The sequence below is a fragment of the Meles meles genome, chromosome 1 (assembly GCF_922984935.1).
Source record: "Meles meles chromosome 1, mMelMel3.1 paternal haplotype, whole genome shotgun sequence".
NCBI classification, from domain to species: Eukaryota; Metazoa; Chordata; class Mammalia; order Carnivora; family Mustelidae; genus Meles; species Meles meles.
The window spans coordinates 192162541-192225891 of NC_060066.1; the positions used below are offsets into that span (position 1 = coordinate 192162541).

Genomic DNA, 63351 nt, shown 5'->3' on the forward strand with positions numbered 1-63351 from the left:
GGAATATATTTAGCAAACCCACTTTACAAAGGAAGAAACAGATTCAGACAGGTCAGATGCTAGACTCATTCGCTTGTCCATCTGATAGATGCTGTTGGAGCACCTACTCTGTTCTGAGTAATGGAAGACCTAGCAGTGAGAAAAACTAAAATTCCAAGTGGCAAACTCACATTCTGGAGGGGCTCACAGATGAAGTGCAGAACAACATGTAATGGAGTGTGGTGAGTGCGGATAGGTAAGAAGAGAAGCAGTTAAGGGAGGAGAGAGAGCCTGGAAAGTGCTGTTTTCTAAAGACTGATCAAAGAAGCCTTTGCCTGGAGAAAACATTTGAGTAGATCTTGGAGTGAGCCCCACCGATAACCTGGGAAGGCCATGTCAGAGAGAGGGGACAGCAAGTGCAGGCCCAGCATGGGTACGATGTATGGCGTGTTCAAGGAATGGAGGGGCCGGTGTTTCTGGGGAGGAGTGAGTAAGGGAGGAGGAGAGGGAGTCAGAGAAGTAGTTGGATGAGGACTTCAAATGTTATTCTTGATGAAATGGGAATCCTGGCGGCGACTGGATCCATTTCTGAGCAGCGTGGACAGTGGAGGGGCAGTAGGGGGCCAGTCCCTGGGTGAGAGGGGTGGCAGCATGGTCTGGGAGTGGCAGGAGCAGGTCCGTGACATTCACGGAACCTCCCAGAGTGAGCAGGTGGGCCCACAGGAGAAGCCTCAGGAGGCACAGATGGGTTGTGAGGAGGTGTTGAGAGGAGGGTGTCCCTTAGGTGAGGTCCCAGGACAGGATAGGTCTGGCAGAGGCCAAGAGGAAAGTGACCTCTGGGACAGCCAGCATGGCATTCAAGTTCACTGCCAGTGGCTTGCTTAGGGAGGCAAATGCCTGTGCAGCCTGGGCTCCAGGGGCCCTGGGTCAGATTCTCCTGTAGAGGCCTGAGGGCCTTAACATCCTCCACCTGTTTAATACCCTTCTCCTCACAAAAAGATGGAAATGACAAACCAAAACAACTGAAATGACTGTTTATTATTCTCAAGCAAGTTACAGCAACTTCTGTGTTTCTCTGAAAAGTATAAATTTCACACTCTTGCTGCAAATGAACATGAAACATTTGAAAGGCTCCAGTGAGAAATCTGTTCCAACTCCGTGCCAGCTGCTGTCACTTTAAAAGCCACAGAAGCATCTCCCCAGCAAACCGGCCATGGACAAGGCAATGAGTTATGCCTGGATCTCCCTGCCACCAGCGCTCTTAGCAGCACATCTGCTGCCTTCGGAAGCCGATGGCCAGTTCCGGCAGAACCTGTGTCTGCCTCCTCCTCTCTCCGCCAAACAAGCATGAGCGGGTCCGGATCTGCTCCAGCATCAAAAAGGCATCAAAACATGAAAAGTCTTTGAAGCAGCCTCACGCACAAGGCCGGAGCCTGGTACGGTAAGATGCGAAAACTGGTGGTGTGTGGAGAATCAGCAGGCAATACAGGGACCCTGGCTGCTTGGTCCCTGCGTCTCTTGCCGTCCTGACCTTTCAGTCTGCTTATTGTCAAAGTACCACAAACTAGGCTCTGCCCGGAAAAGGCATCTCTGCTTTTGACAAGCACCCAGTTCACTCAGAACGTGTTGCCTCGTGAGGGGACCTCAGAGCCACACACAGGACCCAGGCCTGGCTGAGACGCTAAAACTGGCGGACCAGGTATGATACCGTGACTTTCAATAACAGACATGTGCTTTGTTTTCATCCCCATTCCTGGCACAGAGATGCTAAAATTTCCTAAGTGACGAGGTGACAAAGGTGTCTTTTGTTACGTCCTACCCTCCAGCTCTGGGGACGGAAGGAGGCTGGAGATCGAGTTCAGTCGCCGATGCCAATGATCTAATCAGTCCCGCCCAGGTAATGAAGCCTCCGTAAAAGCCGCACAGGACAGGGTTTGGGGAGCCCCTAGGCTGCTGAACACATGAGGATGCTGGGAGACTGACGCCTGGGGAGGGTACTGCAGCTCTGCACCGTCGCCAGGGCTTGCCCCGTGCAGCTTTCTCTGGCTCTTCTGAGTTACATCCTTTCATCATAAAACAGGAACACAGTAAGGAAGGGGTTACCCTGAGTTCCATGAGTCACTCTAGCAAATTCATTAAACCCAAGGAAGCGGGTTATTGGAACCTCCGATCTATAGCCCGTTGGTCCAAACACAGGTCACGACCTGGACTTGGAGATCAGGGTCTGAAGTAGGGGGAGAGTGGGGCGGTCTTGTAGGACTGAGCCCCTGACCTGTGGGATCTAAAGATGTCTCTGAGCAGATAGTGTCAGGATCCAGTTGAACTGAGGGACACCCAGCTGGTGTCGGAGAATTGCTTGGCAATGTGGGAAAAAACCCCATGTACCAGGCTTACCCAGACAGAAGCTCAAGTGAGGGTATAAAAACATTCATAATGATATGTCCGGAACAGCCCAATCCACAGCGATGGGCAGTAGAGTAGTGACTGCCAGGACCTGGGGGAAGGGGGAAGTGAGGCATGAATGCTAATGGGCACAGGCTTCCTCTTCAAGGTAATGAACATGTTCTGGGATTGGACAGTAGTGATGGTTGTACAGACTCCATATACTAAAAACCACTGAATTCTGTACTTGGAAAGGGTGGGTTTTAAGGCATGTGAGTAAACTATTTCAGTTTTTTCTTAATTACAGAAGAAAAATCTCTCAGATCCCCTGTAGCAGCTAGGGGAAATCTAACATCTGATCTCCTTTGCTAAGCAGCCCACTCCCCCTGGTGCATTGCTTCAGACCCCAGCAGTGACACTGAACTTCCAGTCGAGGAGACATCAGTATCAGCCCCTCCGCACTGGACGTGGCAGTGCTCTGTGGCCAGCCCTGCTCTGGTGGTTATTGCCTGGATAAGCAAAACCAACCTCCCCATTTCTGTATTACTCTTACTGCCTTACATACCTGCAGGGACGGTAAGGGTGCTCTGAAGAGTCAGAACGTCTCTGACACCCATCTCTTTGCTCTTTGCCCCCACATTGGGCCAGGCCTTAGGCTGGGTTTTGGGATCCATAGAGGCCCCTCAACCAGCGGGGAGCTACAGCTCCAGGGCCAAAGGACGGCAGCTCTGACCCCCGCCTCAGCCCCTGACACCTCACTCTTCCTCATGACACCAGGCATGGCAGCTGCTGCCGAGCACAGAGGTGAGTCAGAGAAGCCGGGTGCCATGGGAGGTGCCCACACCACAGCTGGGTCAGGACTGAAGCAGAGGGCATGGGGTCATCCGTATTGGGTGAAAAAGTCTCGGCCCTGGCCTCGCCCAGGCAGCTTTGTGAATTGAGCTGCTAGATTCCACTGGAGTATTAAAAAATAACCTAAATATTTATTTGCTTCATATTTACAAAGGTGGGAAGGAGACCAAGGAAGACCCCGAGAACACCCCACACCTGGCTGACCAGGCCCCTTGCGCTGCAGAGGAGGCAGACACAGCTGGAAGGGACAGGATTTATGTTGCATACTTGAACTACAGCGAGTGTAAGACTGGTCCTATTTACAGGGCAGAAACACTACAGGCGGAGTGTGGGGGGAAGCAGAGCGAGCACCAGAGTCCTGGCCAGAGGGTGCCCCTGCTTGCTGCTTTCCCCACGTCTCCCAGAGGCATCTCTGCGGCCCCGCTGGAGTTCTCCGGGGGGAAACGGGGTCCGCTCACATGATGCTCGCCGGGGTGAAGACAGGGCCCACGCACAAGGTGTCTGTGATCTCCCAGCCACAGGACAGAGGCTTGCACATGCCCTCGGTGTCCTCGTCCTGCTCTGTAGGCAGCAGCTGCCCTCGAAGCGCTTCCCTGTGGGCAAGAGAGGGGCACTGGAGGCAGCCAGCATGGGGCCCACAGGCCAGGGGCTCCTGAGAAGACCCCGGCATCAGAAGAGCCAGCCCCCTCTGTATATAGGGTTCCCCCCTGGCCCCAGAGCCCAGCCTCGGGCAGGAATGGGGGTGGGTCGGCTGACTTCTTCCCCCAGCGCTCTCTTCTCCCGTTGCCCACCTCCACAAGGGAAATGGAAGCCACATTTACTGGGTACTTACTACAGGCCACACATTGTGCCAGGCACCTTTCTTAGAGCATCTGATTGTGCCCTCCCCCAAACCGCGTAAGGGCAGCATTATCATCCCTCTTTTACCAATGAGGAAACTGAGGCCGGGAGAGACGTGACCTGCATAAGGTCACATCCCTAGAAGGTGGGAGAACTAGGATTCGACACAACTCTCTCAGTCCAAAGTCCACACTCTTTATACCCCAGGCTTAGGACTTTAAAAAAAAAAATCATCTCCGGCCCCCTTCAAAAAATCCTACAAACCTACCTACCCAGGTTGATAAGCAGCCTCACCGTCTGACCAGCTGCTCAGCCACAAGTCCGGAATCTTGTTCCTTGCCCAATCCATCCCTGCCGAGCCCAGCTTCTGAACCTCCTGGTGGGTACCCGCCTCCCAGGGCTACCACGATCTCTAGCCGGTCTGCTCCTGCCTCCTCCAGACAATTCTAACTCAGACAATTCAGTTCTCCAGGAGGCTCATTCCCGCCCTCCAGCCACCAGCAGCTTCGGTCCGCTCTCAGGCCCGTTCCTGCCCAGTCTCCCACCTGCAGGGAGGCCTCCCTCTTTGCTGACGTGTTCACTTCAACAGCAAGTCAGTGGTCAGGCTCTTCTTTCTGGCAGGAGGCTCCCCAGCCAAGTCCCCTCTGTCTATCTCCTTATTTCTCAAAAATGGGTTGGTCCAGTTTCTTAAAAGGCATCCATGACAGACTCCCTACTGCCTTTGAGATCAAGTCCAACCTGGACTTCCAGGGCCCTTCGCCGTCCAGTCTTCTGCACAGGCCACTCCAGCCACATGCAACTATTTTCGGTTCTTTGACGGCACTGGACTCAAACCCCCACATCTCTCAGCCCGGACCACCAACCCCCCATCTGCCTTCCTGCACCTGGCTAACTCCTGCCCTGACCACCCTGCCACCCTGCTGTCCCTCGCTCCCCAGTGACCTTCCTGCTTCTGCACCGGCATCTGTACACAGGTCACCACGCCGGCTCGGGTGCTCTCACCGCCCTGGGACTCGGCACAGAGCCAGGCTCTAAAGCAGGATGTCTGGGCGGGGCTCCTTTGATACCTTCTGGCACAGCCAGTTTAATACATAAAAATGTTTTGTTTCTAGCAATGAATAAAGGGATTTCCTGCACCCCATCTCCCAGTGTTTGCTATGATGGAGCAGGGATGGGATAAGGAGCCCTGCATGGTTGGCTTTTTATGTTTTCAAGCCTTGTCACGATACCCCTGACGTCACAACGGCTGCATTGGCCCAAACCTCTGTCCCTGGGGAGAGCAGATACAACAAAGGTCTGTTGACTGGATGAATGAAATGTGCTATTGAGACTGAGCCCCGTGAGGGCTGGGGGTTGGTAACACTGTTGGGGGGCGGGGTGCTCCAGCATCCAGCATGTCCCCCAGAACACAGGCTGCACTCGCTCCTGAGGCCCAGCATGGAAGGCCCTCTGACTGCTCTGTCCCTCCCCACCCCCACAGCAGTCCCCTCACCACTGACCAAACCTCCCTCTGTGATAGCACTGATTCTGTGCAGTGGAGAGGAGAGGCCTGAAAGGAGGGTTCAACAAACCTGACTTCTGTAGAGCTCATGCATACCCCTCTTGCCTCACTGGATCCCAGCACCGGCCCAGTCAGGCAAGCAGGGGGAGTGTGGTGTGCCTTTCCTAAGGGGGCTCAGTCAGCAGGCAAGTCTTTCCCAGGCCACAGAACAGCCACCCAACTAGTCTGCTCAATCCACGTCTGCCCCCGTCCTTCCTTATTGCCCACAGCAGCCAGAGCGCTCTTTCTAAAATCCAAACCGGACCACGTCTCTCCCTTGCTTCATATCAGTCCATGATTCCCACCGCTCATAGCCCCTCACTCGGCCTTCAAGGCCCTTCACAGATCCAGCCTGGCTCCCTCTCCAGCCACAACCAACCTCAGGTGGTTTCTTGAAGGCAGCATGCTCTGTTCCTTCTGCCCTGAGCCCCCTGCTGCCTCCTGCCGGCTGACTCCCATATCTTCCTTCCTCTGGGAGGTCAGTCTGGGCATCAGGGAGGGCTCTCAGGTTCCACAGCCCAACTTCGGCGCCCCCCCCCACTGGGCCCCCGTATTATCAGGAGGCCCGTCTGCTGCTCTGTGTCTCTCAGAGGGTGCTGAGCTGCTCAAGGGAAGCTCTGTCTCCTTCATGGCCATGACCAGGTGCCAAGCGCAGGCCTCACTTGGAATCAATAGCCAAGAGCTACTCGTCAAACTGGATTACGTGGAAACCAGTCTCAGATCTCAGATTTCTCGCTCCCCACCTGCTCCCTTCTCTTCCCCCACTGCCTTCTCAGCAGGGCCCCCTTACCAGGCCACCCGGGACATGGCATAGGTGACTCGGCAGGTCTGGGTCCCCCCAAGGAGGGAAGCCATGCCCACGGTGTAGGCGCCCATGTTCTCAAAGACCAGCCAGTCCCCTACGTGTAGTTGCGGCAGCCACAGGCCCTCAGCCACGCAGTCCTGGCCATCGGCCACAGGGCCCCACAGGCTGCTGCTGTACAGGGGCTGATCCGCGGATGATTTCTGCAGGAGAGAGGCACAGTCACGTTCAGTTTTCCTCGGCACGCTGAGCACAGCCTGAGCACTCCCTCCCTTAAAAGCTTTCCATGGCTCCCATAACCAGTACAATAAAGACTGAAGGGGCTTCCAGCCTGGCATTTAAGCTCCTCCTCCTTCTTTGCATTCATTGCCTTGTACATTCTGAAGCCACAATGCCTCGTCTTCAATCCAGGCTTCAACACTTACTAGATATGTGACCTTGGGCAAGGTACTTAATCCCTCCGAACCTCGGTATGTTCCTTTGTAAAATGGAAATAATTATAGTACCTAACTCATAGGGTCACTGAAAGGATAAATGAGTGTATGTAGGGCGTTTAGACCAGTGTCTGGCACGCGACAAGGGCCCAGTGAGATAGCGCCATCATTATCGTTGTTATCATTACTTCCTCTCTGCTTTGGTCCTCACGGACCTATCTGCCACTTTCCAGACCTGGGGTCTGTCCACATCTCTCCAGCCCTTCCCCCCCACTCAAATTCAGCTTGGCCTCCAGGCCCAGCCCTGGGGCTTCCTCTTCTGTGAAAGTCTCCCAGATGCCCTCATTCCATGCCAGGCCCTGTCACAGGAGCCAGAAGAACACAGGTGAGTTAGACCTTCCCCCACCCTCAGCTCTCAGTCTGGGGAGGAAGATGGGCCTCCAACCGGTAATCACAGGGTGACCCGGCAGAGGTCACAGAGGACCCCAAGGGGTAGACAAAATTCCTCCCATTTCAGGAAAACCGAGGCTCTAAGAGGTTATGTGACTTGCCCAAAGACAGAACTACCAATTACATAAAATTAAAATTTTTTTTCTTAGATGACTTAAAAATGCAGAAAAGCAATCTGTAACACAGACCATTTGCGGACAACCAGTGCCATTTGTCACAGTGTGAGATTCTGCCAGGCAGGTCCTAGAGGAGGAGTCCTGACTGAAAGACGGATATGAGAAAGCCCTGACTGTGCCCTTGAGTCCCCTCATCCCCGCTGCACTACCTACCGTGTTCCATTAAGCCAGTTGCTCTGGGCTCCTAGGGAAACCTCACTTCCCTTCCCCCAACCCCAGCCCTCCCCCGCTCTTCCCTGAGGCCCCAACCCTGCCAACTCCTGATTTTCCTTTAGATCTCAGCTACAACGGCTTCATGAAAGCCTTTCCTAAGGCTCCATGCTCACCCCAACAAGCTTAGCCTTCATAGCATTTGTCATAATTTATAATTAGGTATTTGTGAAATGTATCTGTTCAGGCCTGTCTTCCCTGTCAGACTCTAAATTCCATGACCCCAGAGATCATGACCATCTTGTTCTCCCCCATCTCCCCCGTTCCTAGCAGTCTGGCATAGAGTAGGTGCTTTTTTGAATAATACCTTTTAAATGAATGAATGAATGAATGAATGAATAGGAAATACATGAGTGATGAGAAAGAAAAAGAACTAGAAGAAAGAAAGAAAAGGGAGGGAGGGAGGGGAGGAAGAAAGGAAGAAGAGACTAATAGAAGCCATCTGAAGAGTCTAGAAGGAGGTAGTGGAGAAGACCAACAGAGGAGAAAGAAAAAGTATTACAATACCATAGCCAGCCGCAGGAGTGAGTAAAATTGAGAAAGAAAAGCCACAGGTTGCATAAGCAGAAATAATATTCATGTATATGATAAAAAGCTAATAAGCCATTAGTCTCATTAGTAAAGAAAAGCATGCACATATTAAAGTCAAAAATTCAAGCTATCCATATTCATTAATTGAATCATTCAACAAATACTTTTTGAGCACCTACTATGTGCCAGGCTTCAATCTTGGAGCTGGGAAGTATATATTCTAGAAAAGGGAGACAAATATATCCTTGTTCATATAACTTAGCATTCTTGTTTATGAGCTTTCTGTTACTAAGTAAAATTAATCTCAGTTGCTCTGAATTATTTCCCTTAGCTCCACTTCTTAAAAAGCATTAAGCTAACTTTTAAAGCTTTTGGGAGGAAATGCTATATAAATGAATCCATGAGGATCCTGAGAAAAGAGGTTCCAAAGTTTTTCACAATAAAGTAAGAAGAAAAGACACCCTTGTGTTACAATAAGAGTTCTCTTCTTATTAGTGACATAAATAAAAAAATTTTAACTTCATAGGAAATAATGCAAAGCCACCCTTTTGCTACTTAAAGCCCCGCCTTGGAATGACTGGATGGCTCAGTCAGTTAAACTTCTGCCTTCAATTCAGGTCTGGATCCCAGGGTCCTGGGATCAAACCCCTATTGGGCTCCTTACTCGGGGGAGCCTGCTTCTCCCTCTGCCTGTCGCTCCCCCTGCTTGCGTGCACTCTGTCTCTGACATAAATAAATAAATACATCTTTAAAGTCTCCCCTCCTCCCCTGTCTTTAAGAAAAAAGGAAACCAAAAAAAACCTGCAAAATAAATATTCTAAAGGCATGTGACAACAGGCTTGTTAAGCCTTAGCTCTTTTTATGAGTCTAGAAACTGAGTGGAAATGGACAAACACCTGTAAAAACACAAGCTGCCCAATCTATCAGGCCCCTCCCAGAGAGAGGGCAGGGAGTTTACAGAGCACCCCCACCATTGCCTCACACCCCATCTGGGCGGCAGCTGCAGTCCCCATTTTACAGATGAGAAAAGTCAGAGAACAGAAGTGACCTGTTACAGGTTCTGGAGGGAGTTAGTAGCAGAACTCCGAGTAGTCCCAGGCAAGGGGCCGTCCAGCTGCACCCAACTGGGTGCCCGCCTCGAGGAGGCCCAATAAGTGACTGGATCCACACAAGAAACAAGGTCAAACATTTAAAATATCTTCTGGCCTGATGGAGTCCTTAAATAACTCCCCAACTTTTAAAGAATAAATCAACAATCTCTTTTCTACACAAAGAGCACAAGAATATTTTAAAAACAAAAAAATGGAATGAACAAAGACAGCACACACAAAGGGGGACAAAAAGAACAAAAACATATGGTCAGAATTTAACTTGTGAACATACAGGAAAATCGAAAATGAAACCGTAACTAACCCAATCTGCCCTCGTAGCCAAAGAATCACCTTCAGTGATTTTCCTCTATGTGGAACAATACAAACGATTCACCTCTCTCTGGAAGACAGGAACAATGTGAGCAAGGCGACCACTGGCTTCATCATAATATGGAAAAGAGGAACCTACAGTTCAAATCTAATTTTCTCAGTACGTGTGAAGACAATATTCCGTAGCCTATAGCATCTGTTCTTGATTAAAACTACAAAGTCAAACCCTGCAATGCAGAGAGACTATTTAAGATAAAGAGCAAGTCCAACTTAATGGAAACGCATTAGAATGGCCTCATTTCAGAACCAGAACCAACCTTACTAATTAAGTTCGACCTTTCATTTTCCCGATGAAAAAACGAGAGAAACAGGCTCAGGGAGATTAAGTTAACTTGCCTAAAGTTACTCAGCTAGTATATGGTAAAGCCAGGACTCGAACCCATCTCTTCTGACTTCCAAGTCTGATGCTTTCTGTCACCATTCCTACTTTATATATCATGTTTCTGTGGGCAATAGCTACTGGGGGAAGAAAGAGAAATGAAAAAGTATAATATAGAGAAAGTGAAAAAAATATATAAAATGCAGATGACTTGTTTGCCTACCTGGAAAATCGAAAGGGAATGGGTAGTTTTGGGGGGAAATCAGTGTCTCAGCATGCAAGCCATTGTCTCAGCTCAGAAACACAGGGAAATGTTTCCACTCACAATAGTAATGAAAGCATTATGTTATTAAATTCTTGGATGCACTTGAGCCACAATAACTTATTCAAAGAGAATAATAAAACCTTAATGAGAGAAATAAAATACAAGAGCTCTACCTCTCCTAGCTGGAAAACCTTAATAAAGCAAAAAAGAGAATGCTCCCCAATTTAATAAATAGATTAAGTAGGTTACTACTAATTAAAATCCCCAAGATATTTTTCTGAATGTTAGAAGTGGCATGATAAAAGAATAAATGTGAGCCTATCAAAGAATATAATAAGTAATAATGACAGACTCAACTTTTGTTAAATATTTAATTCCTACAAAAAATTTGTACATGTAAGATATAAAGAATAACAATCAAATGAATATCTGTGTACCCACCAACAGCTAAATAAATATAAAATTTCTAAGATCTTTGAAACCCCCATGTGGTCCCACCCCAGTGACATGCTACTTCCCTAACCCTTCCAGAGGTACCTGTTATCCTGGATTTTGTTTTCATTACTCTCCTGTTCTGTTTGGCACAGTATTTAGTACGCTTCTGAAGTTTATGTAAAATGAAACCATAGAGTACGTAATCTCAGCAACTTGCTTTTTTTATTGTTGAAACGCACATTCCCAAGATTCATCCAACTGAAATATGTAGCCATAATTCACAATATGCTGCATCAAATTCATTATATGGAATACACTGTAACTTATTTATCTATTACCCTGCCAACAAACGTTAATGTTGATTCCAATGTTTTACACTAAAAAAATTTCTCCTGTGAACACTCTTATGTATTTCCTCAAATACACATGCCAAGACTTTCTTTACAACACATATCTAAGAACTTGCTGGAAGGTAGGGTACACACATGTCTAACTTTATATGAATAATGCCAACTGGTTTCCCAAAATAGAAACACCAGCTCCTACCTGTCAGTGTCTAAGAGATCCAACTACTCTATACCCTCACCAGCTCTTGATATTGTCATACCTTTCATTTTTTTCTAATCCAGTCAGTAGAAAATGATGTCTCCTTTTCATTTGAATTTGTTTCCTTGATTACCAAAGAGGTTGAGCACTTTTTCATTTTCTATTTGGATTTCTTCTTCTGTGAGCTGCCTATTAAAGCCTTTTGTCTATGTTTCTATTGCTTTGCTTTCTATTTTTTACTGCTGTTCTTCTTTTTTTCTTAAGATTCTTGTGTAAGAATCCTTCATAGAGGGGCGCCTGGGTGGCTCAGTCAGTTGAGCATCTGAGCATTTGGCTCAGGTCATGATCTCAGGGTTCTGGGATCAAGTCCCACATCAGGCTTTCTGCTCTACTGGGAGTCTGCTCCTCCCTCGCACTCTCCTCCTGTGTGTGCTCTCTCTCTCAAATTAAAAAAAATATTAAAAAAAAAACAATCCTTCATAAATTCTGTGTACTGATTCCTTATCCAGTTGTACATGTGTTTCCATATTTTCTCCCAGGGTGTGATTGCCTCTTTCCTTTCACTAACAGATGAACAGAAATGCTTCATTTTAATGTAGACAAACATCAGTCTTTTCCTTTTTTGGTTTGTAAGAGATTCTTTACTCTTCTTCCCTGTTTCAGGGTCAAACAGATATTCTCCCATATGGATTTCTGGGACTTATATTCACATGTGCATTGAGATGGGGATTCAATTTCATTTTTTGCATTTGGACAATCAGGTGCCCCAGCATTATATATTAAACAATCCCCAGTGGTCTGTTTTGCAAGCCCTGTCGAAAATCAAGTTTCCAGATATGTATGGGTTTTTCCTGTACTCTCAACTATATTTTTTGTCTGTTTTTTCAATGCTGGTGTCTAAACTAAACCATTTTAATTACCTTCAATGTTGGCAATTATATCATCTACTTATATAGATATCTATTTCTGTTATGTAAAATCTATTATCCATTATATTATTTATTTATTATTTATTTGAGAGATAGCATAAACTGGGGAAGTGGCAGGCACAGGAAGAGGGAGAGGGAGAAGGAGTCTCCCCACTGAGCAAGGAGCCCAGTGTGGGCCGGATCCCAGGATCCCAGGATCATGACCTGAGCCGAAGGCAGACACTTAATGACTGAGCCACCCAGGTGCCCCGAATACTGTTTTTAACCCCATGAGTTAAATGTTGGTGGTGGAAGTGGTGACAGTCAATGATCCTTCGGATACACCCACATATTTAGCTATCTTTGGTCACCATTCCTTCTTGCAACACAGACCATCCCTCTGGAGTCATTTTCCTTCAGAATTTCTGTTAGCGAAGCTCTGTCTCTCAGTATTTGCTTGTCTGAAAATGCCTACATCTCATACTCATTCTTTTTTTTTTTTTTTAAAGAAAGTTTTTTTTTTTTTTTAAGATTTTATTTATTTATTTGATAGAAATCACAAGAGAGGCAGGCAGAGAGAGAGGAAGGGAAGCAGGCTCTCCACTGAGCAGAGAGCCCGATGCGGGACTCGATCCCAGGACCCTGAGATCATGACCTGAGCCGAACGCAGCGGCTTAACCCACTGAGCCACCCAGGCGCCCACTCTTATACTCATTCTTGAAAAACAATTTTGCTGGAGACAAAATTCTAGGTTGGTATATTAAAGCTGCTATTCCAGTATCTCCCACTTTCCATTGTTATAGAGAAAAGTTCTAAGTCTGTCATTCTTCCATAGGTAGTCTTCTATCTGTCTCACTTCTTTCACTAGTTTTAAGATCTTCTCTTTGTCTTCAGTATTCAGTTTCACTATTATTTGTCTAAGTGTGGGATTTGTTGGATTTCCTAAATCTGAAGGCATGGCTTCCTCTCTCCCATTCTATTGACTTTCTGCCAGTTATTAACTTTTGGCCTCAGTCCCCAGTCCACCCTTCTTTGTCTTGCTTTGTGGCACTAGAGCTGAACCTTCTTTGCCAGGTAGCTCTGTGTTAGGCTTTGTCAACAGAGGTTGACAAAGAGTGTAGAAGGACACTGTAAGGCATATCAGGAAGAAGAGACTTTCCCTCTTTAGCCTGCTGCTTTCTGTGTGGCCTCCACAGCTCAGCATAGGAGAGCCTGGTAGCCTTCACCTCAGTTCAGCCTTGAACTGAACCTTGAACCCTCCAGCAAGCTTCCCCTCCACTCAGCAGCAGACCACCCCTATGATCCAGTTGTGGTGGGCACCCTTAGACAAGTTTCTTTGCCACTGATAGGTTGCGTGTCTCTGTGTTGGTCATGGCCTTTCTTCAAAGGCTTCAACCTCAGCCTTGTAGGGAGGAGCCCTCCTCCAAGTTGCTTCCTTGTTCACTCTCTCTTACTAACAGCAGTAACTGCTTTTGCCCCTTGTAGTAATTAACCATTTTTAAAGTTGACAATTATTTATACTGAAATTTTCCTGTTCAGATTACTGGTAGGGTTTCTGTATCCTCGTGCAATCTACCCTGAAACTATAATTAGACATTGTGCCTGATGTGTGTTCATTCTGTCTGCCACATCCTGTGCCTTTCTTATTTTTTATCTCCCTGTCTTTGTGCTACACTGACATCAGTTCTTCAGCTCTATCTTCCCATTCTCTAATTTTCTCTTTAACTGTCTCTAATAGCTTGCTTACTCTGTGCACTATTTCAATTTTCATATTTTTTTCATTTTTAGGAGTTCTATTTAATCCTTTTAAAAAATTTGCTGGTGGGGCACCTGGGTGGCTCAGTCGTAAGCATCTGCTTTGGCTCAGGTCATGATCCCACGGTCCAGGATCGAGCCCTGCATTGGGGTCCTTGCTCAGCAGGAAGCCTGCTTCTCCCTCTCCCACTCCTCCTGCTTGTGTTCCCTCTCTCACTGTCTCTCTCTCTCTCTCTGTCAAATAAATAAAGAAAATCTTTTTTTTTTTTTAAATCTGCTGGAGAAGCACCTGGGTAGTTCAGCTATTTAAGCAGGCAACTCTTGATCTCAGCTCAGGTCTTGAGCTCGGGGTTATGAGTTGAGGCCCCATATTGGCATGGAGCCCACTTAAAAAAATCTGCTAGTTCATATTTTTATATTTACTTATTCTTTGTTCACATTTTCTTTTCTTTTAAGAGAGAGCACACAGCGGGGGAGCAGGGGCAGAAGGAGAGGGAGAGAGAATTTTAAGCAGGCTCCACATTGGGCATGGAGTCTAATGCAGAGCTCAATGAAGAGCTGATCCCATGACCCTGAGATCATGACCTAAACTGAAATCAAGAGTTGGAGGCCCAACCAACTAAGCCACACAAGTATCCCTTCGTCACATTCAATTTCTTATTTCTTTAAACATTGTAAACATTCTGTTTTATATTTAACATCTGAGAATTCTAATACATGAAATAATTTCAGGTCTGGTTCTGCTGTTTATTACTTCTGCTGACTTTCCCTCATGGTGACCTGTTTCTTTGCGTTTTGTGATTTTTAACTGCTAACTAATGTACTTTGGCACTTTATTTGTGAGAATTCTTAAAAGACTAGGCTGAAGATTTCCACTCCAGAGAGTTGTGTTTGCTTCTGCAAGATATAATAAATTCTAGCCTTGAGGTTTTTCAGACAACACAATTAATATAAATTTGGGCATCAAACCCAAGAAAGGGCTAGCTTAGGGCTGTAAAGTCTCAGTTTTGTGCCCTCTTCCAACCACTACCAAGATCCCAAAGACATGTGTTTTTTTGCTGTCCTCTTCTGTGGGATAGGTGTTTTTCTGGTTTACCCTTACACTGATGATGGTCCTTTGGTGATGGTTCCCAGCTTACTGCAAGGGATACTATCAGAGTCTGCATCCTGACTGAGCCCCTAGGAACCCACGCAGCTATCAAAACTAAAAATCAATGCCACAAGGGTTCAACATACACTCCCAGAGAGAAAGCCAGTTTCAGAGTTAGGTTTTCTCTCTGAGTTAATGAATTCATTTACCACATATTTGAATAGTCATAATTTTACACGTGTGGGATACACTAATGAACAAAATAGACAAAGTCCTTGTCCTCATCGTATTTACAGTCCAGCAGGAGGGAGGCAAATAAAATAAAGAAGTAAGTTATATAGTAAATTAGGAGATAATAAATGGTACTGAATAGAAGAAAGAAAAGAGCAGGGGGAGGGGCAGATGGCAGGATTAAATAAAGCATAAAGCCCCACTGAGAAGTTGACCTTCAGGCAAAGATGCAAAGGAGGTCAAGGAGTGAGCCTGTGTGGTACCTGGAAGAAATGTGATCCAGGCAGAAGGAAAAGCTGGTGCAAAGGTGCTAAGGCAGGAACGTGCCTGGGGGAGCTCGAGGAATTGCAGGGAGGCTGCCAAGACTGTGAAGGGATGAGCAGGAAGGAGTGTGGTGAGGGAGAGAATCTGAGATGAGACAGGGGCTGATCACAAAGGGCCTTAGAAGCCCTTGGAGGACTTTGGCTTTAATTTGGAGTGAGACGGGAGCCAGCACAGTGTTTTAGGCAGTTTCAATAAAACCTGATATGATTTGACTTACATTTTAAAAGAATCCCTCTGGCTAGTGGGTGGAGAATAGGCTGGCTTTTACTCTAAGTGGAGATGCCTGCTTTCACTTAATTTTGACCTCTGAAGGATCCCCCGCTTTCTTGTAAGTCAGGATGCAGTTTTCTTTGTTGTCAGTGAGGAGGCTGTTCAGAGTATCTGGACCACCACATTGCTGGAAATAGAAGGCACCCCACCAGTTTTCTAAACACAGCACAAAGCTATTGCCAAAATGCTATGGAATAGGCTGAACAAAGAAAAAAAAATATCAAAAGGACAGGATAAAGACAAGAGATGAAAAAAATAAAACTAGTGTACAGTATGGCAAAGCAGTAATAAAACAAAAAAGCATTAGAGATCATTTCTTAAGAATTCTTAAGACAAGAACTAACCAGATCCACGCTTGACAAATGCTATTACAATACACAAGACAGAGTCACATTTTGTAACAACAAATCACTAGAATAAAATACAATAGCAAGTAAGAAAGCCCAATCCTGTCAACAGAGAGATGGGATCCGGACAGAGTAGCGTGATGGAAGCTTGTATCCTGAATTTTGGTTCCCAAAATTCTTATAAAATTCCCAGGGTACTTGCCCCATCTGGGTCTCTCCCCACACTCCACTCTACCTTGCATTTAAGGGATGCCAATACACAGTTACTAAATTGTATCTTTAACCCTAAGTATATGACATTTCAGATCACTCAATGAACATTTAAAGTGTTTATACATTAAAAAGTCCACCTAACATATCAGTATTTAAAGAAAAACACATCTCCCGATATATGTTTTTTTAAGTTAAAAATGGTGTGTACTATGACACTTTAAAAAAAAGGAATCAGGGACGCCTGGGTGGCTCAGTGGGTTAAGCTGCTGCCTTCGGCTCGGGTCATGATCCCAGGGTCCTGGGATCGAGTCCCGCATGGTCTCCTTGCTCGGCAGGGAGCCTGCTTCTCTCTCCACCTCTGCCTGCCTGTGTGCTCTCTCTCTCTCTCCTTCTCTCTGACAAATAAATAAAATAAAAAAAAATTTTTTTAAAAATAAAAAAAAGGAATCAAAGTAAATTTTAACAATAATCATCTCTAAGTGGTGGGATTAAGGGATCACTTTATATGGCTGTCTGTACTAGATTTTCCTCAATAAACATTCTCTCTCTCTCTCTTTTTTCAATTTATGGGACACTTGACAAATCTGCATGTCCTCCTTGCACAGGGGCCATGCTAATCTTCCCTGTATCGTTCCAATTTTAATATATGTGCTGCCAAAGCAAGCACCACACATTCTATTTCTACAATAGAAAACATATGTATAACATAAAGGCAGTCTATAACCAGCAGAGCACAAAAGGTACAGAGGAACAAACTCCCTCACACTATTAATTGCAGAGCACTTAGTTAAGACACATGAGAGTATGTTGAAACTTCTATGAAAGAAAAACAAAGAATCACAAAACTCGAATAAAACCAACAGACTGATGAAAAAGCTACTTGTTTCCAATACTATATGAAAAACACACACATATGCATACGCAAGCTCATCTTCACTTGTAAGAAAAAAACCCCAAATGAGGTAAATGGAGAATATAAAAAGATATTGACATCAAAGGAAATAAAACAATAACATGCTTTATCCTTGTCAAGAAGACAGAAATGAAAGAAATACTGAGATATATACCATTTCAGATAAATTAGCCAACCAGAAAAAGTCACAGCATGCACGGATAGTGAGTTTATTATGAAATGAGCGCAGCTGCTAATGGTATAGACTGGGCCAAGCTTTGAGAAAAACAATCTGGCGATGTGTATCAAGAGACCTAAAAAGGCTCCTATCTTTTTACCTGGTAATTCTATTCTAGGGGCTCATCATAAAACAGTTTTTTAAAGGGAACCCACTTTCAGTGTGTAACTTGAGTCAGCCACACAGAGACTCACAAAGTGCATCCTACGCAGAGGTATGACTCATGGACACATGAATGAACATAACCAAAAATTAGCAATGGCCGGCGCGCCTGAATGGCTCAGTCAGCTGAGCGACCAACTCTGGCCAGCTCAAGTCATGATCTCAGCATTGTGGGATTGAGCCCCACATCAGGCTCTGCACCCACTAAGGAGTCTGCTTCCCTTTCCCTTTTCCTCTGCCCTTTCCCCCTCTCCCTCCAATAAATAAATAAATTTTCAAAAAAAATTAGCAATGTCCAAATGTCCAGTGGTGAGAAGATTTTATCTGGAGGCAACAATTTCACAGAAAAGGAGCGAAGAGCTTGTTCTCTGGCGACACCCAGCTAATCCAAAACAAAGAGGATATGCACCCTACCCCCAGGCACCTCACAGTCTGCAGTATAAAAATTCTACCCTTTATTCGCTGTGATTAATACCCGTTATAAAGGTGGGACTTTGAGCAAGTTGCTTCACCCCCCCATTCCTCAGTTTTCTCATCTGTAAAATGGGTCTAACAGAATCCACCATATAGAACTGTTATAAAGATTACATGAGTAACGCCACGTAAAGTGTTTTGTACAGCACGTGCTACAGTAAGTGCACGGTGGCTTCAGCCGCCACCACTAAGCGTGAGGCTCACAGCCACGTGCCACTTGGTGTGTCTCATGAAAGAGGGGTGACATTATGAATAAATTAGGGTAGAGGACCGCAGAGCTTCTCCCTCCTTTGTTCCTTTAAATTTAAGTTGCTCCCATGATTTTTTTAAAAGATTTTATTTATTTGAGAGAGAGACAGACAGAGAGCATGAGTGGGGAGGAGGAGGAGGAGAAGCAGACTCCCACGAAGCAGGGACCCCAATGCGGGGCTCGATCCCAGGACGGTGAGAGCATGACCTGAGCCGAAGGCAGATGCTCAACCGACTGAGCCACCCAGGTGCCCCACTCCCATAATTTTTAAAGACTGATTCCATTCCAACATAGAGCACCTACTATGTGCCAGGTCCTGTGCTGGGGAAACAATTTCTGCCCTCAAGGGGCTCCCAGTGTAGTGGGTGATGCTTTCATTCATCCTTCATTCAACAAGTAGTTATCGAGCACCTACTATGTGCCAGGCACTGCGCCAGGTGCTAGGAATTCAAAGGTAAGGAGTAGACAGTGTGGCCACACCCACAGAGCCTGCGCGCCAGTGGGGAAGGCAGATGATAAGCAAGGAAACAAAACCCAATAGGAATAATTACAGATTCTGACGCATCAACAGGGTGACGGTATTGTCTGATGGTGAGGAGCAAATGCCCTTGAGAATGAGCCATCAGGAAAGGTTTCCCCAAAGGTGACATCCAACCTGAGACATACCAGAGGAGAGTAAGGAAGTCATCTCAGGGGCAAGGGGAAGAGTGTTCGGGCAGGTGAATACAATGGTCCCTAGGTATGAAGGAGCTTAGTTGTTCCAGGAGAGAAAGGAGGTCACTGGGACTGGAGCAGGTGAGTGAGGGGCTCAGTGGGGACTGATGCAGCTAAAGACGTGGGCAGGAGCCCTGCCAGCCAGGGTGAGGAGCCTGGATTCTATTCTGAGAGTAACAGGGAGCCACCAAAAGTTTTAAGAAGAAGAGAGAGATGATCTTTGGGTATTTTAAAAAAATCATATTGGGGGCACCTGTGGGACTCAATTGGTTAAGTGCCTGCCTTCAGCTCAGGTCATGATCCCAGGGTCCCGGAATCAAGTCCCGCATCGGGCTCTTCATCGGGGAGCCTGCTTCTCTCTCTCCCTTTGCCTGCCACTCTGCCTACTTGTGCATGTTCTCTCACTCTCTCTTGCTAGCTCTGTGTCAAATAAAAAAATAAAATCTCTTTTAAAAAATCACTTTGTCTACAGTGTGGAAATTAGATAGTAGGAAGCAGGAGTCAGGGTGAGAAGACCAGTGAGTGATTGCTACACTAGCCTAGGAAGGGGGGTGATGGCAGCTTGCACTCTGCCCTGGTGGCGGGGAAGAAATTAGATGGATTCCAAGTGTATTTTGGAATTGGACTGAAAAATTGCAGGTGAACTGCCTGTGGGAAGAGAAGAAAGCAAGAATCAAGAACAATGCCAAAGTGTTACAGCTTGAACAGCTGGCTAGCTGGCGGTGGTTTCCTAGGAGAAAACTTTGGGAAGGAAGAAGTTTGGGTTGGAAATCAAGAGTTCATTTCTGTACAGTTAAATTTGAGTGCCTGTGAGATATCCAGCAGAAATGGCAAGTGGGTAGAGAGATACGCAAGTCTGGAGCTCAGGTGAACAGTCCAGACTAGAGATATAAATTTGAAAATGATGAGACCACTGAAGATATTGAAAGCCTCGGTCTGGAAGAGCTCATCTAGGAAATGCATGCAGGCAGAGAAGAAGATGGAGAATGGAGGTCTGAGAGTCAACATTCAGGGGAGTGTGGGAAAGTGCTGGAGAGAGAAGGTGGAAATGACCGAGGAGGAGGCAAAGCCAAGAACAAGAAGGTGGAAAAAGATCAGCTGCTGAAGACAGAAGTGCCACCCCTGGGCTGGACACATGCAAGGAACTTTCAAGAGCATCTCCTCTACAGCTATGCGACCGATATCCCACTGGGAAGGTTCGAAGAGGGAGTGAGAGCCAAGGGAGCAAGGGTAGCGAGTGCAAGCCGCTGGCTGGAGAGGTTCAGACACAAAGAGCAGTCACTGCTCTTTTTCTTTTTCTGTCTCTGACAGAAGAGAAAATATGTGTGTCCAATAAATACACAAAGAGATAACCAACTTCATTAGTAACCAGGGACATGCACATCAAGACAGGAGAAACCATTTCACATCCATTCCACTGAGAGAATGTTGAAAGTCTGACAATGCGAAGCGCTGGGGAAAACGCGGATCTACCCAGCCTCTACCAGGGGTGGGGGAATCACCAAGCAGTACAACCACTTTGGAAAACCATCCGGCATGATCTCATGAGGCAGAACAATCAGGTGCCCCATCTATGCCCAGCAACTCCACAGAGTCAAAAACAAGAGTATTCAGAGCAGCAGATCTCACAGTAGCGAAGGCCCAGAAACAACCCAGCGCCCAGAGAGGAGAGCAAACGGACTGGCCGCAGCATGCTCACCCACGGTGTGGGCCTTAGGGACACACAGCAGCAGTGACGAAGCTTAGACTGTGACAGTACACTTTTCAAGAAGTCCAAAAATGTTGCATACATCATAACATCCTTTTTGTAAAGTAAAATAAAATAAATCATAATACGTTGAGGAATAAGCTTTGATGTGACAAAACATGAAAGAAGCCAGATGAATGGCAACCGGCTCATGACAAGAGGCTCGATATCATTAGTCATAAAAGAAACACAAATCGAAACCACGATGAAATGTCCCTCACACCTGTTGGGAAGACTGTTATCAAAAAACAAAAGACGACTGGTGTTGACAAGGTCGTGGAGACACTAGAACGCTGTTATGCCACTGGAGGGAATGCCTCATGATGCAGACGCTTCCTGGAAAACAGGATGGTGTTTCTCAAAAACTTCAGTGTGATCCAGCTACCCTACTTCTGGGTATTTATCCAAAAGAACTGAAATCAGGATCTCTAGGAGGGATTAGCTGTCCCATATTCACCACTGCACTGTCAACAGCTGCCAAGACCTGAATGTCCAAGGATGGATGAATGGATTTTAAAAATGCAGTCTATCCTTACAATGGAATATTATCAGCCTTATCCAAGGAGGAAATACTGCAGCATGCACAGCATGAATGAACAAGGAGGACGTGATGCTAACTGAAATGAGCTAGTCACAGAAGGACACGCACTGCACACTTGCGTTTATTTGAGGTATCGAACAGTCAAACTCATGGAACAAAGACTAGAAGTGTGGGTACCAGGGGCTGATGGAAAGGGGAACTGGGAAGTCGATAATCAATGGTCATAAAATCTCAGCTCTACAAGATGAACAAGTTCTAGAGATCTGCTCTACCACGTGTGCTTACAGATAATAGTAGCACATCATACACTTAACCATCTGTTACAAGAGGAGATTTTCTGTTAAATGTTCTTACTGCAATAGGAAAAAAAAAAACTATATTAAAAAAAATTAAAAAGCCATATGGAAAAAATGGTAGCAGTTGAGTCAAAACAGTGGGTACTTTCCATGGGAAGAGACAAAAGGAATGCGGCAGAAAAAGAATAAATAATGTAAGAATACTTATTTTACTAAAAAGAAAGACAAGTCTTCCCAGGAAATGTTTTTACCCTAAAACTGATTAGGAATCCACCCAAAACCATGAAATTGAACTACCTAGTTTCAAAGAAATAAATACAGGGCACAGAACAAGATAGTCGATAACACCAGAGGGAAATCCAGGGAATCCACCAATCAGGAAAATCCAGAATGCAGGAAACTTTAGGACCAACAACTCAGTTTCATCAACAAATAATTAAAACAAACAAACAAACAAACAAACCAGGAGTGAGTTTGGGGAAACCAATAGGTTAAGGAGAGACATTGGACCAAATGCAGTATATGGACTTTTTTTGGCTGCTGCTTTCAGCAAGTCAATTAGAAAAACCATTTATGAGGCAGGATGATGGGAGATATTGTTTATTTTTAATTTGATAATGGTATTATGACTTTTCTAAAGTCCTTTCCTTTTAAAGATATATACTAAAATAATTTTTTAAAGATCTTCTATTTATTTATTTAACAGAGAGAAAGAGAAATAACAAGTAGGCAGAGAGGCAGGCAGAGAGGGGCGAAGCAGGCTCCCTGCTGAGCAGAGAGCCCGATGCGGGGCTCAAACGCAGGACCCTGAGATCATGACCTGAGTTGAAGGCAGAGGCTTAACCCACTGAGCCACCCAGGCACCCCAATATACTAAAATATTTTTGAAAAAATTCCAATAACACTTGTTCTGTAGTTTTCTGTGCTTTTCTCGCAACACTGTTGAAGCCTGTATACTGCTCACCACTTGCATGCATGCACGCGCACGCACACACAGACACACACACACAGGCACACACTCCCGTACCCAGCAGGACAGGATTTCCAAAGTGCAGACAATTCTGTCTCACGTACTGTCCTGAGCAGGCCTCAGTAAGGGGCTTTGCATAGCGAGAATACTCAAATGTTTCTTGAGTTTTTAAAAAGAAAGAAAGAAAACAAACAAAAAAGAGCCAGGCAGGCTCCAGCAATAAGTATACTTTGAACCAAGGACTGATTATGTTTAATAGGACTTTCTGTGCCTGGTGTCCAAATACAAAGTCCTGGGGAACGAAGAGCAGGGATGCAGACCTGTCACCGAGACTTGTAAAGGGGACCTTCCTTGGGGAAGAAGGTGCAGATGCCACCGCAGGCAGGCCGGGTCCCTCTGACACACACCCAACACAACAGTAGCTCATTCACTGGGTGTGTGGTCATCTGTCCCCACCACCAGACAGGGGCCCCACCCTGGATCTGGTCACACGGCTGGACCTGGTAAGTGGTTGACAACCCCAAGGAAGAAGCTTTAACAGCGTCCAGAGGAAAACAGGACTGGTCACAAAGCAGGTCAGTAACATCCTGGGCCCAAGGCAGGAATACCAACCAGAAATTAATCAAAATGGAGACCCTGGATGGGGGGTGTGGTAGTGAGCTGGGCCCACAGCCCTGCTCATCTGAGTTACTGATGAAGGGAATGGGGTGTGGGTCAGGGACAGCTTGCAACAGGAAGAAGGATACTGGAAGGTAGATGAGGTCTGGAGGGGGACAGGACCTGGGAAGCAGCTGCTGCCTCCTGTGTGACCTGGGGCGTGGCTGGCCTAGGCCAGCCTTGTCCTCTCTCAGTGCAGTAGGTTTGGGAAACCACAAGAATGCAGGCAGGGCTAGCATATCACGGCGGAAAACTGAATTCCTGAGCACATCAGGGAGGCTTACTCAGACTAGCTGGAGGAAATCACGTTGAACAGTCCAGCTCTGGAATGAGGATATACTCAAGTCGTGGCATGGGCACGTGGAGGTGGGCATTGGGGTGGGGGGGGTTCCTTCTGCCTGTGACAGATAAGGGGCAGGAAGGACTACACAGAGGATCTGACGTTTGAATGGGTCTTGAAAAACTAGACAGGATGGAAAAAGAGAAAAACAAAAACACACCGAGCGCTCACGATGGTCTAGGTCCCTCTAGACACTGAAGTTCCCTTCCAGGAAAAGGGCCACACAAAGGCCTGGAGATGTGAAAATACAACAGTGTGTCTGATTGTCTTTCCCCTCTTTGTCCATGCCTGTTCCCTGGTCACCCTGGAAAAACCCATCAAAGATGAACTGTTTCTTTTTGCTTCTAGAAATTCACTCTAAGGCTTGACCAGAGATGGATGTCAAGATACACTCACAACACTCAAAACAGCAAACCCACCATAGGTTAGATGGGTTAAAATACTACGTAGTCTTCAAAATGCAAGTTGTCAAAGGTGAGCTAATGGCATGGAAAGAGCTGTACCCCATAACGGGTGGGAAAACAGCAGTTAAAAAATAATACAGTCCAACTTTATTTCTGAAAACAGAGTACATTTTTTTAAAGACTAAGAAGAAATCTAATGTTCAAAGAGTCTATCTCTACGTGGTGGGATTGGGTGATCTTCATCATCCTGCCATTTTCTACAATGAATATGTGTTACTTTTAAAAAATCAGATTAAAACACCCCCCAGAATGTTATTTAAACACACACCTACACACACAGTTGAAAACAGGCCCACGTGGGGGTAGGCTCACCTTCTGCAGGATGGGGGTAGGGCAGGTGTTGTCAAACAGGACTGAGTTGAAGATCCCATATACGCCCTCACCGAGGTGGTACACGATGGTCTTGGGGATGGAACCATTTTCCTCTGTGGGGAGGGCAGGGGTCAGGGGCAGCACAGGCAGCAGTGTGAGGGGGCGGGAGTGGGGCCCTGGCACAGTGGGCAGCTCAGCAAGCATGATGGGTAACCAAAGCCCAAAGGCTGCCCCTTCCTCAGCTCTGGAGTGAGTCCTGCTGCCTCCTATGACACAAGGTTCATGTGATGCCTCCTCACCCCTGCAGCTGGGCACCCCTGCACAGGACACACTTCCTGCCTGCACCTGAGCCCCTGGACGCCCCAGCAAAGGCCGAAGAGCAGCCCACCCAAGCTCGAGACCCCAGGAGGTTAAACCGCTCACTCAGAGGCACGTGATGGGGCAGCATGAGCTGAAATGAGAAAGCAGGTCTCCTGGCTGGACCAGATAGGGTAATGAGCCAGATTTATAAAGGAAGCCAGAAGAATGTCATCTCTGCACACACACACACACACACACACACAAGACATTCTACCCGGAGCCCACCACTCCTCCCAATGGATTCTCACGGGAAGACACACAGACCTCAGCTCTTCTGCCTGGGATCCCGGAGCAGAAGGTGAAGCCCCAAGAACAGAGCCTTTGACCCCACTCACTCAAGGGGCTGCTGGAAGGACTGATCTCTCTGGAAGGGCAGGAAAGAGTGCTGACGTTGCAGTGTGGGCAGAGAACCCTGAGTCAGCCCGGCCTGAACTTGGATCCAGGCATTGCCTCTACCAGCTCTGTGACTTTGGGCGAGTGACTCAACCTCTCCAGGCCTATGTTCTGTCATCTATAAAGTAGGCTTAGACAAATATAAGTTGTCATTAATTATTTTCCTTATGTTATGAGCAGCAGCAGGATGAGTAAGAGCCTGTCCTTTAGAGAGACAGACAGACATGGGGTCGAATGCAGGCTTTGCTTTTTACTGTTAAGAAACTCACTTATATTCTCTTTGGCTCTCAATTTTCTCATCTGTACAATGGGTTAATAAACTATCTGTTCTCCCTAAGGTTGCTTTGACCTCAATCTTCATAAAGTATAAACATACATAGGAAAAACTGACACCAAGTGTCTTGGGGGGTAAGAGGACTTGGATATAAGTTTCCCTAAGGCAAGGATCCATCCTCCAGATTCTCCATGCCCTAAAACTAGACCTTGCTCAGCCAGCCACAGTCCCTAGCTTCGGGAAAAAATGGGGCTCTGCTGCCAACCTGGAACCTACCCTCCCTTCCAGGCTGGTCCACAAGAACCTCCTTCTTGGCGATGATGCTGACAGCCAAGGTGAAAGCCGAAGTCACATAGTAGCGCCCCAGCCTGGCAAGGATGTCCACGCCACAGCCCTCTGGGAAGTACAGGTCCAAGGCTGAGTTGATCACAGAAGCAATCTGGTGGGACAGGGATGGGGGACAGTGACACGTGTGAAATGTGGGATTTACATACTGAGGACTTTCTATAGCTTCAAGTCTATTTCTTGAAAGCTTCTTTGATTTTAGAAAGAAGCATTTGGCAGCTGCTAAGGCCCCAACTGGTGACTGCGGACAGTTGGCCAGGAAGGCAGGAGGCAGACGGAGCAGGGTCAAGACCCTTATACTTGTGTCAATCAACTTCCTTAACACCCCCACAATGGGAAGAGGTATTCTTAACGTAATACTTGGTACTCAGGTTCTAGAAGCCCTGATGTAGATCTTTCTTTCATAAATGACCAATCTGATAAAGGACACATTTTTCACAGAAAATACAAGAACAAAGACCAAAATCACCCTTAATTCTATCGTCCAGATTGTTAATTACTGTTAACTTTTTGGAGTAGCGCCTTTAATTCTTTTTCTATATAAACACAGTTTTTTATTATAAATATGATAAGGCTATACATATTTTATAACCTGTTTTATGCAACAGACTCTGTGAATGACCTTACAAGGAGGTCATATGAATGTACCACCATTTAATAAATTCCTGAGAGTTAGATTGGACCATGAAAGTCCGCTGGGTTTTGTTATGAACACTGCTACAACGCTTCTCTTTGAGGCTAACTCTTTGTGCCTGTGGGGGATTATTTTCTTAGGGTCAGTCCCCATGTGAGCGCCCAGGACTTGGCTCTTACTAGGGAGAGGCGACCCCTAGTGGTTGGAGTGGGGATTGCTGGGGTACATTTTTCTTGATTTCATTTCACATGGAAAGGAGCAGACAAGTGGGACTTTCTTCTCCCTGCCCTCCCGTTTGATTTCTTATCAGCTCACCTAAGGGAGAACAGAGCAGGCCAGGCCCTCAGAGAGTTTCAGGACTTATGCAAATAGACCTGGTTAAGCTTCAAATATGCACATGGACTAGTGTCAGAGAGAGCAGGGTGTGTTTCCAGCTCTGCCGCAGACCAGAAAGTGACGTAACCTTGAGGAGCCTCAGTTTGCTCGGCTGTAACATGGGGCTAATAATAAAATGATCCAGGAAAAGCACTTAGCACAGCATGCTAGGACCCACTCAACAGTACCGGGCACACCAACCCCACCTCCCACACAGGCTAGGGTTACCTCTTCGAATCTCACTTTGGCCCCCTCCAATCCAGGGAAGCCACCACCAAGGTCCAGGAGATGCATCCTGTGGCCCAGCTCAGCGCCCATCTCAAACACAAGCCGGGCGTCTGCAATGGACTGAGCGTAGGCGTGAAGGTCAGGACAGCCGCTGCCAACGTGAAAACTGGGAAGGGAGGAAGACCCTCGGTTTACATGCAGGGCCCCAGGTGTGATGGTCGCAGCCCAAGCCAGGAGCAGCCTTGGGCAGGCACAATGGGCATCACGCCCATCCTGCAGATACAGTGACTGAGCGCCCCAGAGGTTAAATGCATTGCCAAAGGTCATGGGACAAATGAGGTGTGGACAGGAGACTAGATCCAAGGTCCTTTGGCACTTGGTGTCCCTCCCATCCCTTCATGCTGCCACTGGGGCTGAGCCCCCTAGGATGAGGAGCAGGGCCCCAGAGTCAGCCGTGTCCGTAGGTCCCTCCCAGCCAGCACTGTGCTTTGGTTTCCCCAGCTATGAAACGGGGCTAAGATCCCACAAGGCTGTGCGAAAATGTACCTGAAGCATTTAGCACAGTGCCTGGCGTATCTTAAGCACAGAATAAATGAAAACTATATTATTAGGTCATTATCATGACTTCTTCCATATCCCTGCATGCAAAGAGACAGAGCAAAGGTGTGTATGGCTCCTGCCAAGCCAGGTCCCTCCTGGGGCCCCTGGGGACAAGATCTGGGGACCATGGGGTTGAGGCAGGGGGACACTCTGAACTTTCTTTCCAAAGAGAGGAAACTGTCCGATGGTAGAATTCTATGCCTGGGGACAGGCCCTCCTTACAGACCCTGAAGGAGGATCTCATAGAGAACTGATTAATTTCTGGGAAAGAGGCAGGGGGCTGGCAGGGACGGTGGGGTTTCCGGGCACTCACCTCACCCCCACTACCTCCACGTGGCTCCTCTTGGCATTTTCAAGCAGGTGTCTGCAGGATTTCAGTGACGCTCCAAACTTGAAGCTCAGGGGGCTCAGGGAGTGACAGTCATCAGTAGCAATGCCCAGAACCATCCTGAGGAGACACGCAGCGCACCTCTGCGGGGGGACCCCACCCCCTACCCCAATTATATCCTCTCGGAGAACAGGGGCATAAGCTCAGAGCCACCCACCCCACAGGGCCCTGACCCCTTCCTGTACCTGCACTGCCAGTCAGCCTCTGGAGCCTGTCCAGTCCATTCCCTAAACATCCCTGGGCCCAGCGCCACAGCCGCTGCCCTGGCCCTGACCTCTCCAGCTCTCCCAGGCAGCTCCACTTCCTCCAAATCAGCCTCTACGCCGGCCAGGCTTTTACAACTTTTCTTGCAGGAGGGGAACCGTTTTTTAAACACAGTCTTATTGAGAACCCCGATATCACGTAAAACCAACAAAATGGAAGATGCTTTAGGTGAACCAGAGTGGTCCCCCATCACCCCAAGGTGGCCCTCCCTGGAGCCCCTATGGCATCAGGTGACCGCGCGAAAGCCAAAGCCAGAGCAAAACATCCAGCCCTGACCCCTGCCAAAGCCCACATGCATCAGGTCTCTGCCCTGGGACCATGACCAACCAGCCTTCACTGCTGCCCTCTGCCCTCACACAGGGTCTGTTCTGGCCACCCCAAATTTCTGCTCATTCCTCAAATACCCTGGGGCTGCTTCTGACCTCCTCGCATTCTTTGCTTAAGCGGTTCACCCAGATACACTGTTTATCGGGCCCACCTCGAAGGCTGCCTCCTTTGTGCCGCCTTCCTGACCAACCCCCTCTTGCTCCCTTGGCCTATGACTTTGACCTCCAGAATACTGCAGCTTTGCTCTGCCCAGGCTGTCACGGGTATTTCTGCCCTGGTCCTCATCAGGCCCCAGCTCATTGGGTCTGACCCAGGAACGCCTGCCCCAGACTCCTGGGACTATGGCCGGGGCCAGCTCAGGGTCCTCGGCTCCAGAGCTCCCCCTCCGTCCCTCCTCCTTGCCCTCACACTCAGCCCAGCCCTCCCCACGAGCGGTCCTCAGCTTACCTGGCACTGGGGTGGCCCTTTACCACCTTTGCCAGCTCCATCTCGTTGTCAAAGCTCAGCAGCCGGACCCCATGCTTGGCGGCGTACTTGATCTGTGCAATTTGCTTACAGGGGTTGGCGTAGATGATCTTACTGGCAGGGACGCCAATACGCTGGACCAACTCCATCTCTGCCTGTGGGATCCCAAAGGTGATGGTGAGGAGGTTCAGGGTCTACCGGGCCCACAGGAGTTGAGGACACACAAATGAGGGGCAGAGTCATAGTATGCCTGGGGAGGTCCCTAAGAAGTGGGCTGCACTTTTACACGACAGATATGCGAAAATCAGGACTTATGCCAGTTTGCCATTCTTTGACAGACGAGGCTGCCACAGACAGCTGGGCAGGTGGTGCACTGTACAACCGAGGTGAGGGAAGTCCCAGTCACACAGAATCCATGGTAGATTTATATAGTTATTACAACTTCTTGTCAGTAGAGCATCTTAGCCTCACAAAGTCATATATATATATATATATATTCTAATTCACTCAAAGACATTACATAGAGTCATGATAGGCCTAACAATAGCCACGATACATTTTCCTGACAGACTTAATGTTTAAAGAGTATTCCTTGGTGGGGATACCTGGGTGGCTCAGTTGGTTAAGCATCTGCCTTTAGCTCAAATCATGATCCCAGGGTCCCTGCTCAGAGGGGAATCTGCTTCTCCCTCTCTGTTTGCCCCTCCCCCAACCCGTGCAAGCTCACGTGCTCATGCTCTCTCTCTCAAATAAATAAATAAAATCTTAAAAAAAAAAAAAAAGAATATTCCTTGATGTACTGGAAAGTTCACCAGACCGAGAGTCCTTTTGACAGGTCATCCCACATCCCAAGGCCCACTGTGTGCATGGCGCTCTGCTGGGTGACTCTGGCCAGCCCTTCCCCGTGAGGGGCCTCCTCTTCCTCACCTTTACAGAACACAGTTCCACCAGCTTGCGGCATTAATGGTACAGACAATGATGATGACGAGAGCAACCACTGTCACTGAGCACCTACCACAAGCAGGCACTGAATGAGATGTCAGAAAAAGGGCCAGAGAACAAACAGTTTAGGTTTGGTCAGCCACAGAGGTTCCTTTTTTTCTTTTTAAGATTTTATTTATTTTGAGAGAGGGAGAAAGAGGACCTGTGTGCTCATGTGCAAGCCATGAGCAGGGAAAGGAGCAGACGGGGAAAGGGGCAGCTGGGCAGAGGGGCAGAGGGGGAGGAAGAGGAAGAGAGCATCCAAAGCAGACTCCAGGCCAAGCACAGAGCCTGAGGCCAAGCTGGAACTCATGATCATGAGATCATGACCTGAGCCAAAACCAAGAGCCAGGTGCCCAGTGGACTGAGCCACCCAGGTGTCCCAGCCATAGAGGTTCCCTGACATCTGCTCAACACTAAAGCAGCCAGAGAGAGGGCCCAAGTGAACGAGCATGGCTGTGATCCCATAGAACCTGACAGAATCAGGCAGTGGCCTGGCTTTGATAACCATCCATCACTGGCCAACCCTTGCTTTAGAGTCACTACTTTATCTACTCCTTGCACTAATCCGGTCAGAGGGGAGCTGACTCCACTCTAGAGAGAAGGAAACTGGTACTCAGCGGAGAGACGCAGCAGACAGGGGGCAGAGCCAGCTTTCAAACTCAAGTCTGACTGTCTATGATGGAGGGCAGGAAATGAAGAGGAAGCCAGCTCCAAAAAAATGTAGGAGACACAGGGCCATTTTTAGCCATTCTGAGTTTATAATAAGTCTCTAATTTAATGGAGCAATTTTTCAAAATAGGGTACTTCCGTGCATTATCTCGCGTGATGCCTATAACTGTCCTGCGACATATGCATTGGCCACACTTTACAGAGGACCACACGGAGCTCAGAGAAGCCCACCTGCCTGCGGAAACACTAAGGAAGAGAGCAGGACGGAGCTGGAACTGCTGCCCTCACAGCTGGCTTCCAAAGACCCCGAGTCCGAGTGGACGTGCAAATGTGCTTCTGCTCCTGACTTCACCACATGAGGAGGAAGCCACAGTGGCAATCTGGGGCTTGTGACTTAGCTATAAACACACAGTAACGACTGTTATTCATTGAAGGATTTCCATAGACCAGCCATCGCCTTAACTATTTTATATTCATTTGTATTTAAGTCTCATAATGATTTTATGAGGCAGGAAGCAGAGGCTCAGAAGTAAAGTGACTTGTCCAATTCACACAGCTGGTAAGCGGCAGAGCTGGGATTCTCACCCAGGACTGTCAGACTTCAGCACACGAGCTCTTTACCACGGTACTGCGATGGAGAATTCAACCTCGAAGTGGACACGTGTTCCCGGAGCATCAATTGAGATGCTAAAGAAAATAAGTGGTGAGAGAAGCAGAAAATCTCTGACCCCATGGAGCTTTCTTGAGGAGCGGGGGCAGGCAAGAACAAATGAGCACTGAATGATGAAGGAGTTCTAAATACAGAGCAGAGTGTGGGGAAAAGGCACGGGATACTAGAGAGCCCGATGAGGGACCTGGATGTGAGGAGTCAAGGACAGCCCTTCTGAAGGTCAGAAAGGGAAGCTGAACTCCACAGGAGGCCTCATCCAGGCCCAGAAGGAAGGAAAGAATTTTCTGGTAGCAGGAAGAAGGTCCTGCCAAGACCCTGAGGCAGAATGTGCTCAGCCTGGTTGAGGACCAGAGAACCCTGGATTGGCCCGGGCAGGAGGAACACCGTGGGGAGAAGACAAGGTGTCAGGGAGGCGAGCAGAGCCAACAGGGAGACCGAGAAGGCTGATGCAGATTTATATTTTATCCTGCGACTCAAGGGAATCCGTTGGAAGGGTTTCGAGGAGGGAAATGGCATAGTCAGATTTGCACTTGAACTGCAAGGTTTAAACGCACATCACTGGCTACCATGTGAGCACAGACTCAGGAAGGGTCGAGAGGATTCTGTGGGGGACTGGTGGCAATCTCCCGAGGTGAGGGAACAGCTGGGAGAGAGGTACTCTCTCCCCGAGGGCAGGACTGGCAAGCGTGGTGGTGGCTAGCTCATGGGGCTGTCTGACTCCACGCCCAGCAGGCCAAGCAGCCCTTCTCCAAAGGGAAGACGGTGAGAGTGGTGGAGCACACTGGGTTCTAGGTGACCTGTGGGATCCAGGCAGCCACTGGATATGTAAGGTCTGGTCTGGAGATTGAAATGTGGGAGGTGGTGGCATACTGATGCTATCTACAGCAGTGGGAGGAGATGAAATTCCCTAAGAGGAGGGAGAGTTAACAAGAGAAAGGGAGCCTGAGACAGAATCCAAAGGCCCCCTCCCATTGAGAGAGAGGGAAGTCGGGCACCCAGGACCTGAGAGAGGGGAGGAGCAAGGACTCATCCAGAAGGGGAACAACACCTAGATTATATAGTCTTGTCACAGAAAACCTTATCTTGACTCCTATCCGTACAGAAGGAGGGTGTCAACGCTCACAGGGGCGGGGGGGGGGGGGGGCGGGGGTAGGGGGCAGGTGCAGAGCAGCACTCCCGTTCCTCTCATTTACTTCTGGAGTCTTTAAACTAGGAACATAGGTTATTGTTGGGTGTTTCTAAAAAGAATCTGTCCCAAACGGGGAGTAGCTCTTAGTGCATATAAAGTTCCTGTCCTGCAAGATGAAGGAAGTTCTAGAAATCTGCCAAACCATGTTTACAATCAACCATACTGTGCTGTACACTTAAAAATGTGTTAAGAGGGTAGATCTCATGGTAAGTGTTCTTTTTTTTTACGATTTTATTTATTTGAGCAAGAGAGAGAGAGAGAGAGCACATGTGTTCACACAAGCAGGCGGAGAGGCAGAGGGAGAGGGAGAAGCAGACCACCTGCTGAGCAAGGGGCCTGACATGGGGCTCGACCCCAGGACCCTGGGATCATGACCTGAGCTGAAGGCAGATGCTCAACCGACTGAGCCACCCAGGAGTCCCTCACTTTAAGTGTTCTTACCTCAAAAACAAACAGTCGCTGTGTTGAATGTTGCTGAGAGTCTGGATAATAAGAGGACCAAAGAGTGCCCTTGACAAGGTCTAAATGCATCTACACGGACAGATCTCCAACCTGCCAAACTTAAAGCTATTGCGACACAGTCCCTACCACATAAACATCTTTTATGTTTTGTATATTTTCTATGGATCCCATTTGTACATATTTTTTAAACACCATATACCCACCAAAGTCAAACAGAGATAATGGTGCTTATCTCTGGAGACACAAAGCTGATGGCCTACCTGATGTGTGTGTGTGAATGAATCAATGTATTCTTCAAATAATTCAAAATGCATGTTTAAAATCAAATGCTTACTGAGTCTTGGGAGATCGCTGGGGAAGTTGGTAAGAGATTCCTCAGAGTAGTGAGAGTGGAAATGGGGACACATGGCTCAGATGCCAGGGTTAGAGGAAAGAGCCAGGTGCATACAGACAAGCGGGTGTAGACAGCTCTGTTTGGCCACGAAGAGAGAGCACGGGACTGCATAGGAGGTGGTGTGGAGTCCCTGGAAGGCTTTTTAAGATGGGAGGATGCTGATAGAGACAGCAAGAAAAGGCAGAATGGGGGCAGAGGAGATGACATAAGGTCCTTGGGAAGGTGGGTGGGTGGACGAGAGCCCCATGCAAGGCATGGCCTGTGCCATTGACCTGTCCATGGCAGAATTACACCCAGCCTACCGCTCACACCAGATCCTAGGTCAATGTTGGCCAAGGGCATGGTGCTGTTAAGTGCAGCCACTAATGATGGGCAACCAGAAGAGGGCAGTCTTGGCCTTTCAAGAAAAGCTGTGCTTCCTGGAGCCCCCTCTGAGTAAGTGGGATCATCTCAACTGCAGGGAGGGGGCCACGGCCCCTCTCAACCCTGGGGGTTAGCAAAGGCAATCGTCACCAGCTGGGGCCCAGCTCTGCCATCCCCTCCCCAAGGATATGGACAGGTGCAGCGAGAGAGCTGGAGACCCCACGCTACCACTGGCCACACTACACACGTGGACACTCCCCAGTGAGTCGCTCACATCCTGCACCCCCTTCCCGGTCTGTTAAATGCTTTCTCACAGGGCTGTTGTCAGAATCAGGGTAGTAATAATTACCTCACAGGGTTGTTGCAAGAATAAAATGAGATCATGTACAGAAAACGCTTGGCAAAATGCCTGACAGGACAGAAGCACTCAACAACAGTACACGCTTTTAACGTCCCTGCAGACGTCAAAGTCTAAGCCCTACCCCCCTCTAACTCTGCTCTTTGGAGGCCAGCTCTGAGGCCAGATGGTCAGGTACAGTGCCCTACCTCTGGGTTTCCAGATGCATAGGACCTGTCAGGGGGGTTGGCTCCTTTTCTTCACCCCTAGACCAAGAAGCCTGGAAAGGAGCCCCTTCCTCCTCTCCCAGAGCTGAACCCCGGCATGGCAGGCCTGCAGGGGACGTCCAGGCTCTGCTACCAGGAAGCTGTGCACAGTTGGCCCCAGTCTCCTCCACTGTAAAATGGAGATCTCTCTCCTACGCTCCTCAAGGGCTCCTCACGGGCTCCTCACGGGCTTGACACGAGACACACACGAAGCTACGTGTGCAAAGGAAGAGCTAATGCCAAGAGGCTTTGCGATGACAATAGGGAAGACTCATCTATCACTCAGAGCATTAACGTTGTCTTTGAGAAAGGTTAACTTGCTTATTCTCACCATCCCACCATGGTGCACACCTCCTTCCCACCCAGGATCCCTCCACCCCTGTCATCCTGCCCAGGCTAGCTCTCCTCCATTCTCCTCCAGGATCCCTTTCTAGAATCCACCTCCTCCTAACACCCAACCACACTGCCACCAGGATTTCAAACGAGTTCCCCTCAAAACAATCATTACTAACCATTAAAACAAATAACAGTAATGACAATCTCACAAAGCAACGCCCACCCGGTTTGTTCTCACCTCAGGGCCTTTACACTTGCTTTTCCCTCTGCCTGGAAGCACGTCCCCTAGTTATCCCCCTGGCTTGATCCTTTGCTTCCTTTGTGTCCATATTCAAATTTCAGCAAAGCCTTCTCTGGCCAAACTACATGAAAGTACAATCTTCCTTCCTAACATTCCCTACTTTCCTTCCCCACTTTAACTTTCTCCCTAGCAATGACCATCTAAAACAACATAGATTTTCATCCTTTCACTTGTTTGTTTTTTAGAAAGCAAGTTCCGTGAAAAAGGGCCTTTTTTGTTTGGTTTGGTTTGTTCACTTGCTAAATCCCCACCTGAAATGGGCCCTCTGGTAGGTGTTCAAAAAAGGTTTGCTGAATGACTAAATGTGTCCAAAGCAGTAGTCTGAGAAAACTTTATACGCTTGAAGGCTGTCATCAACTAAGAACAGGAAGAAAAGAGAGGAGCGAAGCATTCAAACCCCAGATGACAGAGCCTGTCTTACTCAACACTGGATTGCCAGCCCTAGTTACACACTGACCCGCACACGGCAGTCCGACAAACAGAGAACGATAGTAAGTAAGCAGAGTAAATCTAGAGAGAGCAGGAGGGCAATTCAGACAACAGTAGTAATCTCATTAGAAAGGCAGCAAAATTGGCAACACAACAGAATTCTCAAAGGACTAGTTGAGAAAAGGTACTGTCACACATTACTAAGACTATAAAAGAAAAAAACGATGATAAGAAGGTATTTTTGTTTTGTTTTGTCTTGTTTTAATTAGAAGGATACCATGCAGAGCTCTAAGCCAAGAAGCTGGAGAATCTCCATGAATCAGGTGACCCACCTACCCAGACACACACACACACACACACACACACGGGTTCCCACTGAGAACTTCCATGCTTGTTTCTCCCTCCCTCATCCCTTCAAGCCCTCTTCTAAGTGGGTGGCCTGTCCCAGGGGGTGGGGGCCAATGGCAGCACCCCAGCCTCCTGTGTGCTGAGCAGGCAGCGAGGGTCAGTAAACAGGGTGGGGAGGATAGGGGCTCACCTTGTTGGCACAGCTGAAGCCCAGCCCCAGCTCAGCCAGGACCTTCAGCACACCTGGGCTGCTGTTGCACTTGACCGTGTAAAAAGGCCGGACTCGGGGCAGGCACTTCAGGAAGCAGAAATGCTTCCTCACCACAGCACCCAGGTCAGCCACGAAGAAGGCAGCGACATCACCCTGCGCGAGAATAGTGAATGTGAGACTCCCCTGCTTAGCTCCCTCCTGGCGTGTACCATCTGCCATCCTCCCCAGGCCCCGCTCTGGCCACCAAGGCGCCTGGCTCTACCTCTACCGGTCTCTGCATAGTAGGCCAACTGCACTGCGGGTTCTGTGATCTGGCTCAAGTCCCCTCCTCCCCTCGCTGCAGCTCCAGCCCCAGCTCCACACCTTCCGAGCTCTCGTTCCCACCATGCCCTTGGTGTAGAATACACTTGCCCCCACTCCGATCTGGCAAACTCCCAGTCTACCTTCAAGGTTCTCCTCACAGGCTACCTCCCCCGAAACAATAACGCCATTCTGCCTTTAGGGCTCTCGCTGCATGTAACGCACGCTTTCAAAGTATCAGAGCTGTATATACATTGGTCTTCTCCAGAAAAAGACAGATGCTTTGCAGGCCAAAGCTATGGCCTGCAGCCCACGGCCTTCCACATGCAGGCGCCCACTGAAGCCTTGCATGAGTCCCACCTCCACTGGGACTGCTCACTGCCTGTGAGCAACGGGTCATCATAGATTTGTTGAGGGCAAAAACCTGTAAGAGGCTCTGGGAGAGAAAGCATTTACTTCAACCCTCACTGGAACTCAGTTTCCCTTTTATGCTACACTTTTTTACGGAAGCCCACTTGGTGTCTGACGTGATGCTAAGGGACACAGGTGACCAGACAGGGCTCTGGCCCTGAAGGCGCTTGTGTCTTGAAGGCAACCAACCCTCTGAGCGATGACAGGTCCGTTCAATAAATGCTCTCCCGGAGTTTCTCCACAATGCGGTGGAGGCCACAGAGAAAAGGAAATACAAAATCGGCCCGGGAGATTAGGACAAAGTGACACTGATGAGTAATGAGGAAGGACGGAAATAGGTAAGAGTGAGACAGGCTGGGAGAAGGGCATTCCAGGCAGAGGCAACAGCCTGGGCCGAGGGCAATAACAGCACACGGCATCATCAGGAAGCAGCAGCGGTTCGGCTGGGATCAAGTATGATCCGCTCTGGGCAAAGCTGGGCGGGTTCAGGGCTCTGAAAGCAGAACTCTGACTTAATATTGCAAGAGGTAGGGGACCACCTGCCAATTCTAAGTTTGAGCATGGCTGCGATTGGGTTGGGAGGGAGGCGGCTAGTGAGAGGAGGCAGGGAGGAGGTTAGTGAGCTCCTAGAGAGATGAGGTCTGAACTACAAAGCCAGGGCCCAGCAGAGCACCCCGGGGTGGGCTGGTGGTGTAATAAGCTTGGTGGTGCCGTAGGGAGGGGGGCAAGCCAGACTCCCAGGTTTCTAACCTAGAGGGTGGGTTAGATGGTGGTGGTGCTGTTCATCAGGGCAGGGCAGGAAGGAAGGACAAAGTTTGGGGCAAAAACAAGGAAATGGGGGTCAAATGAGCCCATCTCGGGCCAACAGCAAAGACTGAATGCCAAATATGAAGGAAGATGAGGACCCAAGGAGTCCTTCCAGGAAAGGCAGCGGGGCCTGCACAGGGAATGAGAGACCCACCCCAACTCCCCGTCCCTCACCGCGGTGGCCTGTGAGGCCCCCAGAGTGAGCTCCTCCAACAGGTCTCGGGTGCTGAAGCCCTCCTCCACCATCACAAAGTCTGTTTCGCTCAAGTAGCCAGCCATGCCGAGGAGGAGGAGGAGCCGTTGGGCTGGATGGAGCCGCTGCCCCGGCCGCAGCCCTGCCGCCTTTGAAAGTATGCAACACGCTGCGGGGGAAGAGGGAGTCAAGTGAGGGGGCTCGCTGGAGGGCTGCCCTCCACTGCCCCTCTGACCTCCCTAAGCCGGGGACCCAGTCCTGTCACACCCCACTGCCAGCTCAAGCCTGGAGACCTTAAGCCACCTGGAAAGGGTGGGGACCATCAGGAATCCTGGACTGGGACAAGGCATAACATGCCTAGATGTCACTCCCTCTCCGAGCCTCAGTTTTCCCATCTGCAAAACGGATGGGTCATTTTAGAGATCCGTTGCAGTTATGAAATTCGGGTTTTAGCAAAAAGGGAAAGAACGAGAGGGAGCAGGAAAGCCAAGAAGCTCGGGTGGGGAAGTTTTCAGGGGACCCCCAGTTTTGACCACGCCCAACTAAAGAGACTGAGGGTAGCCCCACTAAGGAGTCTCAGCCCCGGAGCAGGAGCTTAGGTTCGAGTCCCACCTCTGCTCCGTGATCTTGGGTATGCCCTGTCCCCTCTCCGAGCCTCAGTTTCACCGTTTGTAAATGGGGTGGGGGGAGCTGAGCTAGCGGGCAGGTCCTGACGTGCCAGGATTCTAAGCGTGCATGGAGCCACATGATGGTGGGTAGGGGTCGCGGGCTCCCGGGCGGGAACCGAAGCCTGGGGTTCTGCCCGGGTGAGCCCTCCCGAGTGCAGGGCCAAGGAACCACCCCCCACATCACCTTACCAAGCCCCGTCCTCCTTCGCGGGGGCCAGAGCCAGGCGCGCTGCTAGGGGGGGTCGCCGGTGACCTCGAAACTTGTGCAACACCCCAAGGAGGAGTGGCAGTTGCGGAGCCGAGGCCCCTGCTGAGAGGAGGCAAGGGGGCCGGGGGCAGGTCAGCACTGGAGCCGAGGGCGTCCGCCCCCGGAGGCTCCCCGAGCCACTCCCCGCACTCGCCTTAAAACGCATTTACACGGCTTCGGCCCATAGGTCTCCCCAGCTAGTGAATCGGATCCTCGGCGCCTCCGCTCGCCCGCTCCCCCCGGCTCGGGCCCCGCGGCCTGCGCCCCGCCCGCCCAGCAGCCACCGACCCCACGCCCCGCCTGCCCCCTGCCGCCTGCTTATATAAGCCCCGCCCAGGCCCCGCCCCTGGCGCCTAGGCCCCGCCCCGCTCGGCCCCCTCCGTAGCCCGGGCAACCGGGTGCCGCCGTACCATTGGTCGATTCCGACATAAAGCATTCAGCTCTGCCACCCTGCTCCGCAAACCTGAGTAAGCTTCAATCCTCCCAGCCCAGCGGGCTGCACAGCTACCCCACACTGGGAAATGGCAACTGCAGAGCCGCCACCTCGGAATCCGGAGCGCCTACACGCTGGGAAGCTTAGGTCCTGGATCATGGATCTTAGCGAGCGGGCAGGAAGCCAGGAGGTTTTCTATTTGCTCTGGGAAATCTCTGACTACCTCCTCTCGCGGGTGCCTCTCTCCTCTCCTCTTGGAGATCTCCTCATTTCATCCCTCAAAGCCTGGGTCAAATGTCATCTCCTGTGTTACTTTTCTAATAAAATCCTTCTTGTTTAATTACCTCTCCCAGCATCTTCTCTGATTCCTCCAACTCAAAACCCAGCTAAAATGTCTTCAAAAACGTGACTTCCCAGCTCAGGGCAATCTCTCTCTTCATCCCACCTTCTGAATCTGGCAAACTCCTACTCACTTTCAAATAAAATGTCTCCTCCAAGATGCATTCTCTGACTTCCTCTGAACTAAATGCATTTTTTTTTTCTCTTTTACACCTGACAAACTCCTGCTCGCCTATCAAAGTACAATATAACGTGACCTTCCCTGTTGAGTGTCCATGACTTTCCTTGGCTGGAGGGACAATGGAACTCACAGCGATTATATCTGTGTGCACTCCTCACTCATCTGGCTCTTGTTACCCAGAGCACGAGAATCCTATTGTTGCTTTACACTTCTTGCTTGGTTACACTTCCCAGCTATTGTGTGATCTCCCAAAGGCAGGAAATGAGGGCCTGACTCCTCAAAGTATCCAGTGCCTGCTCTAAACAAGTGTGCCAAAGACGATTCAGTATCTGTGTTATTCAAAAACTGCTCCAAAAGTCCATCTGACAGTGATTGTACAATTATAGCCAGGACATTCTTAAGAAGGAAAGAAGGAAGGAAGGAAGGAGGAAGGAAGGGAAAGAAAAGGAAAGGTAAGGAAAGAAAAGAAAAAAAGAGAGGACTTCTTAGACCAGATATCAAAATATTGTAAAAGCTATAGTCTTTAAAACATGGTGCTGTGCAGGAAGAGACAGCAGAACAGAACAGAGTCTGGAACAGTCACATGCGGATTGTAGAATCTGACAGGTAATGGGGGCAGCATTTCAAATCTGTGGGGCCAAAGAGCTCTTTAGTCTAACATATGTGTTTATGTTCTCTGTCGGGCTGTAGGTTTCTTGAAAGCCAGAGGCACTTTTTGTCCTGCCTCAGTACCTCCCTAGGGCATCATGCACAACCTGATTGGAAGGCACTCAGCATACATATGGTGTAGACCGTGGGAGTATGGAAGAGCCATTTTCTGCTGCCTACTCAGCCTGGCCACATGACTGCTGAGTGTCTTTGGTTGGGTCATTCCGCTTCGACCAAGGTTCCCTCTGCCTAGCTTGGTTTCCCCGCTGTGAACTGAGAGGGTTCAGACTGAGTGAGTTCTCCAGGCCCTTCTGCCTGGAACCATCTTGCTCTCTACACATTGTAGCAGCCTTTCAGGGGCAGTCCTCTTGACAGGATGGGTCATCGGCAGGTCCTTGCAGGTCTGTGCTTTGAGAGATTTGTAGTCATTTGCACCGTAAGATGAATTAGTGACTGAGGTATTCCTGAGACTAAGCATCCAACATAGCCATGGCAGAAACCTCAAAAGGAGCCCTCAAGAAAAGGTGACAGCAAGAGAAGGGTACAGACACTCCAACAAACTGGCTCTATTTTGTTTTAATTATTCACTGAGCTGGCTGTATTTGGATGCTATGGTCTAAGTCTGCCTCACTAGCTTTTTTCATCACCTGGTACATGGTTAAGTGCACAGTGGGCCCATTCAGTCTTCTTACTCAATGAATCAAAAAAGGTAAGAAGGAACAAGCCCGAATCCACCCTGTCCATTTGTAATTTGTCATGGGTTAGTAGTCAGAGCAGAAAAATCTGTATCCCTGGGCTGGATACAGATAAGCTGTAGATTTATCTTTTTCCCTCCTGGGTATGTGATGTCACTGAATCTCCATGACAACCCTATGTCATAGGGGCTATAATTGTCCCATTTTACAGATGACGAATCTGAAACTCGGAGAAGTTCGGTAACCTGCCCAGGGTTACATCGCAAGTAAAGGAGGGGCCCGGATTTAAACCCATCCATCCCAATTCAGTCTTTATGCTTTCCTGCCAAGCAGTGCCTGAGCATTTGGGCCCCAGATCACCAAACATCACCCAGTCATCCTGCTGGCATCCAGACAAGAAGCTGGTCGCTCCTCTTCTGCCAGGCTCCTGTACCGCTGTTATCCCTGCACAGCCCTCCGAAACATGTTGCTGAAGCAGGACAAAGAGCCTCTCTTCTCTGGCTAGGATCATGTCAGGCTATTTCAACCCATTCTTCCTAAACCAATCATAATTATAGTCACAACCACCGCAGAAATAAAAATGCCTTACATGTCTCAAGAACTGGAGAGTTTACAAAATATTTTCTGGTTCATCATTTCATTCAGGGCTCCCAATGCTTCACGGGATTGGACATCAGTTCAATTTAGGCTTGGCTGAGGAAAATAAGAGGTCAAAACTCACAAAACGGGACATCTGGGTGGCTCAATCGGTTGAGCATCTGCCTTCAGCTCAGGACATGATCCCAGAGTCCTGGGATTGAGTTCTGCATGGGGGGGTCCCTGCTCAGCAAGGAGCCTGTTTCTCCCTCTGCCTGCTGCTCCCCCTGCTTGTGCTCACACTCTCTCTCTCTTCCTGACAAATAAATAAATAAAATCTTAAAAAAAAAAAAATCACGAGGCCATGAACAAACACAGGTCTGTTCTGCAGCTCCACAAGGTCATCAGGAACCAAGGCTCCTCCCCTCTTCTAACTCTGCCATCCTCATCTCCTGGCTTCTGGCTTCGTGGCCCAAAATGGCTGCAGGAGCATTCCCAGAGCTAACATTTAACCAGTAAGACCAACTGATCAGTGCCCATCTCCCTGTGATTGTTCCCGACATTAAGGACCAGCGCTGGACGGTGCGGTCACCAGGAAAGCTCGCTCAGGTCGCCATCACTAAATCGCACATTTGTTAACTTCCTAGGGCTGCTGTACCAAAGTACCAAAGACTGGGTGGCTTAAGACAACCGGCATTTGTTGTCACAGTTCTGGAGGCCAGAAGTCCCAACTCAAGATGTCAGCCACGCCATGCTCTCTCTCTGATGGTCCTAGGGGAGACTTCCCTGCTCGCATGGCTGTCTTCTCACTGTGCTTTTTCACATCATCTTCCCTGTGTCTGTATCTGATTCTGTGTCCAAATTTCCCCTTTTAATAAGGACTCCGGTCATACTGGGTAAGGACCAACCCAAATGACCTCGTTTTAACTTGATTTACTTATGTAAAGACCCTACTTTCTTTTTTTTTTTTTTAAAGATTTCATTTAAAAAAATAATAAGATTTTATTTATTTGGGGCACCTGGGTGGCTCAGTAGATTAAGTGTCTGCCTTTGACTCAGGTTGTGATCCCAGATTCCTCGGATCGAGTCCCACGTGGGGCTCCCTGCTCAGTGGGGCGTCTGCTTCTCTCTGCCCCTCCCCCCATGCTCACTCTCTAACCCTCTCTTTCTCCCTCTCTCTCAAATAAATAATTTTTTCTTAAAAATTTTCTTAAAAAATATTTTATTTATTTAAGAGAGACAGAGCAAGAGCAAGAGGTAGAATACTGGCAGGGAGGAAGGGCAAGGGGAGAGGAAGAGGGAGACACAGGCTCCCGGCTGAGCAGGGAGCCTGATGGACTGGATCCCAGGACCCTGGGATCATGACCTGAGCTGAAAGCAGATACTTAACTGACTGAGCCGCCCAGGGGTCCCTGTTGGTCCTATTTTACAAATGAGAAATTTGGGGTTAAATCCTTTGTCTAAGGTCACACAGCTAGTGAGTAACAGAGCTGGGACTTAACTCTGGTCTGGCAAACTTGATGCCTATGAGACAAGCCCTGGGAATGGGGCAGGAAGCCAGAACAAAGAAGGTGAAGACCAGGTCAAGAGCAAACGACAGGAGACCCAAGAGAGGCTGGAACTGAGAGTCAGACACAAGCTGACCTGGCAGAAAGGGCATGACCGGCAAATTCCTAGGAGGCATCAGTGAGATGGAGACTTTAAAGCCACCAGAAGCTGGAAGCAGCCTTCCGCATCGCAAGGTCAGAGCTGTCTTCTAGTTCAGGATGGAAACCAGTAATACCAGTAGCCACCATGGACTGAGCATCTTCTAGGCCCCAGGCACAGTAGTATGCATTAATGATAACATGGCCAGAGTACTTGCCATCATGTGGCCTTGTTGTAAGATGGATATAACCTTTAACCTCACAGTCGTCTACTGCGGTGTGTGCCGTTGGTATTAGAGGGGAGGCAACACGAAGGAGAGGCTAATCCCCTCAAGGTCCCAAAATGAGTGTGAGGCACCACCAGGCTACATACATTTCCTCCAACCTCACAACAAGCCTGCAAAGTGAGAATTATTACTCTCATTTCACAGTGGAGGAATTCGAAACCCGGAGAGGCCAAGTGATTTCCCAAGACCACACAGCAGGCAGAAGGCAGAGTCTGGACTCCACCTCCAGACTCTGCAGTGAAGAAATTGGAACCATGTAGCCCAGGGCCATGTGGGAACCTTGGCCCCCATCCCTGGGAACCCAGAATTGTAGTTATGAGTGAGGTGTCTGTGTCCCCTGACACAGAGGCAGGTGGGACAGAGGCCCAGGACGAGGCACTGAGGAGGCGAGGTTCAAGTGTGGTGACTGCCTGTGGGATTATCGTCACACCCTTCCCTAGACAAATGAGGTGCTGAGATGTTGAATTTGGTAGTTTGGATCTCTTTATGTTTATTTTCACTCTCTTTCAGGCTGAACACAAATGTGAAAAAATAGTAATAGTGTGTGACAATTAAGGAATTCACACACCCTCTCTCAAGCCGGACCTGAGTCATTTCTGACAAATGTGATAGGAAAACAACAACAACCAAATAAAAACTACTCGGGAAAATTCTTTCTCCAGCTGCCGTCCCTGGAGCCACTGGGAGGGGATAGAAAAGGCTGTGGCCTCTCCCACCTTCTCCGGTGGCTCTCAGATGGGAGCAGATGCCTTGGCTTCGCCCCAGAGTTTCAGATTCGGAAAGTCAGGGGAAGGTTTGACAATATGCATTTCTGACAAGTTCCCAGGGCATGATGAGGCTGCTGGCCCAGGGACCACACTTTAAGAACACCGGCTTCAGTGAACTTGAGGCACACCCGGCAAAGAGGTCAAAGCTGAGTACTCTTGAAAGAAGGGCATCAGGTTCTCATTCCCAGCGGTAGGATGGGGGAAAAACCATCCTGGGCTGAACGGTTGCACCATCTCTAGATAACAAGAGAATGCATTTCAGGGGTGGATAAGCTTCAGTCCACTTCCTGGCTGTGTGACCTTGGCAAACTTACTTATCCTGCGTGAACCCTCCCTTTATTCATCTGGGAACTGGGCACAAGCATGCCTACCTCCTAGAACGGGTGTAAGGAATTCACAAGGATGTAAAAGCTTTTGCCTAGTGCCTGGCACATACATTCACAAATGCATTCTAAGTGGTAGCAATTAATATTATTACCCCGAGCCAGGGATGCAGGAGGTCAGAGGAGAAAATCTGGAAATGTATCAGAAGGACCCTGCTTGGGCAGGGTGGGAGAAGCAGCTCCACAGGGAGCTTTGTCTGGGGACATAGGCTAAGGGACACCCACCAGGGGTGAGAGGCTCAGGGAGAGTCAGCCCAGTGTGAAGGGGTGGGTGGTGGAATTCCATTCCATTCCCCAAGAAATTGGAACCCAGGCCCATGTGCTGAGCACTGAGTCATGCCCGCCTGACCCAAGCTGGGCCTCTTTCTAAATTACTGTAGTAGTCATGTTCTCCTCTGGAAAACTGCTCACTCACCCGCAGGCAGAGTGGAACCAGGCAGCCATGTCATGTCTCAGGGCGCTCTGCTCCCCTCCCCCACTGCTGACTAAACATCCCCACGTCCTTAGGCCTCCAGTGAACACACCAATCAGAGACACGGAGACTGGGCTCAGGTGATAGGTCAGAGCCAGGGTCAATGGAATCTACTCTAGAGGGAGCCAGAGGCTTCTACTCACACCTCGAGTCTGGGAGAGACTCTGGGTCCTATGGGTAGGCTCCTTCACAGAGGTCACATAGCGGTCCTTGATGACATGGACACCAGGCTTCTTGCCCTTGAAAGGCACAGTGTCACTTCCTCTGCGTTCTGTTGGCTAAAGTGGGTCATGGAGCTGTCCCAGATTCAGTGTGGGATGAGGCTGGTTCCTCCGGGCCGTCTTGGGAGCCTAGCTGCCCCAAAAGCCATCCAGTCTCTGTACTGCCCACTGCCCTAACTCTGAGTCGTGCTCGTCATCTCTAGCCTGGAGGTCTGCAATAATTTTCCAAGTAATCCCCCTGTACTACTCTTCCCTCTGTCAATCTAGTCCCCACACAGCCCCCAGCATGTTATTAAAATGCAAATAATGTCAAAATGCAAATTAAGTCAGTGTCAGATTTCACTGTTGCTAGTGGGATCAAGTCCCTGATCCTTTTTTTTTTTTAAGATTTTATTTATTTATTTGACAGACAGAGATCACAAGTAGGCAGAGAGGCAGACAGAAAGAGAGGAGGAAGCAGGCTCCCCACTGAGCAGAGAGCCTGATGTAGGACTTGATCCCAGGACCCCGGGATCATGACCTGAGTCAAAGGCAGAGGCTTTAACCCACTGAGCTACCCAAGGAGGCCCTCCATGAGGGACCCAGCTCCCACTTCCTCTCTGCCCAGCTCCTCACTCTCCCTGCTGCCACGATGGCCACTGTCCCATAGCTCCTCCAAACCGCTTCGCCCATTCCTTTCCTGGGGCCTTCGTGTTTGCTGTTCCCTCTGCCTGGAACACTTTCCCCACCTCTTCACCTGCCCCACTGCTGCTCATCCTCCAGGTCCCTGCGTAAATGTCCTTTCCTCAGAGAGGCTGTCCCCGACACCTGGGAGCAGTCAACACATTTTTTTTTATTGAGAGTAAGAAAAAATCCCACTCACACCGGCTCAAGCAAAAAGTGAATTTCTTTTTGCCTCACATACTGAAGCCCCTGGAGGGCAAAAAGTTCAGGTGCAGACTTTGCTTCGGGTCTCAGCTCTGCCTGACTGGACTGGACTGAGGACTGGTTTCCTCCTCAGGTGGGCTCTTACCCCACCACCGGCCCTGGACCCCAGGATTGTCTCCTCAGCCCTGTCTCTGATTGGCCGGGCCTGGGTCTAGAGCTACCCCTCTCCCCCAGATAGGAGATGGGATCAATATGGAAGGAAAGTGGGGGGGGTGCTTCCCCAAAGGAAAAATGGGGTGTTGTTACCAAAGAAGAGGGATGCTTCCTAGGCCAGTAAAAAAACACCAGTGCACTCCCTTTCTCCCTTCGTGGGTACTCTGTTCACTTCACACATTCGGGCACTCTCTCTCTCTCTCTCTTTTTTTTTTTAAGTAATTAAGTTATTTTTAAGTAATCTCTACACCCAGCATGAAGCTTGAACTCACAACCCTGAGATCAAGAGTCAGGCGCTCCACTGACAAAACCAGCGGGGTGACCCTCAGGCAGTCTTGCCTTGGATCTTCCCACAGGCTGCTCCCTCTGCCTAGAAGGCTCTCCTTCTTCTTTTTTAAGAATATAAATCCTTTAGGGCTCCTGAGTGGCTCAGTCAGTTCAGCATCTGCCTTTGCCTCAGGTTATGATCCCAAGGTCTTGGGATGAGTCCCCACCAGGCTCCCTGCTCAGCGGGGATCCTGCTTCTCTCTCCCTCTGCTGCTCTCTCTCTCTCTCTCTCTCAGGCAAACAAATAAAATGAAATCTTTAGGAAAAAAAAAAAAGAACAGAAATTCTTCAAACAATATTTTATTTTGAAAATTCATACAGAAAATTTCTAAAAATAATATATACCCTTCACCCAGATTCCCCAAATATTAACATTTTGACACTCCTTGTATCTTTCTTTTTCTCTGTGTACATGTATATTTATACAAGTGTGAATACACATGCATATTGTGTATCTATATCTATGTGTCCCTATAATATATTTTTTCTGAACTGCATGAGAGTAAATTGTAGACATAATTTCCCTTTACCCATAAGACATCAGTGTGTGTTTTGCCAGGAATGTGCGTTGTCCGGATGTCCATATGACTCACTTGGATGCGGCACACCTCACCTTCTTTAAGTCTTTGATCCAAAGAAACCTCCTTAAGGAGGCTGACCCGATCCACCTTGAAAAGACATCAACCCACCCCCTCCATACGCACTGTTTTCATTCTCAGGTCTTAGTCCCTCTTTACTTTTTCTTCTTTTACACCTTTCACTTTCTAGGTTAGTTGGAATTTATATATTGTCTATATATTGTAAACTTTATGAGGACAAGGATCTCATGTTCACTGAAATATCCCATGCTCCTAAAACAGTACTTAGCAGATAGCAGGCCGTCGAAAAATATTTGTGGAATTAACGAACGAATAAATGAATGAATGACTAGGGCAACCTAACGTCAGAGCAAATGAGTAACAGTGCTTTTCAGCAGGTCCTGCCACAAGCCAGGCGCTGTTCTCAGATGTCCTCTGGGGCTGTTGAGGCTCTCAGTGGGACCATCTGTGATGCTGGTTCCATAGCCCCTGGCCATTGTAGGCTTGACCCAAGACAAAATTAGCAGATCTCAAATTTGCCATTGTTACCTTTGACTTCCCTTTCTCTCTCATTCTCCTCCCCCAAAGCCATCCTTTACCCTATTATGCTTCTCCCACATGGTGACAATTCCCCTCTGTGTGGCAGAGGCAGGGCAGTGCAGTAGAAAGAGCCCTGGACTCGAGTCCTTGAAAGAGTCGCCTCCCTTTCTGGATCTCAGTTCCCTCCTCTCTGTGATTCCCGTGATCTCCGAGATTCCTGGCCCTGGAATATCACCATCACCATCCCCTACCCCTACCCTCCCCCCCACTCCCTGGCTCTTTATATCATCGCCTTGCGGAATCTGGTTTGAGGTTCTGGCCTTTTCTCCCACGGAGGACTCTGCAGGGGATTTCTCAAGCAGAGAACAGATAAGATAAGTATTCTCAGGTCTGGGGTTGCTTCCCTGCCTCTCAGTGGGGGAACTAGACAAATCTGGTTTGAAGTCTAAAGCAGCCACACCCTAGCAGCTCTAGGCTCCCAGACAGGTGGCTTCAGGGTCTCTGTTTCCTCCTGTGTAAAATAGATTTAGGGATATCTGATATGGTGGGAAGAATAAATTAAAAGATACACTCCAGGTGCTTTGCATATCACCTGTCACATAAGAAGTCTTCCAAAAATAGTAGCTGTGATTCGCTTCTGAGGCTTGTGTGGATTCCTACAGGTAGACCTGGGCATGAGGCCGGGGGTGCGGGAGGGGGATGGAGGAGCATTTCTGGAGTCTTCTCCCCACGGCAGTTACGGGCTGGGTGCCGTGTGCAGCTGTTTCAGGGCTGGGGCCAGGGGTAGACACCATGGCTATGTTGGAGACACCCATTCCTGACGTCTAGACAGAGCTCCAGGCCGCTCATCTCCCTGTTCCAGACACTGAGCCCAGACGTCTGAGTCACAGAAAGCGCTTGGAGGTCCTCTGGAAAGCCAGCTGGGCCAAGCACGCTTAGAAGCTCTTCTACCCACATGTTCAGTTTACTGAAATACTGTGTTCACCGCTTAGAGCTCCCGAAAAAATAATTCCCAAAATGCAATGGCTTAAAGCACTAGGCATTTATCATCCCACACAACTGCTGAGAGGCAGAATCTGGAGGCCGCTTAGCTGGGGAACCCTGGTTCAGGGTCTCTCATGAGTTTGTGGTCAAGCAGCAAGCCAAGGCTCCAGACACCCGAAGGCTTTAACTGGGACTGAAGGACCCACTTGCCGTAAACTCACTCACACCGCTCTTGGCAGGCGGCTTCCGTTCCTCCGCCACACGCCCTTCTCCACAGGGATACTCAGCACAGGGCCTCTTCTAGAACAAGCCATAAGAGGAGAGAGAGAGACTAAGATGGAACAGCAATGTCTTCTATAGCCTCATCTCAGCAGGGACTCACCATCCCTTCTGCCATATTCTATGGGCCACCGAGACCAACCTGACACCATCCAAGGGATGGGGTTTGCCCTAGGGCGTGCACACCAGGAGGCAGGGGTCCGGGGGCCTATTTTGAACACTGCCCATCCCAGGTATGATCTACACATGATGAAATTCACAGATCTTAGGCAAACCCCTCAGCTGTAACAAGCAGATATTCTCAAATGACTCACACTCCTATCAAGATTTAGGGTATTTTCCCCACCTCAGACTTTTCCTCATCCTCAGAACACTCCACAGAAGAGCCACCACCTCCTGCCTCTTCCCAGTCGCCCCCCTCCCACACTAAGTGACTACTGATCTTGAATCTCTGTATAATCATAGTTTCACCTGGCCTGGAGCTCTATAAACCCTTATTCGACATGCCCTTGACCTGACACCAACCACTTCACACCTCACGTTTCACCTCCCGCTAGACGGCGACTGGCTCGAGGACGGAGGCTGTATCTCCCTTATTTCTGGGTCCCCAACACAAGCTCAGCGCCTGGCAGGCAGTAGGTGCTGGGGAATGTCCCATTCTGGGATCCGGGGGTATGGCGTGTTGGGAAGTAGGGGTCACAGGGAGAGGACGGGCAGGGCAGGCTGGACACTGGCCGGAAATCACTGCAAGACCCAGCCAGCATCCTCAGGTCCCAGGAGCTCAGAGGGCTCTCTGACCAGAGGCTCCGGGACAGAGAAGGGGTTTTCATCAAACAAATGCAGAGGGGCAGTGAGCCCAGGTCTGGTACTCTGGAGGTCACCCTCTGGCTGCTGAAAAATTGGCTGACTGGGGACAGGCCTGAAAGAAAGTAAAAATGGATTTTCCTTTTCTTGTTTCTCCTGCCCTTTCACCCAGCAGCACACCTGACAACTAGCCCAAACCCTCAGGCATAGTCCAGCCCCTCCCCCTCGCACTGCTCACACTGGCCTCGCCCTCAGCAGGGTCCTGAGGAGACCAGGGGAAAGGCTCCAATGCCCGGTAGGCTTTCTGGAATCCCAGGGCCCCAGAGCCTGGACTTACGGGTCAGGGTGCCGAGTCTCCACTTACCACTTCCCGCTATGTGACCTTGGTTGGATTACTTCCTGCTCTGAAAAGGCAGGGAGTCTTAATTCCCAGCTAGTAGAGGGGTACAAGACTAACTGAGGGAAAAAGGTTAGCACTGCGGCCGGTAGGGAAAGGGTGGTGGGCCTTGGCAGGAGAAGGTGACGTGTGGGACCTTCCCTGTTTATCCTGAAAGGGAAATGAGCCCCAGAATCCAGAGCTGAGAAGAAAAGGGGTGCACTACCCTACCTTCCAACTTCAGAGGATGACTCCCAGGACTTGATAGGAAGGGCTGCAGATGTGTTGCTGGTAAAAAGCCACGGATCCCTCCCTTCCTGAGGGCTGGACCAAGGGACTGGCTCCTCCCCCTGACACGGGGCTCCAACTGTCTTTTGCAAAGATGGCAGTTGTTTCTCCCATCCCACTTTTTCTTATGCAATGCGACCTTATCACTCCTCCATCAAGAGAACCAGTTAAATCCCTTCCTCTGGAATCTGTACTAGCTTTAGTGACTCACATGTAACAGCGAAATAGAGCAGAAATTACCCTGCTCGACTTGGGGACAAGGCCAAACGTTCTCTCAGAAAGCTTACTCTACAGACTCTCCTTCTAGTGGCCTAGCTACTATGCTGTGAGAAGCCACACCATGTGGACAGTCCACATGTTGGCCCTCCAGGTGACAAGGCCGACAGAGCCTTCAAGCCATCCCCAGTAAGGCGCCAGCTCCCCCCACCATGTAAAGCAGCTTCCAGGGGATCCCAGCCCCCCGACATTTGAGTGTTCTCAACTAAGGGCACAGACATCCTGGAGCAGTGTATCAGTTACCTAATGCCGCATAACAAATGATCCCGAAGTGTGACAGCTTCCAACAACAGTTAGCATCTGACACAGTTTCTGACAGCCAGGAGTCCTAGAGCAACACACCTGGGTGGTTCTGACTCCCACTGTCTCATGAAGTTGCTGTCTAGCTGTCAGCCAAGGGCTGCAGTCATCTTAGACCTTCTCTGGGGTCAGAGGAGCCACTTCAAAGCTCCCTCACTTGGCTGCTGGCGGGAGGCCTCCATTCCTCTCCAGATGGGCCTCTCCATGAATAAGTGTCCTAACAGCGTGGCAGCTGGCTTCCCCCGAGCGATCCAAAAGGCAGATCAGCAGGAACCCCAATATATTTTATAACTTCACCTCGAAAGTGACATACAATCACTTCTGCCATATTGGACTGCCCACACAGACCCCACCTTGATACAGAGTGGGGACAGACTAACATGCAAGGGCGTGAGTACTGGGAGGCATCTCGGAGGCTGCCTACCTCCACCAGAGTCCAGCCATGCCCCCTGCGTCCTGTCAAATTCCTGGCCCACAGAATCTGTGAGGATGATATTTGTAATTGTTTCTGCCATGAAGTTTGGGGTAGTCTAGTACACGGTACTAGACAAGTGGACCAGAGCCCAGAGAATTCTTCATTGAGTTTGGGGTGTCACTGGAGGGGTCTGGCCTTGCATTCCCATGGGTGTCAGCTGAACCACTGTACTTGTGACCTGCCCTGGCGCTAACTGAAGTAGGGCAAAGGACACCCAAGAGAAAAGGCTGAGGGTATGACCAGGTGGCCAGTGGGTGAGAAGAGGAAAGACAGATTCTGCCCATGTCCACAGCCCCAGGATTGGAGCCACAGAGGGGAGATGTGATGGGGAAAGCAGGTGTGCTGGAGGCAAAGAGGTGAGCCCGGGGCCGCTGGCAGAGGAGAGCTCTTTAGCACCAAGTCCTTTCTCAGGATGGCCTCTGCAGCCCTCAGCCCCACACTCCATGGCTGTAGATAATCAGCTGAGCAGCTGTGACAATAGGCACTCAGCCCACTTATAAGCAGTGATGAAGGGGTCTGCCAAGGGCCAGCAGGGGACACCTAAGGAAGCAGGTCCTGTTTTCCTTCTGTTCCTCCCCACCAGAGGGCAGGGAGGAGAGGGCAGACTATGGCCAACTCCCTTCCCACTACCCGTCCTGTGTGCTGGGACTTGGAGTCCACTATGAGATCAACATTTAAAAATACAAAGACAAAAAAGGTAAAGAAAGGAGGAAGGAGTGAGAGAGAAGAAGGAGGAGGAGGAAGAAGAGGAAAGAGGGAGGGAAGGAAGGAATGAAGGGAAGGAGGGAGGGTGGGAAGGAAGGAGGAGGGAAGAATTAGAAAGATCAAGTTAATGGCCAAAACAAGAGATTGCATTAATAACTAAAAATGATTGAATGTCCTCCCAGTTGGAGGACCAGTTGGTGGCAGTTATTTTTCTTTAAAAAATTATTCCATATTTACCTTTTTTAAAAGATTTTATTTATTTATTGGACAGAGAGCATAAGCAGGGGGAGCAGCTGGCAGAGGCAGAGGGAGAAGGCTCCCCACTGTGGGAAGTCCAATGCGGGGCTCAATCCCAGGACCCTGGGATCATGACCTGAGCCGAAGGCAGAGGCCCAACCAACTGAGCCACCCAGGCACCCCGATATTTATCTTTAAATGTTGATATTCCTCAGTCAAGCTAGTTCCAGGAGCCATTATTATTACTGTCATTGTCCTTGGCTCCTACTCTCCCCTCATACATTCACAATCTCCTAGCACTTATTATAAGCTGGTCACAGCCCTGTGCTAAGTACAGTAAATTAGATGTGTGTCTAAGTCCAGTTAGTCACCATACCCTGGTCTGTTCGACCTCCAGCTCTCTCCTAAGCCTCTGTCTACTTCCTCTACCCCAGATGTCTCCACCTTGGTTCGGGCCTCTGTAGCTCTCCTTTGGATGACTTCCTTGGCTCTGATCCCACACCACCCAGACCTTCCTCCACCTTTTCGAAGAGAGATCTTTCCAAAAACCAAATAGGATCATCACTCCCTGTTGAAGACAGCTGGTTGTTTCCCAGCCTCCATCCTTCCTTTAATAATAGAGCCTCTGCCTTTTAGCTAAACACATGTCTGCCCAGAATAGAAACTACATTTCCCAGCAACCTGGCCCCTAGCCATGGCCACACTGAATTCTGGGTAGTACAATGTAAATGAAAGTGAAGTGGGCAAGTCCTGGATTATGCCTTTCAAGGGAAGGGGTATGTCTTCCACATCCTTCATACTTCTCCCCGCTGGCTGAAATACAGATGTGATGGTGGGAGCCGGAGCTGCCCTCTTTAGACCACAAGAAGGAAGCTGTGTGTTGAAGATGTCACAGCAACAAACCAGAAGGAACCAGGGTCCTTCGTGATTGTGGAACCGCCGTGCCCACTCTGGCTTGCCTATCTGTTTTTACATAAGCAAGAAGCAAACGTCTATCTTGTCTAAGCCGTTGTTAGTTCAACATCTTTGTTACTGTACTTCAGCCTGTTTCCTAACTAATAAACACTCCGCCCAAAACTCCTGCAAAGCCTCCTACTGTCTTCAGGTTAAGTCCAAGCACCTAAAGCCAGCACCCAAGACCCTTGGAGATGTAGCCTCTGTCAGCCTGGTCTCTCGCCTTCTCTGTTGTTCCTCTTTAGTTTAAACTCTCTGCTTTAGTCATACTAAACGGTTCGCACTTAGCAAATGTGCTAAGCTGATTCATGCTTCCAGGCCTTTGCTTCAACGGTTCCCTCTGCCTGGAATGCCCTTCCCCCTTCTTTGCTGCCTCCTTCCTGCTCATCCTTCAGGACTCTGTTCTGGGGTCACATCCTTAATAAACTTATCCTAGAAACTTATCCCCACCCCAGATGAGGTTATCTGCCTCTGCTAGATGCTCCCTTAGCACTCTGTGTCTATTTCTCTCAGGGCTGTTAGACTACAAACTTTGGGAGGGCAAAGATGGTCCCTGCCTGGTTTGCACTTATTGCCCAGTCCCCAGCATATTGGGAGAACTCACTAAATATGCCCTAGATGAATAAATGACTAGATGAGGCAGCCAGCCTAATTTATCACGGTGTATCATTACCACCCTCTGCTCACACTTGTCTCTCTCACCTGAGTCCCCTGACACAGGGGCAACAGAATTCTGATTGCCAGGCATAGTAGGTGCTCAATAAACATTATTCTAAGAGCACTTCCAGCCCAGTGCCCTCTGGTCTGCATCATCATTTTCCAACAGAACTTCTGGTTCATTCCACAAGGATTTCCTCACAGGCGGTGTCCAGAGTACAGCATTTCCCAACCAAGTGTGCATTTGCCACCGCTATCATCTTCTTGGAATACTGGCAGCTTTTATGGAAATCAGCATTTGGCTGCAGTGACCTCAAAACAGTAGCTGAAAGTCTCTTCAGATGGCTTGGGCTTAGCCAGTTCTTTAGAAAACCACATCTCAACATTGCGGTCTGAGTGGCAAAAGAGCAGGAAGTGTGTTACAAAAATCGGGAAGTGGATGCCAGGTCAGGTGGGGTTGTGAAGCTCGGAAGGGCGCAGAAGAAGGGGTGCACCGTGACAGGTGGGAGGGGATTGGTCTGTGAAGGTAAGTGGAACTCAGCTCTTAAGCTAAGTAGGTCTTGGCCCCCATGGCAAGAGGCTCCTGCCCAGCCTCTCTATTATGAGCCCACAGGAGGGAGAGATCACTTAAGACAGGCTAGGTTCGGGGCGCCTGGGTGGCTCAGTGGATTAAGCCGCTGCCTTCGGCTCAGGTCGTGATCTCAGGGTCCTGGGATCGAGCCCCGCATCGGGCTCTCTGCTCCGCGGGGAGCCTGCTTCCTCCTCTCTCTCTGCCTGCCTCTCTGCCTACTTGTGATCTCTCTCTCTGTCAAATAAATAAATAAAATCCTTAAAAAAAAAAAAGACAGGCTAGGTTCTGCTACAGTAAGAAACAACCGAGAACATTCCAGTAACTTAGAGCAACAAAAGAAGTCCCTTGTTAAAAGAAGTCCCTTGTTCGTAGTTGATGCTCATTGGAATCCACTAGTGGTCTCTGCTCAAGGTTGGCTATCAGAGACCTGGGCTGATAAAGGCCGCATCTCAGCACAGGTTTCTGTAACTGCAGAGGCAGGAAGAAAAGAATATTCGAGTCCTGCTCTAGCTCTCGAAAGCTTCTACCCAATGCGGCATGCATGCTACCTCTGCTCATATTTCGTTGGCCAAAGCAAGTCATAGGCTCTGGACTAAGTTTAAGAGGGCAAGAGTATCAATAGGGAGGGATATCAAGTACTTATGGAAAACAGTAACCCATCCCACAAGAAAACGCTATGGGATTGGAGCTTTCACTAACTGTACGATTTCGAGCAAGCCAACTAGCCAGGTTGGGACTCAAATTTCCCAGCCAGGAAGCTGACATAGTGGGAGGATTGTACTGACTCAGTGAGAATGCATGGAGAGAGCTGAACACAGGCCCAGTATAAAGCCTTTTTCCATACATGGTATCTTCTTAAACACTGAATTGTGAAGAACCTTGATCACCAAAAGGCAAGAGTAAAATGAAAGACTCATGATCACCTCTTTCTTTCTTTCTTTTTTTCTTTCTTTCTTTCTTTTTAAAATGTTATTTATTTGTTTGAGAGAGAGAGAGGGCCCACAAGCAGGAGGAACGACAGGCAGAGGGAGAAGCAGGCTCCCTGCTGAACAAAGAGCCCAATGCGGGACTCAATCCTAGGAACCCAGGATCATGACCTGAGCAGAAGGCAGACACTTAACCTACTGAGCCACCCAGGCGTCCTGTAGTCACTTCTTTCATTGCAGCTCAAACCACAAGAACCTGGAGCCGTCGTTTCCCTCCTTTTTCTCTTATAAATGTAACCGTTGGAATCAGGGGCTGCTTCCCGGGCCTGAGAAGGACCCATTTTGTTTGGCCATTGTGGGCCCAAGAAGGAGCTGGAATCTTGGTCTGCATTTGTTCTAGACAGTGTGGCCAAGGTAGCCTATGGTACAGGACCATGAATATGACCAATCAGACTCTCGGGGGGTCAGCGTTGGATTTTGGAGCTGCAGTGAGAACTCTCAGGCAAACTGAAGCCTGGTCCTCATGCCTGAGAACTTGACTCTGGGATGTATGTTTTATACAAGTTACTTGGACCTGCCAAGTAGGCGGGCACATACCCGGATCCTTCCTGAGCAGTCAGGAGGGGCCAGAACAGAACCAGACTCCTGAGAATGGGCGGGGAGGGCAGTAGAGAGGAGAGCTTCTTGCACCCAGCAGAACCCTCCTCCTGTGGGGAACCAGCAGCTGCTTAGACCTCAGTGTGGGACTCCATAAGCCACGTGTAGCTCCATCTGGGAGCCTGCAACTGTTTCTTGCTTAGCGGACTCCAAAAGATAAGTTTGCATACCCAGGATTGTTAAAGAAAGGTTGCATTCAGGTGCCTGGGTGGCTCAGTCCATTAAACATCTGCCTTTGGCTCAGCTCATGATCCCAGGTTCCTTGGATCGAGCCCTACATTAGGATCCCTGCTCAATGGGGAGTCTGCTTCTCCTTCTCCTTCTGCCTCTCCCCCCTGCTGTGCTCTCCCTCTCTCAAATAAATAAATAAATAAATAAATAAATAAAAAGTTATCGTTCTTCAATTCTGCTGGTATTTCTCAGGTAAACACATCACTATCCTGATGGAACAGCCAGGCCAAGCCAGAAGTTTGCATTCTGGAGCAACTCCTGCAGGGGCAGTAGGGAGCAGAAACTGGAGGGGTGGGAGGTCCCGCAGGAAGTGGGTATGCCAAGATCCTGGTGAGAGGGGAAGGTGGCCTGCCTCAGGACAGAGCGGGAGGGATGGAAGAAAGGAGACGGACTGAGAGGTGTTAAGGAATAAGGATGGGAGGCATTAGCTGACTCATGGGATCTGGGGGAGAGTAAGGAGGGAAAGGAAGAAGCCATGGTGACTCCCAGGACTGACCTGAAAAGACTTTAAATTTGGCACCAAAAGTAACTTGACAGCAAAATCTGACCTGAAAGACATTCTGGTTTAAACAATTCGAGACTCTAGAATCTTTACATGTCCCATACACCTTGCTGCAGAAAAGACTCTTGTATTTCATGACATGGGGCTGCTCAGGGACCATAGTAAGCGGGGTTACATAACACACCGCATGTGCCCCGATCACCTACATCTAAAGTCCAAAAGAATTCCAAATACCGAATAAGCTCTCTGTTAGATAAGGGACTGCGGGCTTGTTCTAGAAGCAAAGGCAGTAGCAGTCACTCACCATGGCACTCAGCTCCTCCCAACAAGGCGTGCGGGCATGTCCACAGAGGTCCCTGCTGGGAGCTCCCTGTCCCCTCCTTGGGGCCTCTTCTAGTCCCCCTGCCAACAGTGCCCACCACCCCCTGATCCACAATGGACAGCAACACATTCTGCTGCCCCCTGCAGCACATGGAGTCATGAGGGAACCCTCAGGGGTGCCTCAAGTCCTTGGCTTTGCCCTGAATCGTGGGGGGGGGGGGGGTGGCTCTGAGATCCTGTGCTTTCTGGAACCCTCCCTACCACCAGAAAAGTGATAGATGCTGGGTGCCTAGGTGGCTCAGTCGGTTAAGCATCCGGTGCTTGGTTTCTGCTCAGGTCATGAGGTCAACAGTGGGCTCCACACTCAGCACAGAATCTGCTTGAGATTCTCTCCCCCTCCCTCTCCCTCTGCCCCTCTCCCTTCTTGTGCTTTTAGAACCCTCAAAATGACCCTTTCTCTTTCATTCTTTGCCTTCCCTAGTGCCATCCCTGGCATTAAACGTGGAAGAACCATGGTTGCAGAGATTGATTAATACTAAAAATTACACTCACGGGCACCTGGATGGCTCAGTTGATTAAATGGCTGCCTTCTGCTCAGGTCATGATCCCAGGGTCCTGGGATCAAGCCCCACGTCAGACTCCCTGCTCAGAGGAGAGCCTGCTTCTCCTCCCACTGCCTGCTGCTCTGCCTACATGTGCTGTCTCTATCTCTCATTCAAATAAATAAATAAAATCTTTAAAATAAATAAATAAAAATGGCACTCAGGCCCACTAAGAAATTGGCTTCCTCCTTCTGGAAGGCCCCTTGCCTTCCGCTTGGCCACCCTGTCTGGTTGCCAGCTTACCTGCCTCCCTCCTTTCCCCAGACAGCCTCAGGAATGAGGGTCTCCCCCCCAAAGTCCCCACCCCAGATTCCAACTGAAACTACTACCTTGTTAAAGGTCATGGACAAACTCCTCAAGGTCAGTTCCAAGGGCTTTTCTTCAGTCTTCCTCTTGGACTCCTTCATAGAGGCGGGCTGCGTTATTCATATCCACGAATAATTCCCTGCCCCTCCCAGTGGGAGAAGTATATTCCTGGTACCACTGATTGCAGCTTGGCCATGAGACTTGCTTTGATATGAAAATGTGAGTGTGTACTTCCATGACCTGTGCCATAGCTGGGGAGAAGATTTAAGGGTAACATTGTCCCTTTCTAGTGCTGTGCTGGTAAATGCTCAGCAACAGGCTCTCTGGGGGAGGGGAGGGAATCTGCTGATTTCCACAGTATAAATACTCCCCCTATGCCTGATTTCAAGCTGCCAATGCAATGTTACTGAACATGGAGTTGAGAAGATATTTGTACTACCTGCTCTCCCTAGTACAAGCCCCCTCCAGCCTCTGGTGTGCCTTGTCTCTTTCCCCTGAGAGCAGCAAGGTTCTAGATAGGGCCTTTCCCTTCAGCCAGCACCCCCAATAGACGGCAGAACCCTAGCTGACCGGCAGCTGAGATGTAAACCTTTCTGTAAGCTGATATTTTGGGGGTTATCTGTCACTGCAGCATAACTTAGCTGAAGCTGACTATTGTACTCTTGAAACTCTGTCCTTGGCTTGGAACACCCCTTCTATCATTTCAGTCAACAAATATTCATCAGTGGCCACTACCTATGAGATGATTTGTCATTGTAGGTAACAGTAGAGACTAGAAAGCTAGACCACCTGGATCTAAATAGCTTCTCACTTCTTATAGATCTTCATCTATAAACTGAGACTTAGAGTAGCACCTACCTCATAAAGTTGTTGGGAGGATTAAATGATTTGCCGTATGTAAAGCACTTAGCACAGCACCTGGTACAGGATAATCAGTCATTAAGCATCAGCTTCTGCTATTGCCACCAGCTACCAAGCTCCATCTAGGTTGGGCTGGAAAATGCAGTCAGGGCACCTTGGCTTTTAGGGAATTCATTCACAGTCCGACAGATATAAAAGCAGAAAATCATGATAAATCAGGATAAATGCAAGAAAAGAAGGGTATGCTGTCAGAGCCAGAGCATCAGGACAACTAAGAGTGGATGAAAAAGAGTATGTTGAGTAGAATGAAACTTCAGGTTTTCTTCTTGGCTCCCTAATTATCCTCTGACCCCTTTGCTGGTTACCTCTCTCCCCTCAGATATTGGTTCCCCAGATTTAGTCCTTCTCTTTCTCTTCTCTCTACTCTCTTCTAGGACAAACCCATCTGCCCCAGGGTTTTGACACAGGTGGTCATAGTTAACATTTACTGAGTGATTACTACAAGCAAGGCACTGTGCTAAATACTTTACATCTGTTATCTAATTTGATATTCGCTCTGATCTTATGAGGCAGGTATCATCATTTGCATTTTTTTAAAGATTTCATTTATTCATGGGAGTGGGCAGAGAGAGGAAGGGGGAGAGGCAGATGAGAGGAAGAATGACTCCCTGCTGAGCAAGGAGCCCGATGCAGGGCTCGCTTCCAGGACCTGGAGATCATGACCTGAGCCAAAGGCAGACACTTAACCAGCTGAGCCACCCAGGAACTCCCATCTGTACTTCACAAAGAGAAACTGAGGCTACGAGGGCTTAGATGACTTGCAGTGTCACTGGAGGCACTTTTAGCAGCAGGAGCTGGAATACCCAAATAAACGTGGCCCCACTGCAAGAAGTCTAGAGGCAGGTGATACCGGTTGTTTCATTTAGCAGCACAGTGATGTTCGCCTCTGAGTCAGCTTCTCTCTGCATTTCTCCCCTCTTCCCTCACAACCCCAGGATGGCTGCTAGACTAAGCATCGCATTCCCCCTCAGCATCTAAAGGCAGGCAGGCAGGGAGGTTTTTCCCTGAGGCATCTCTCTCCTCACCCGAAGGGAAAGCCCTGCCTCCCACCCTCTTGCTTCTTCCCTCACCCTCTCAAGTTGTGCCTCTGGCCAGACTGACCCCCTCTCAGCTCTATGCTGTCTGTTCGGTGACTAACCTAGAGGATGAAAGGTTGTGTTGAATAACGTGTGGAGCTCATGAGTTCCAAACATGGACAGGAACCCAAAGTATTTAGGCTAAGAACACAGACAAAGACATGGTGCAGGAGAAGCCCAGTTGGATAGCCGCTACTGGCCACTGGCCACCCTCTGCGGCAAGACTCCCGGGTCCCCTCCAAGAACAGCCCTGCCATGTTGCCTCTCTCTCTTTCAAAGGTCAAAGTCCTGGGGAGAGACATCCTATTGGGCAGGCCAGGTCATGTGCTCACTGCCCCATTGCCAGAAAGGCAGGAAAGATTCTACCCTTTCAGCTTCTAGGAGGAGACAAGGAGACGTGACTGTCCCTGGCCTCCGAGCTCTTTACAGTATTGGATTTCAACATAGGAGAGACGTTCTTCTGCTGAGTACCACAGTTATCCTTGACTTGCCACTGGCTCCTTGGCCTCCAGACCTTGGCACATACAGCTCCTGGTGTCACCTCCCTCCTCCAGCAAAACTCTCCTCATCCTTTGATGTTTCATGTCTCTTAGATGTCATTCCCCTTCAAATCTGGGACAGGTGCCCCTCCATTGTTTTCCCACCATAGGCTGTACCTTCCGCAGCATTGTCCTCATCCCTGTACTGAAATTCCATCTTACTTGAGTTTTGTTCCTCCCTTGACTGCAAGATCTATGAGAGTGGATACCCTGCCTTCCTTGTCAGCACCAGATCTCTGGCACTAAGCACAATCCTGGGCACATAGTATATGCTCACTAAATATACACTGAATGAATCAATTAAAGAATGAATGAGATGAATATTAATGACACCACCCTCCCCCAGTCACCTGGCCCCAAAACTTGGACATTATTATCCCCATCTGGTCTAGTGTCAGTTCCCATTAATTCTACCTCCATAGGCCAGTCCCTCGTTCCCTTTCTCCTGGACTTTTGCAATACTCCCTGCTGTGGACATCTGTCATTTCTGCCTGCCCAAAGGCTTTTTCCCCTTATTTCAGAAACTGTCATCATGTGCTTTTGGGGAACTACGTCTCCCACTCCCACAATCTTGAGGGAACTATTAATCAAGGTACTCTCCACCTTTGCCAAGGGGTGAACATGAGGTACAAACCAAGCCAGAGCTTTGAATCTTGAGTAGAATGACGCAGATGCAGGGAAGAGTCAAGCTGAGTCATTACAATCACAGCATCATGAGAACTCATTTGTTGGGTTTGAGGGTAGCCTCACCCAAGAGTCCAGTGATAGGTGGATCCTGAAGTAGGACAGAAGGAGATCTAAATATCACCTTTTTTACTGACAGACCTGTTGGAGATGTACCTTGAGGTCTGACAGACAAGTGGAATTACTAATATAGAACTCCAGCAAGCAATCTTTCCCATCCAGTCTCAGGCAGTGCTGGGAAATCATAATCTTCCCTGTGAGGGTCAGATCCTGGGAAATTTTAGAGCAAGAAGGAAGAGAGAGGAAAAAACAAAACATGGTTCTTGTGAGGAGGTAGAACTGAAAGAGAAAGAGGAGGAAGAGGTGAACTGAGCTTCGTAGTCTCCCTAAACTCAGCAATCAGATAAGTCACTCCTCCTTCTCTTCTGCAGAGACAAGAGGCAGGAATATTACTCTAAAAGAGGTCCCTCTTTTTTTATGGAAAAAGCCAGAGGAGGGAATAAATATCCCCCTCTACCTTGTCTACTTATTCTCAATATTTAGATTACCCAAGGCAGCTCTGGCTCCTGTCATTCCCAAGGCCACCTGTCATACAAGTGTATCATCCCAGCGGGTTCCTCCCCTGATTGATGTAGCCAGAGTCTGTTTCTGTTGCTTGTACCCAAAGAACATTTATTAGTTTCCTTTTGCTGCTGTAGTAAATTGCTACAAGTTTGGGTGCCTGGGTGGCTTATTTGGTTAAGCGACTGCCTTCAGCTCACATCATGATCCTGGAGTCCCAGGATAAAGTCCCACATCAGGCTCCCTGCTTAGCAGGGAGTCTGCTTCTCCCTCTGAAATTCTCCCCTCTCATGCTCTCTCTCTCTCTCTCTCTCTCTCACATAAATAAATAAAATCTTTTTTTAAATTACTACAAATTTGATGGCTTAGAACAATACAAATTTATTATCCTATAATCCGGGAGGTCAGAAATCCAAAATGAGTCCCATGGGGCTAACATGGAGGTGTCAGCAGGAGATATGTTTCCTCTGGAGGCCCTAGGGGACAGCTGTTGCCTTGCCTTTCCAGCTTCAGAGGCTGCCATCATTGCTTGACTTGTGGTCCTCAGTCAACAATCACACCACCCTGACCTCTGTTTGTGTCATCACACCTCTTTCTCTGGTTATCCTGCCTCCCTCTTATCCTTCATGAGGACCTTCGTGATTATATTGGGTCCATCCAGATAATCCAGGATAATCTCTCCATCTCAAAATCCTTAACTTAATCACATCTGCAAAGTCCCTTTTGCCATGTAAGATAACATGGTCACAAGTTTCAGGGATTAGGACGTGAACGTCTTTGAGGGTGGAGTGGGGAGGGGATTGTTCCGCTATCACAGAACATGAACAGAAGTATCTCTTGGCTTGTCTCTTGGCATTCATCTCTTCCTCTCCTCTCCAGTCTGTCCTGCAACTGATCCTTATAAGATGTGAATCTGATCAGGACACCTGGGTGGCTCAGTGGGTTAAAGCCTCTGCCTTTGGCTCAGGTCATGATCTCAGGGTCCTGGGATCAAGTCCCGCATCGGGGTCTCCTCAGCAGGGAGCCTGCTTCCTCCTCTCTCTCTCTCTGCCTGCCTCTCTGCCTACTTGTGATCTCTGTCCGTCAAACAAATAAATAAAAAATCTTTAAAAAAAAGATGTGAATCTGATCATGATGGTTCTACTTAAGAAATTTCCCAATTCACCAAAGCCCCCTGGATAAAATCTACAGCACACTCTTCTCTCTCTCTCTCTCTCACCTCTGCTAGTTTGCTCTGAATGTTCTCTCAGCCTGAAATATACCCCCCACCC

General features: G+C 48.8%; 1 protein-coding gene and 1 non-coding gene across 3 annotated transcripts; both read right to left on the reverse strand.

The window, feature by feature from the left end:
• Positions 1-3156: 3156 nt before the first annotated feature.
• AZIN2 (antizyme inhibitor 2) lies at positions 3157-38923 on the reverse strand. 2 transcript variants are annotated; one of them, XM_046019447.1, is made up of 10 exons: positions 38830-38923; positions 38618-38738; positions 36029-36202; positions 29073-29245; positions 27960-28094; positions 27047-27212; positions 25741-25903; positions 24438-24550; positions 6384-6598; positions 3157-3806 (listed from the first exon to the last, which is right to left on the reverse strand). In XM_046019447.1, exons 4-10 carry the CDS (start codon positions 29237-29239, stop codon positions 3668-3670), a joined length of 1098 nt encoding a protein of 365 aa, XP_045875403.1. In that variant the 5' UTR covers positions 29240-29245; positions 36029-36202; positions 38618-38738; positions 38830-38923; the 3' UTR covers positions 3157-3667. The 2 variants fall into 2 exon arrangements, with proteins under 2 accessions (XP_045875403.1, XP_045875392.1); XM_046019436.1 differs by adding an exon at positions 37742-37929 and having other exon boundaries at positions 38618-38917.
• LOC123928144 lies at positions 16941-17047 on the reverse strand. The gene has a single exon (XR_006815625.1). It is a non-coding gene; the product is annotated as a U6 spliceosomal RNA (small nuclear RNA).
• Positions 38924-63351: the final 24428 nt, after the last annotated feature.

Coding starts and splice junctions, on each gene's coding strand:
- AZIN2 (XM_046019436.1), bottom strand. CDS start 37,846: ATGGCTGGCTACTTGAGCGAAACAGACTTTGTGATGGTGGAGGAGGGC. Junction 28,095..29,072: donor AAGGGCCACCCCAGTGCCAG/GTAAGCTGAGGA, acceptor GTGTCTCCTCAG/GATGGTTCTGGGCATTGCTA. Junction 3,807..6,383: donor GCCATGTCCCGGGTGGCCTG/GTAAGGGGGCCC, acceptor TCTTGCCCACAG/GGAAGCGCTTCGAGGGCAGC.